Source organism: Periplaneta americana, chromosome 4, assembly GCF_040183065.1.
Source record: "Periplaneta americana isolate PAMFEO1 chromosome 4, P.americana_PAMFEO1_priV1, whole genome shotgun sequence".
Lineage (NCBI taxonomy): Eukaryota > Metazoa > Arthropoda > Insecta > Blattodea > Blattidae > Periplaneta > Periplaneta americana.
The window spans coordinates 109,715,972-109,776,919 of NC_091120.1; the positions used below are offsets into that span (position 1 = coordinate 109,715,972).

General features: G+C 35.9%; 1 protein-coding gene across 1 annotated transcript; it reads left to right on the forward strand.

Moving 5' to 3' along the window:
• Positions 1–42,062: 42,062 nt before the first annotated feature.
• LOC138698106 (trypsin-1-like) lies at positions 42,063–58,888 on the forward strand. Its single transcript, XM_069823836.1, has 5 exons — positions 42,063–42,207; positions 45,528–45,610; positions 49,891–49,979; positions 51,786–51,912; positions 58,293–58,888. Exons 1-5 carry the CDS (start codon positions 42,159–42,161, stop codon positions 58,698–58,700), a joined length of 756 nt encoding a protein of 251 aa, XP_069679937.1. The 5' UTR covers positions 42,063–42,158; the 3' UTR covers positions 58,701–58,888.
• The last annotated feature ends 2,060 nt before the right edge of the window (positions 58,889–60,948 follow it).

Sequence of the window (60,948 nt, forward strand, 5' to 3'; positions counted from 1 at the left end):
TGTATTTTTATTGTGTGTGATATTTTGGGGGAAAGAGTGAAACAAGTGTATTGCGTAATTTGTTGGAAGTGAGTAGAGTGCAAATACAGGCCTAGTTAGACGATTATTGGGAAAGCAAGCGTCGGATAGATGACAGAGTAGCATATAGATGATACTACGTAGCCATAGGAGTAAGATAGTTAGGAAAATACGAGAAAGAAGAGGAAATAGAAACAAGGGAACAATGGAGCAAAGGAAGGACGAGGAAATTATGGAAATCAGGGAGGAGGTCGAGAATAACGCAGGACAGGAAATAGAGGGAGAGCGAACGGCGGAAAAGCAACAGAGGAGAGAAAGTGGCAAAGGGGAAATGAGGCTAGAACAGTTATGGGAGCAGATGAGACATTTCATGGAAAATAAATTAGACAACAATTCAAGGGAAAGTAGAGACCAAATAAAACAAATGGAAACTAAATTAGAAAATAACGCAAGGGAAAGTAGAGAGCAGATTCTGAGGGAAAGTAGAGAACAAATAAAGCAAATGGAAAATAAATTAGACAACAACTCAAGAGAAAGTAGAGATCAGATAAAACAAATGGAGAATAGATTGGGGGAAATTTCGAGAGAGATTAGAGATCGTATTGCAAAATTAACGGAAAGAGGAAACAAGATGGAAGACAAAATAGAGAAGCTAGAGGGGAAATTAGCCGAGAATGGGATAGGAATGGAGAACCAATTGAAGATAGCTATGGATAGGATGTCAGAAAGTATGAAGGATTTAGAAGTCAGAGTTAGAGATTGCGCTATGAAAGAGAATAGCGATCTAAAATCAGCTGTTGAGGAAACGATAGTGGAGAAGGTTCGGGAAATTCAGAATTCGGTGGAAGAGAAAATAGGTGAGATGGATCAGGAAGTGGACGGTCTCAAGCGAGCCATAAAGAATAAAGAAAGGGCGGATAACGAATGTTTGGAAGAATTAAGAAGTAAACTAAACTCAATAAACGAAGTACTAAATGGGGGTAGTCCCGCAAATTTATGCGAACATAGCAGCTCGGACCGTGCAGTTTCTAGACAAGAGGGCACAAATGAGAGCCCGGCATCAGAGAGTAACATAAATATAAGACATGTCAACAATAGCGTGGGTGAGGAATGTCAGACCTCACGGGATGATGTGCGTAGTGAGTTAAAAATGTAAACGACAAGGCATATTTAGGCCGTCCTCAGTACTCCACTCACATTATGAATGAGATTGGTTACCCTATTTTTGATGAGGTTGAATTTTCAAACCCACATAATTACATAAGTGAGCTGGAAACGTACTTTAGAGTAAGAGGGGTGCTGGATGACTTAAAAATGACTGTCGTACGAAAGAGCCTAAAGAGCCGACCACTCAACTGGGCGTTAGTGGCCCTAGGGGATAATGTCACATATGAGGAATTCAGAGAAAAATTTTCGGAGAGATACTGGGGACAAAGACAACAACAAAGAATTAGGAAGGAAATTAATCAGAGCAGGTTTGACGCGGGAAGAGGCGTCTCTATGATACATTATTTTCTCGAACTTGTTAAGAAAGGGAAAAGCCTAAATCCGCCGATACCGGATTCAGAGCTGATCCAAACTGTGATTTCGCAGTATCCAGAGAACATCAGATATAATCTAATCGCAGCAGGGCCCCGAGACTTCGGGGAAACAATAGATTTATTGACTGCGCTGGATGGTTCTGACGCCACGCATTATGAATGTAGTGGGCAGTCAGATTACGAACATGGTAAAGGAAAGGGTTCAAGCCCCACCGACCAGAAAGCGGGGAAGGGGGCAAGTACGGCCTTTTCATCCCCAAGGACAGGAGGCCAAAAGCAGAGTAGCTGGGGTTGTGACAGGAGCCCCAACAATGTATATAGCCGACACCATAATGGTCAGAACGGAGGGAATAGTCCCAACAGGGAGAGAAGGAGTGACCCGCCATTTGGGGGTCCTTACAATAATATTAGGAATAACCAGAGCAATCATAACAGGATGAGAAACGATGGAGGAGGTGTTGGTCCCGTGCGTAGGGTTAACCACATACGATGGCACACGGGAAGACAAGAGAACTGAAATAGTAGGCTTAGAACCCAACCACATTGGCTTCGAAACAGAAATTACAGACAGGGATTCTGGCAGCCTAATTTTAGCAGGGGACCGCAAAATCGAGGTGATTGGAGGAGACAAGAGCAGGAGAGAGGTAGACGAGACGTCCTACAAGAAATGGCCTCACAAGGGTGCAATAGGCCCCCTACACAGTGTAACGTGGGACAAAGTAGGAATAGAGACATGAACGGACGTCAGCAAAGTCCGGTCAGAAAGAATATGGGCCGGGAGCCTATAAATAGCAGAAATAGAGACGAGATAGCAGTGGAACCGAATGCATCAAACTCGGGAAACTGCTAGACAGAAGTCTCAAGGGTTCGGAGATTTCTGTAGCTAAGTGCAGTAAGTCACTATCAAAAGAATCCACCAACGCGGTAAGCGTAAAGAAACAGAGCGAGATTACTAACCCAGAGTTAGAAAGTAATGGGACTTATGTATTGCCGTATATAGATGCTAGAATATTTGGGATAAAGTGTTGTGTGTTGTTGGACTCGGGCTCCACAAATAATGAATGCAGCTTGGAATTTTTTCAAAAGGTTAGGGATTCAGGAATAAAACTGCAAACGTTACCCATATGTTCACTGTACTGTGCGGGCGCCCTAAGCAAGAAGAAGGAAAAGGTAAAATATCAAGTATGGTTCGAGTTAGAGTGCGGAGACGTGAAATTAAATGCAATTTTTCTTGTGATACAAAGGTTGACTACCGACATCATTATTGGAGTAGAATGCTTCTATGAATGACACGCGGTATTAGATTTCAGGTAAAACAGACTAGGGGTTACGGCAGGTAACGGCAGTGTAGGCCATGTCCCATTCAGTAGGAATAACGTTCGATCGGAGCTAGACGAAAGAACTGCGGAAGAGATAGAATTACAGGAAGAGTTATTTTTCGTAGAGCGTCTCAAAATTTGTAAGAATGTAATTATAGAGGTTAATCCGTGGGAAGTTAACGAGGTAACTAGGGGAGTGTGTCAAGTAGACTGCGGAGAATGCGAGTTGTGTATCGGCGAATTAGTCCAGGCGAGACAAATAGGACGTAATCACATTAGCGGTAGGGCCAGCTATTGTAATGGGGTTTCGCGTGGCGACCTTAGGCAGGTAGACGCGTCTAAGAATAGGAGGACAGATACTTTCGAAATAGTGAGAGATAAAGTTAGCCAGGCACACGGCCTGAGTGAGAGTGAAAGAAAACACTTAATGGAGGTTGTAGGAAGCCATTTAAATGTTTTTTCAGACACGCCGGGTCTGTGTAGATTGTATACACACAAAATTAAGGTGGTAGGAATGGAGGAATTTCGGCATAAATGTAGACCCTTCCCCCTATATTTACGGGATCAGGCAGACGAAGTCATAAATGATATGTTAAAAGATGGAGTTATAGAAGTATCAGACTCGCCTTACGTTAATGCATTGTGCTGGGTTAGGAAGCCCAATGGGAGCTTAAGAGTAACGATCGATGCCCGGCACGTTAACTCGTTTTCAGTTAAAGTTAATTTCAGGACGGAGTCAGTGGACACTTTGTTAGGCCGTATCAGTGACTGTTCTATATTCACTAGTTTGGACTTGACCAGTTCGTATTGGCAGATTCAGCTGGACGAGGATTCGAGAAAATTCACAGCGTTCATACATAACGGGAAAGTTTATCAGTATTACCGATGCCCATTCGGCATCGCGAGTTCTGGATCTGCGCTACTAAGGGCACTTGACATAATATTTGGTGATTCGACGAAAGATTTTCTGGCACAGTACATTGACGATTTTCTTATATATGGCAATAACGTTGATAGGCATATTAGAGATATTGATTTTGTACTTACTAAATTGAGAGAGGCTGGTATGACAGTCAAGCTGGGGAAAACAGCATTTTTTAAAGTTGAGACAGTTTTCCTGGGTTACTTAATTTCGTCTGACGGAATTAGACCGGACCAAGAGAGAATTCAGAGCATTTTGAGGATCCCGCCGCCGCGGAACCGGAAACAGGTTCGTAGATATCTAGGTATCCTACAATACCAGAATTGGTTTCTCGTCAATTTTGCTAAGCATGTAGCCCCACTCAGAGCATTGTTGAAGAAGGATACACCTTTCAGGTGGGTGTCGGCAGAGCAGGAAGCATTCGATCGAACGAAACTGCTTTTCGCCGACTCAATTCTGTTGGAAATGCCTAACGACAGCCTACATTTTCAGATTTATACTGATGCGTCTTCATTTGGATATGGAGCAATTCTATGTCAGACCGATGAAGATAATAAGCGACATGTGATTGCCACAGCTTCTAGGGGACTGTCGCGTACCGAAAGCAACCCATCAATCACGGAATTAGAGATTTCTGCTGTGTACTTCGCACTACAGAAGTTCCGTCAGTATATCTTTAATAGGCAGATCATCATATTTACTGACCATGTCAGCCTAGCGTTTCTGAGTAGATGCAAATTGACGAACTCTAGAATATCTAGACACGTGCATGAAATTTTGGCTCATGATGTGACTATTAGACATATTCCGGGGGCAGACAATATCTTTGGTGATTGTCTCTCTCGTTTGAATTCCAAATCGGGGCTACCGGAAACTATCACCGCCCCCGCGTACGAAATTGTCGTGATGAAAATTGATTCCACGAGGAATGGAGCTCTGACGGGAAAATTTCGGAGAATTGCAGATTTGCAGCAGGAGGCTTCCACGATAAGGGCCTTAATGGACAAAGCTGGAGAAATCTCACAGGTGAAAGATGAAGTGTATGGATTGCGCTCTGGTATCTTGTATAAATTGCATGGTAGGGATATCCAGAAGTGGTAGATATACATACCTGCGAGTATGGAGAATGAACTTATAAACAACTTTGACATATCTATGTGTCACTCTGGGAGTGACAGGATTATTTTAACTATGTCAGAATCGTTTTATATTAAGCAACTGGCAAAGAAGTTTAGAAAGGTAATATCTCGCTGCGAGGTCTGCCAGAGGGCGAAACCTCTAAATGTAAGGTATGACAATGTATCACAGGTCATTATCAGGGGTAAAAAGAATGAACTTGTAGCAGTGGGCGAACACGGTCCAATGCCCACATCGTCCTTCGGACACAGATACATATATGTTACGTACGATGTATTCACGAAATTTGTAAAGATTTACCCTCTAATAAATATCTCCAGTAAGTTGTGTGCTGATAAGCTGGTTAGAGACTACATACCAACTTATGGTGCGGTAACAGCGGTGCTCAGTGACAATGTGTCGGTACATAAATCGAAAGTGTTTTGCAAAAGGTTGGAAGATGCGGGCGTGAAGCTATAAAATTGCTCCGCATACTTTCCGAGCGGGAATCCCTGCGAAAGAGCGCTTAGGGATATATCATTGTACCTCCGTATTCTATGTCACCGAAACCATAAGGACTGGTTTAGGCAATGTGAGTTGATTGAGAGAGACATGAACCACTCTATCAATCCAACGACCGGAATAGCTCCAATCAAACTGATATTAGGGATCGATCCTGATCCCATGATAGAGTTTGCCGCAGGCAATACAGGAGGGTGAGCCTCCTAGTGCGGACCTATTGTGTAAACTAGCTTTCGAACGAATCAGGAAAAAGGCTGAGTATAGACTCGGTAAAGCCAAAAGATATCGCCACAAATGGGAGCCCACAACCGGCGATTTGGTATTGCTAAGGGACGAGAAGTTATCTTCCGCCCTTAGAGGACGTTACTCACGCATGGAGTTACTGCACAAGGGGCCCTACGAAATTAAAAGTAAATACGGAGAACATACTTTCGAATTTATAGAAAGGGGAAAAAGTAAACCTGTTGGAAGGTACCACAAGCAACTCTTGAGGCTTTTCAAACAGGAGAGACAAGGAGGCAGGAATGAGAAAGAATGAGACTAGTTAGTCTCACGCGTACAGCCAGGTAAAAATGTACAGTGCGGCTGGTACAACCAAGCACGCAGAGTGTGTAATTGATCAATGAATAAATAAATGTAAATATGTGAATGAATGGGATTGTACATATGTAAATATGAATATAAACTGTACATTGTTGTGCTTATTGTGTGAGAGTTGTGTACATAGAAAGGCTTGTGAAGATATATGTACTATCTATTGTAATTGTCTGTAGTGACATTATAATCTGATTGTATTGTAAATAATGTATCACCGGCTGACCGCGAAGGGGAACTATGAGGCTAGTTATAGGCAGAAAGCGAGGACATCTCATAACATTGGAAACTCTTTCGGGAATTTCCAATGGTTATGTAGATGGGCATTTGAAGCAGTAATTAGGAGAGGGAGAGACCGATTTAATAGCAAAGTGATATCTCCATACTTTTTTTACATGTATTCGCTCGGATGTTCTAGCGGCTTGGTTAGAATTAGTTTCCCACGCAGGTGTGTCTTACCCAGTCACTTGTCAGCATCGGACAGATTTATGGCCACCTTGTGCGGGATTGCCTATAGAGACTCATTCAAGCATAGAATCTGATAGTCGGACAAGACCCGTGGGAAAGCTATTGCAAAGCTCGGGGTTTTCCTAAAGAACGGGGATTCTCGAAAAATCTACTAACTAATTTGATGCGGTGGGAAGTCCAAAGTCTAAATTTAGAGACGACGTATTTCGGGCCCAATGAGAAGAGATCCTGGTTGAGCTTATGAGGTCACTTTGGACCAATAGAGAATAGATTTTAGGTCGCTTAAGTGACGTAGTTATTAGCCAATAGTTTTAGCGTAGGATAAGTTTTTATAAGTAAGGGTGACGGGGCGCGGGGAGTATAACTACTTCTTTTCGTGTCGACGGCCCTATATACGGAGCATATCTTTTTCGTGTCGACGGCTCCACACACTGAGTTTTTAGGTGTCGGCGGCCCAACTTAATAGTCTTTCTTCCGGCGAAGACTCGATAGATAGAACTTCGTCATCGACGAGACTACTCGTCAACGTTTAGGAGCTTCGATCTTAGTGTATTGAACAAAGGATTGAAGTTATAGCATTGGACAGAGCATATTCAGCGCTGCCATAGAGTCGATACAGAAGTGCGACCAACGATTGAATTACAAGTTCAGCCGGAAATACATACTCAAGGGTTTACCAAGTGAATACGACAATAAACTTATAGTTTTTTTTTGGAACCAACACTGCCTTTTATATAAGTAGCCGGCTTGGTATTATTCCCGACATCATCCTACACCACAACTGTACCTCGGCTACCCTGAGTGGACCTCACGCTACACCGAGCGTCGAAATAGGGTGGGCTGGCTCCCACTACTTAAAACAACAATAAATTAGCCTACACTATTCGCGCTTCCCGAAGGACGAGTGCTGACAGCCGAGGACCAGCAGGCTGATTCGAGCGAGGGCATCATCCATCGCATCGATTGATTGATTGAGGACCACGACCGAGACGCATCCACCCACAAATGGTTTGCAACGTGGGGCCACAATTCTACCCACAGAGTAATCACAGTAGTATAGTCACAGTATAGCAGTAATAATAGCAGTTGTAGCAGTAATTACATTAGCATTAACAGTAACTGCAATAGCAGTAAATATGGCAGTATTATTAGTAACTGTAGTGGAATATCTGCAGTAGCAGTAATTACGGTATTATTGGCAGTAACTGTAGTAGAGTAACTACAGTAGAAGTAGCACAAAATACGGTAGTATTATCAGTCTAACTGGAGTAGATTAACTACAGTAGCGGTAAATACGGTAGCAGAAACCGCAGTAGAGTAACCAGTAACAGTTGCAGTAAATACGGTAGTTTTATCAGTAAATTCAGTAGTGTAAGTACAGTAGCAGTAAATATTGTAGTATTATTAGTAAGTGCAGTAGAGTAACTATAGTAGTAGCAGCAGCAGTAAATACGGTAGTATTATCAGTAATTACAGTAGGCTAACTACAGTAGCAGTAAATACTGTAGTATTATCAATAACTGCAATAGAGTAACTACAGTAGTAGTAAGTACTGTAGTATTATCGGTAACTGCAGTAAAGTACAGTACAGTACAGTAGCAGTAAATATGGTAGTATTATCAGTAACTACAGTAGAATAGCAGTAGCAGTAGCAGTGAATACGGTAATTTTATCAGTAACTGCAGTAGATTCACTGCATTATCACTAACTGCAGTAGCTGTCAATACAGTAGTATTATCAGCAACTGCAGTAGAGTAAGCAGTAGCAGTAAATACGGTAGTATTATGAGTAAATTCAGTAGTGTAACTACAGTAGCTGTACCGGATTAACCGCAGCAGCAGTAAATATGATTGTATTATCAGTATCTGCAATAGATTAACTGCAGTAGGAGTAGAGTAAATACGGTAGTATTATCAGTAACTGTAGTAGAGTAAACTCAGTAACAGTAAATATGGTAGTATTATCAGCAACTAAAGTAGAGTAACTAAGTATTAGTAGCAGTAAATACGGTGGTACTATCAGTAACTGTAGTAGAGTAACTAAAGTAATAGTAGCAGTAAATACGTTACTATTATCAGTAACTGGAGAAGAGTAACTACAGTACTGTAGCAGCAAACACGGTAGTATTAGAGTATCTGCAGTAGAATAACTACAGTAGAAGTAAATACGGTAATATTATCAGTAACTGCAGTAGCAGTATAAGTAACGACAGTACAGTATCTTTAAATATGGTAGTATTATCAGTAACTGCAGTAGAGCAATACAGTAGCAGTAACTGCAGTAGAGTAACTACAGTAGCAGTAAATACGGTAGTGTTATAAGTAAATTTAGTAATGTAACTACAGTAGCTGTACCAGTAAATATGGTAGTATTATCAATATCTGCAGTAGAATAAGTCCAGTACCTGTAGGAGTAAATACGTAGTATTATCAGTAACTTCAGTACAGCAACCAGTAGCAGTAACTGCAAATACTGTAGTATTATCAGTAACTTTAATTGAGGAACCAGTAGTAGTAGTAGCAGTAAATACGGTAGTATTATGAGTAACTGCAATAGAGTAAATACAGTGGCAGTAAATGCGATAGTATTATATCAGTAACTAATGTGCAGTAACTACAGTAGCATTGGCAGTAAATATGGGAATATTGTGAATAACTGCAGTAGATTAACTACAGTAGTAGTAGTAGTAGTAGCAGCAGTTAATACTCTAATATTATTAATAACTGCAGTATTGTAACTACAGTAAATACGGTAATATTATCAGTAACTGCAGTAGAATAACTTCAGTAGCAGAAGCAGTAAATATGGTAGTATTATCAGTTACTATAATAGAGTAATTACAGCAGCAGTAAAAGTAAATACGGTAGTATTATTAGTAACTGCAGTAGATTGACTGCAGTAGCACTAGCGTAACTAATGTAATAGCAGCAATCAAAGAAGTAGTAGCAGTAGTAATCACAGTAGAGGTAGCAGTAATTACAGTAGTAGTATTAGTAGTAATCCCTTGAGTAGTAGTAGAAGTACTCACAGTAGTAGTAGTAATAATGACAGCAGTAGTAATAGCAGTCATCATAGTAGTAGCAGCAATAATAATAGCAGTAGTAACAGTAGTAACAGTTGCAGTAGCAGCAATAAAATTATTAATAATTATAATAGTAGTAGAAGCAGTACAGCCTAGTAACAGTAATCACAGTAGTGTCATGACAATATAGTAGTAATCAAAGCAATAGTAACAGTAATAACAGTATTATTAGGAGTAATAACAGTATAACAGTAATAAGAGTAGTAGTAATAATAGCAGTATTAGTAGCAGTAATAAGAGTAGTAATAACAATAATCATAATATCAGTAAAAGTAATCACAGTAGTATAAATACGTTATAACAGTAATCACAGTAGTCGTTGCAGTAATAACACTAGTACTGGCAGTAATCACATTAGTAGTAGTAGGAGTAATCACAGGATTATTATCAGTAATAATAGTAATAACAACAGTAATCACTAATCACAATAGTAGTAACAGCAGAAATCACAATAGTAGCAGTAATCACAATAGCATTAGGAAGAATCACAATAGTAGTTGCTGCAATCACAGTAATATAATAACAGTACAACAGTGATCACAGTACTCGTAGCAGTAGTCAAAATAGAAATAGTAACCATAGTAATTGTAGCAGTAACCACAGTAGTAATAGCGGTAACCCTTTTAGTAGAAATACTCAGAGGAATTAGGAGCAGTAATCACAATATTGGTAGTAGTTATAGTACAATAGCAGGATTTACAATACCATTAGCAGTAATTTCAGTGATGAGAATGCTAGTTGCAGTGATTTCACTAATAACGGGAGTAGAACTGTGAAAGTAGCAAAACAGTAGTTCTACAACAGTGGTAATAATATTATTTATACTAGCAACATTTATGGCAGTGGTAAGCGCTAGCAGTAGGTGTTTACTTCACATTTTCAATTACAGGGGCTTTCAGCTTCGAAATTGCATGTGGTGTAGTAGTGAACAACGATTTTTGCTTCAAGGCCACTCTAGGCACATGTTCCTTTAGGTGCTGTAAATCTACATCACAGACCTTCCGGCTTTACTTCCCTCCCGAAGGAAGTTATTAAAGAAATTCATCACCCTTCAAAATCCATCGCCTTCGACAGGGTTTGAAAGTGCGAACCTTAGATGATATAGTCACCATGATAACTGGGAAACCACCGAGAATGATAGTTTTTACATGAACAGAATGTAGTAAGCTGAGAAGGATCTGCTTCTCTTTCGGGTTGTGACAAATGGATAAATCCATTCAATCGAAAGTATGTTAATCAGGAGCAATGGATACAGTCTACAGTAAACTACATTTCTTCTGAAGTCCACACTATGTTGTTGTCCGTTGTAGTTGTGTTGTACCTCATCGGTAGAAATATAGATACACAGTAGGCTCTATCGGTGAAATATAAATACTGTTTCAATATTTACGTACATTAAAACATCCACTGACTAACGGTAATGCAAATCCAATAGACCCAAACTTTATACAAGAAGGAAAATAAAATTTTTTATTTCGTTTAAATATAGAATAAATTCAATGCTGTTCAGACGCAGAGTTTTTATGGGCATATTATATAATGTTGATTCCATACTTCTCCATATTTTACTTTGAGTGGGTATTGTTCTATTACTATCACACTATTAGGCACTTCTGGTAATTGTCAATTTTATCTCAATAACCTTCAACTTTATCAAATCAAATCAGAATTTACACTCTACAGGTGCATAAGACTCTCATAATAATACATACTTCGGCATTAAATCATTCTTTTTAAGAAAAGAACGAATTATGACGAATACTGACTACTAAACACATATGTACATTTCTCATTTCTCTCGTTGATATAGAAGTGATTATGTGAGCATAAGAAATTTATATTTGGATAATGGAAACGGCATTAACACAGAGACTACTTACGTTTTAATCAACGAATATACACATCAAAACTGTCTAAGGAATAGATGATTTTATTAACAAAATTCTTTCCAAACCCAACTAAGTAGTAAGTATTGGGCACACATAAGTGAGTTATTCATTTATTTATGGATCAGAAAAATCATAGCAACCAGCGTTTTACATTAAATTGGAATTTCTTATTTTAGTGCGGCAGATATGGTTATTAGTTCATTTGTAATGGAGAATTCGGATAACTTCAACAATGTAAAACATTAAAAATTAGTAGAAATGAATGCTCATCATCCGCGATGACAAGTTGAGAGCAATATTATTGGTATAATTGAAAACGATGAAACACAAGCTGACGTAGCGAGGGCTCTGAATACTGGAAGAGGCGTAATATCCAGAATGTGGAGCCGATATCGTGAATTTGGTAGTCCAGAAGAACAACATCCAGGTAAACCGAGAGTTACAAATGCCGCACAAGACAGATTTCTGTGCCTAAAGACCCTTGAGAGAAAGGATTTCAACTGAAGGCACGTTAAGAAGTGCTTTGCAGAATGTTGAGAATGTGTTGTATCAACTCAAAGAATTAGGAACAGATTGAACGAGAAAGGTCTTAATGCCTGTCGCCCATTGATGTGTCCAGCTATTCTACGTGGAAATTGAGAACCTCGTATTTTGTTGTGTCAGCAACATGAAGATTAGACAGATGATCAATGGGGTCAGGTTCTCTTTACTGATGAATCACGCTTCGATCTACATCCAGATTCCAGAATAATACGCATATGGTGACAGCCAGGTCAAGTAGAAAGACTAAGATATGTACAGGAGATTCATAAATTCCAAGAAGATTCTATCATGATATGGGGAGGAATACTGGCACACAGGAAGACTGACCTCGTTTTAGTTGAAGGAACACTAGAAGCAAATCATTACATTCAAGAGATATTGCAGCCTGTAGTCTTTCCCTTCGCTGAAGACATTGGTCCTGAATTTCTCCTAATGCATGACAATGCCACTTCACATGTTGCCAGAACAACACAATGGTTGGGAAGACACAATATTCAAGTTCTATGGTTGCCTGCTCAGTCCCCAGATCTTACTGTAATCCAATTGAGAATTTGTGGAGAAATCTTCAAAAAGGAGTTCTAGAGGACATTGAAAACATTGAGACTCTCGATAAGCTCTTCGCACGTCTCCAAATTTCATTGGCAGAACATTGGTCAAGATGAAATCTTTCATCTCATCTCTTCAATGCCAAGAAGGTGTAGAGCAGTACTGAATGCAAGAGATGGTGCTACTCTTTATTACTGACAAAATTTTGTGTGAAATTGAAAAAAATGTCAGTATTTTAAAGATTTCAAACCACTGAGATTTTAAAACTTTAATCTTTTCATTCTGAGAACAGGTTATGTGTGTTTTTCTTAACATTATTACACACTTTCATACCGTGTAGAACGTTTTTCTATACATAAATAACATCAGTATTGCAAAGATTTCAAGCCATTGAGATTTTAAAACTTTAATCTTTTCATTCTGAGAACAGGTTATACGTGTTTTCTTTAACATTATTACACACTTTCATACTGTGTATTGCTGTGTATTACACACTTTCATACTGTGTACTACAGTTTCATTATTCGTGGTAATTACTGTTTTATCCATAACTCATCTATATGTTTGTGATTTTCATCTATTGTTGGAGGCGATGGGTGAAATATCTATTTTCTATATTTCGTTAGCTAGAGACTTGATTTTTTGTATACATACTCCCATTGATATCAGTAGTGATGTGTTTAAGTTTCGTGTTAATAGGGTCAGTAGTTTAAAAGGAATTTAAATTTTTTGAAAAAAAAAAAATGCATAATTTCAAAATGCTACTTCTCCTCCAAAATTGAAGAACCAGGTCTGAATTTTTTTTACAACAGCTTTGATCTCTTCAGAAAGTTTCTATGTTCTCACATTTTTTAGTTTTACCTTGTGAAAAGAGGAAAAGAAAATATCCTATTCATATTCAATTTTTTTAAAATTTACATAGTATATGCACACATTTTATTTTTTTATTCATAAATTATTTACTTTTTTGAAAAAGTGGCAACATGCGCTTGTTAAGTATACTTTAGAGCACTTGTAGCAAAAATTTCAACTTCTTAGCATAACATTTGTGGAAGCCTTAGCAATGTGAATGCAGAGAAATGAGCTAAAATAAAAAGTGTGGAAAATGAGTTTAAAAGTTTGCTTGCATTTCAAACTTAAAAGAAAATATACAGGCCTTGTTAAAAGTGTCCAGTTTTGTAGGTAGTGCCCTCTGTCCTCTTAGCAGCTTCTAGAAGTCGTCGTTTGGCAGATTTGATCGCCTGACGGTAGTGCTGGAACTTTTTTGTAGCTCGAAGCTTCGCTTTCACTACACGTCCTCGGTCACGGCGAACTCCTAGAGCTACTGTTTTATCTCCAGCAGGCAATCCAGCAGCTTCTTGGAGACTGAGGACAGTTTTTGTGCAGCCAGCATTGAATTTGCATACTGCCAGGTCCACTGCTAGGTTCACTCTCCTCTTCCAACCAAAGGAGTCCTTCGGACAGTGTCTCCATATGACACTGTGCAGACTTTCGTTGGCATTTTGTGTTAGACACTTTAAACACCTCTCAAGCAGTGTATTTGATGCCAGCCTTTGATACACAGGCATCATCTTTACAAGTACAGCTTCTTTGAGAGGTGTACCAACGTTGTCTTTATGAGGGCCTGGTTGCTTACCCTGTGCGACTGCCCTCTGATAGAAGTACCAACTTTCTGTGCCAACAGGGCAATAGCCATGCTGGGGCTTCTCATCAGTGGAAATGCTGTGAAACAAAGTGGCATATATTGCACTCTTCATGGCCAGTAGATTACCACTGTTGTCGAGGATTGCCTTTCGGTAATACTTCTGAAGTTTGGCAATAGTCATCGCTTTCAGCGTACCATGTCCCCCACCACCTAATTTACATCCACGAGTTCTCCATTCACTCACAGCTTTCCTGAGGACAGTGCCCAGCCTTTTTCCTATGTGGTTGATACACTCTTCCTTCTGGATAGCAACCGAGGCCCCGTATGGCTTTTCGTCAGAGAGTCCCTTGTATGTAGAGGCATCTCCATCGGAAAGGATTGTTGTGTATCTAAGGCCATACTGCTCTGACCTTTTCCATAGGATTAAGGCTGCTTCTGCTTCCATAGCTCCTGATGACCCCTCGTGATTTATATCACATTCAGGGGCATGGACAGCATACCAGACCCTAAAATCTGTTATGGGCATGCGTCTCTTGGCGATCATGCAACTGTAACAGTGTTTGCTCATGACAGTGTAATCAAGAACAAACTCTGTTAGCAAGTCAATTACACTGCCTACACCATACATGGAACTATGTCCACGTGTGAGCCATGTCCCATCAAAACTAACTGAAATATCTGATATTTCAGGTACAGTCGCATCTACAATGAGGTCGCTATAAGCTTTCCTTACCTCAAGTCTAGCATCATGGAGAACACTGCCAGCAACACATTCAGAGGCCTTCTTCATTACAGCTGCATGGTCATTGAATGTAGATTTGTTCATCACAGACATATTCATGACCATGGCAAACTGTTCTAATTCAGAGTACCCCTGACCTACATTCATGAAGGACTGGACAATCCTTTGGTTCACGTCGAAGCCCGGTCTCCTGGATTTATCCTCACGACGCCTCGAGGAATAAATTGAAGACTTTGTCTCTCCACAAACCCTACACACTAAATCTAACTTGTGGCAGAACCCATGTTTTTCATCACAAAGTACTATGTACAAAGACCTACAATTACAGTCACTACATTTCAAGTCAGAGACTAGGCCTGACAACAAACTACTATCTACCATTAAATATTTACACTGTTCATTATTAACACTATATACATTCTGACAACTAATTTCTAGTTGGTTTTGTCTCAGATTCCTTTCTGCACTATTGTTCTCTACGCTAGGCCTACTTGAAATGGTTTCTACACTACTAGTAGTATGTTCTACATGAGGCCTACAACTATAATAATTATTACCACTACTATTTATAACTCGAGTTTTTTCTTTTTCTCGTCTTTTCTTTACCATGTTCAGACAACGTTGTCTCACTTTCTTACTTCTAGGCATGTTGAATTTGTAATAGCTTATAACCTAAAAGTACACGTGACTACACTTCACACGGCGATAAAATACTATTTACACAAATAAATATATCTTACATGTAGACTATACTCTACTATACTACACTATACTACTGTAAGAAAACTAACGAAATAAATATATTTACAAAACTATTTTAAACGTTCAATTAAAACTCAAACTTTTCTAGCAACACACACAATTTATTTGTATACAAACATTCACTTCGAAGTTATAAGATCTTCAACTTCTTACAGACTCAAGTTTTAGAACTTACATCGCTCTGCCATCTATTGGTGCATCTATAGTAATTCCTAAACCAGTCACAATGACTCAGAAAGCTAAGAAAAATGCAAAATCCGTGATAATAAAAGGGAGCAACAAGTTCAGTACGGGCCACGCCTTCACAGGGGTATTTAAAGAGCGCAGCCTTTTAAAGATGGCGTAATTAATGACACAACCGCCGTAGGGTTCTAAAACTCTGCCAAAGTGTAAAGTAGGCTTCATTACTTCATTTTCTACAAAAAACGAAAAATGCAATTTTTCACCAAAAATTACGAAATTTTCACCCGTCTCCTCCCTTAAAAACTTCCCAGTCTAAATAAATAATTATTTCAATTGAATTCAATTTAAACAAAACACTTCAATTTAGATGTTGAGGGGAAAGTCTGAAACGAGGCTTAATTATATTTTAGATTTCACTCTCCACCCCCAGTCACCCCCACTTTGAAATTTGAAATATATAGCTATATAGTAGAAAGTGTATCACATTGAGAAGAATGAACATTTATTATTATCAGACTGAATACCTAAGAAAATAAATTACCTTGTTATCAATGACAATAACAAAAAACAATATTATTAGATTGAATTATCAAAATGGTTATCCCATAATTTAATCTTTAAAGTGTTTTTTGCTTTGCAGTCTCTAATGAAGAACTCCATTGACGTTGTAAATGAGTAAAAGAATGTTCCATGAAAGGTTATACTTAGCGTGCCATTGAAGTGATCTAGTAAATCGTCGACATACAGGCGATATCGGCAATACTGCAAGTTCTTTTATACGTTATTAATGTATGTAAGGAGTACCAGTCCTGAACACATTCACTACATACCTTACTTATATCACTATGACAGTTCATTAAGGGATTTATTCTTGACTTCATTTCTGAGGAACAGTTAAGTAGAAGTAGAAGTTACCTATTTTTTCGTACTTTTTCCACCGTTTATTACAGATTTGTTCAAGTTGAAAATTTCAGAAAAAGTCAACATTTAAAATATAAATTATAAAATAATTTTACAAGAATTATCATAAAATTTTCTTTCATAAAACAGAGAAAGATGTGAGCCAAGTGTTCAAACTTTTCATCATAATTTATTTAGGACATTGTTACATCTCAAGACTCATTTTATGGAAAACGTCTCTTCTTTTACATGTAACTAATATTTATTTAATTATATAGGTCTAAATATTTATAAAGTGAGTCGTATATGAAATATCTTGATTTGAAAACTATTAATTAATAAATATCTTTCTACATTGCTGATAGTCAGCGACATTTCATAGGAAGGCCTTCTGAATCTGAAGCCTAAAAAGAACACATGATTTGTACAGTTAAATATCCGAAACATTTAACAGTCACACAAAGCAGTGTCACAGTCTAATATATACAGTCACGAAGCTCAATACGTAGGGAATATGCATCCATAGATAGTTGCTAACCACTAGGATCGCTACTATCGCCTCATCACAGACAATGCAAAAAAACCGGCACAGTCTACTGTTCCTAATACCCTCAACAACTCAAGCTTCGTGACTGTATATACTAGACTGTGGCAGCATCCCATGATAGTTTCTTAGTATGTCTTATTCTTCACTTACTTCCACAATCTGAATTTAAAGAAAGGGACAGTACTTTATTTGAACTAGTGTAACGGTTTATAAGAATGGGATTTTAAGTATTGTTGATTTGTATTCAATTGCAATTCCCATGTTTGCCAATTTGTCCCTCGTTACCTATTTTATGGCCAGTTTATATTAGTCATAACAGACTGACATATTACACGGTACAAAATTTGGAACTGGAATCACATTATTCATAGTGAAATAAGATCAGTCCTACGGAATTAAATTCAGAATGTTCTGTAACAAATTCAAGATCTCATTAAGAAGTAATCCACTTCAATGGCTGTTCCTAACTTTATTTCAGGCGGCTGAACCGTTTGTATACAGCTCGACAATCATGCCTGTTAGATTGGCTGTCACGGAGTCGCAGTTGTGAGCGGGTGAGAAAGAAAAGTTTCTGAAGGAGAACTGTCATCTCAATTACACGAAGTGATGCTTCCCGTTAGAACATGGAAAATGTAACAACATTTACGTTTCATCAGCAGACATCACAATAAATATGGTTTGCATTAGGGTAGATGAGGGTGGAAAAAAATCATGCGTTGACGATATTGTAGAGTTTTTCGCCATAGTCTGAGAGTTAATGGGATTAGCATGATGGAACATACGTGTTTATTCCACCATCCAACGTCTCCATAATTCCGTTACCAATGTCACTGTTTTTTTTTATAAAAGATCACTGTTCGTTTCTTCATCTACATCTATTTTTGTTTATAAATATTCTTTTGTCTCTGTTCTTAGTCTTCCTATTCTTTCTTCTTATTTCTGATTTCTGAGTCCTTATACTTCCCTTAATTATGAGATTTAAACAACAAAAATTTTTCTGCTTACAATTGTACAAATTCTCTCGGTACCTATCTGTCTTCATTTTCTATATTTTTGTTCGATGTTTAAGGCTCCTTTCTGGAGACTGTTTTAACTCTATATTTTAATTCTCTATTGGAACTTATTTCCTTATATGCTCGTTCCATTAACCTACAGTAAGAATAATTTCATTATTGATATTCTATATTCTCTCAAAATATAATTGCTTTGTAAATAAGGTACTGTAACTACAAAGTTGGTACAGTTGTAATAATAGTAATATATAGGCATTTCAAAACTTCCCAATCTACGAAATACATTAAAGGTGATATCTTACAGTTATATGAACACTTATAAATTCGTTGAAGAATATTACACGAGAATGCTTCTCCAGCTTCAGTGACAAATATTACGTCGAGGTAGTTCAGATGTTCGAACCGCGTTCTTATGCTCTTCTTTAAGCCACATAAGAACACGGTTCGAATATCTGAACCACCTCGACGTAATATTTGTCACTGAAGATGTAGAAGCATTCTCCGAAACATATCTAATATTTCTTAACGAATTAATAAGTGTTCATACAACTGTAAGATATCACCTTTAATGTATTTCATTGGATCAATGAACATTGTATTATCGACCCAAACATGTGTGTCTTATCATTAAATACTTCCCTGATTAAATAACTAATTATTTAAATTGAATTCAATTAAAACAAAAACACGTCAATTTAGAAATGGAGGAGGTAGTCTAAAACTAGGTTTAATAACATTTTAGATTTCTCACTCCACCCCATCCACTTCCACTTTGAAATTTCAAACGGCACCCCTATTCTTTTATACTTAAATATCAAAGAATATTAAATTATTTATACATCTCATTCATTTATTTCACATCTTTTGCTTTATATCGTTGCCTGGCAACCTCGATTTTTGTTACTGTTGACTAGAGCTGAAGCTACAAATCTCATTGAACATTTATTGTAATAGTTGTGTTCGTATATTAAATTTTTGTAAAATGGTGTATATCCTTCAAGAAAGAACATAAATCATATTTATTTATGGAGCTGAAAACCATTGTCCTCGTAGAACTGCTAGAGCTTTCAACGAGCGGCATCCTGAAAAAACATAAGTCACCGATATGTCATAGATCTAATACGGAAATTTGAAGAAACTGGTTCTGTGTGCAATAAAGCAAATGACCAACCTAGAAAATTCGATGAAACTTCGCAAATTGGAATACTAGATCATTTCTTTAATGAACCCACCACCTCCATTCTAAAAGTAGCTGCTGTAACAAACATTTCGGTTGGTTCCATACATGAAGTACTGAAAATGAACAAATTTTCCCCTACAAAATAGTCCCAACAACCCAGCGAACACGATTTTGATAGAAGAGTAGAATTTTGTGAACAGATATGTCAGAGAATATTGAATATGATCCAAATTTGACACAAAATATTTGCTTTAGTGATGAAGCGACTTTTTCTTTAAATCGGTTTTTCAACAAACACAATTGTAGGTACTATGACATTGAAAGTCCTCATGTGCTTCGTGAAGATAATACCCAGTGTCCTCAGAAGATCGATGTGTGGGCTGAAATTTTTGGGGATGATAATGTTGGACCGATTTTCATTGAAGAAAACTTGACTGGAGAATTGTATCTGAACATATTAGAAAATGTAATTGATCCACTTATCATACTGTCGCTAGGGAACCAAGTCAATGAAAGAAGTCTGGTGTTGGACGAACAAAATTTCCATTTTCAATAGAATGGAGCTCCCCCACTGTATGCAGTACCTGTGCGACAATGGTTGGATAGAAGATTTCCTGGAAAAATGATTGATAGGAGATGTGCTTCAGAATGACCGGAGAGATCTCCAGACCTGACTCCGTTTGCCTTCTTCCTATGGGGTCATTTGAAATCAGTTGTTTATACTCGTTCGCCTGAGAATATCCAAGAACTGAAAAATAGAATATGCCAAGAATGTAATCGGATTAGTAAGGAAACACACCAAAACGTTCGCGAGGAGTTTCAAAATAGACTGTATTACTATTTAACCAACAATGGAGCAAATTTTGAATACTTGATTTAGTGCAAAATAAACTGCTTCTTGTCAGGTTGCCATTCAAAAGATGTCAAATAAGTTAATGAGGTGTATAAACAATTGAATGCTCTTTCATATTTAAGCATAACATTATAGAGATGCCATTTGAAATTTCAAACTATGGGTGTCTGTGGGCGAAGGGTGAAATCTAAAATGCAATTAAGACTGGTTTCAGCCTCAATATCTAAATTGACGTGTTCTTTTAATTGAATTCAATTTAAATAATTAGTTATTTAGACTGGGAAATTTTGAAATGAAAGCCCTGTGTAACTATTACACATAATTTGGTTTTGCTATGAAACATGTGATATAGAAGTATAATCGAAGTGTTCGCAAAACGCGTTCAGTTCATTTCTATGAAAGAAATGGTATAGTATTTTAATCACCGGTGTACAGACTGAACGACTTTTCAAGTAATATGCAAAGTAATACAAACATTTACACATGGATTGACGTTGTTTTTGAAGAAAAGAATCTTAAAATATAATGATAGACGTCTAAAATCATATATATTTATAAATAATAAAAGGGACCAAATGGACTAAGCGAATTTAGGGATCACACGCTTCAATTTACCTCTGTAATGTATAAGCCTCTAGCTTCTGTCAATGTTTGTATCGTAGGTAATATACGTTAAACTGATACTAAATAAATATTCTTAATCTCAAATACAGAATCCTAGTTCACCTAATTATTTTTATGTTTCACAATTTTACCATACACCCCTTTCGTATGAACAAATCATGAATAAATGTATAAAATTTTGTCTATGAAACAATAATTTTGTAGTACTTTTAGGAATTAACATATATTGAACACTCCCTTTTCATAAATCACTACAAATTACGTAAAAGCTAGTAGATTATAAAATTGAAGACATTATTACAAAAACAACCCTTGTCAAAATTGCTATTTTTCAGGAGAACAATAAAAATAAATAGAACAACACATGTCAGCTGTTTCGGTACAACTGGTGTTCATCCTTGTGACTATTGCACCTGACATGGGTCGTTTTTGGAGTCTATAAACATTTGAAATAGTAGCAAATGTGTCCTTAACTCAATTTCATTAAAAGTGACTAGAGCTGTTTTTGTAATAATGTCTTCAATTATCACTGTCACCGTTAGAACCTTCATTGAATAATATTACACAATATACTATGGGTTTATTAGAAAAGTAAAGAATTCTGGTTCTTATACACAAAGGATTTCGCATGTTAAGGGAAGAAGTTGAATTAGTGCTTAAGGAAATGGGAATGGGAAAGCAACAGAAGTTGATGGAATCCCCATTGAACTAGTGAAATCCTTGGGTGAAGACAAGAAGGAAATTATATCACTATGCAACGAAATATATGAGAAAGGCGAATGGCCTGAAGATTTTACGGAGAGAAAATAAAGTCAAGAAATGTTAAGGAGTTCAGGACTATCAGCCTGATATCACATTCGACGAAAATTCTTCTGCAAATACTCAATCTATTTTATATTATATTCTAAGATGGAAAAAGAGTTGGAAGAAGAGCAGTTTGTCTTCAGGAAGGGACGTGATATGAGAGATTCTATTGGATTACTACGAACAATTGGCGAAAGATACCTAGAGAATAATAAAGAAGTGTATAATAGTATATGTGGACCTATAAAAGGCGTTTGACACGGTGGATTGGAATAAACGAATGGGGATCCTAAAGAAAATTGGCGTAGATTGGAAAGAAAGGAGCCTGTCCAGTAACCTTTATATATAATAACGGGTCAAAGTCAGGATAGGAGAAGAAATGTCAGAAGGAAGTGCAATAGGGAGAGGAGTACGAGAAGGATGACCTTTATCACCCACCCTGTTAAACATCTACTTGGAGAATTTAGTGAAGAACAGTTTTCAGAACATGGGAAGAGTGATAGTAGGAGGAAGAATAATAAAGTGTATAAGATTTTCTGATGATATGGCGTTGTTAGCAGAAGAGGAGATGATACTGAGGGGTAAGCTAATGGAGCTACATGACAGCTGTGAGCAGTGTGGAATGAAGATAAATGCCAACAAGACGAAGATCATAGTCATAGGAAGAAAAGTAAAGAAGGTAAACTTGCTAATTGTAAATGAAGCAGTAGAGCAAATGGATAGCTTCAAAATACTTGAGGTGTACTATATGCAGTAACATGAGCTGCTGCCAAGAAGTCAAAAGGAGATTAGCAATGGCTAAGAAAGCTTTTAATATTAAAAGGAGCATCATCTGCGGACCTCTGGAGAAAGAACTATGGAAGAGACTAGTGAAGTGCTTTGTGTGGAGTATAGTACTTACTGTATGGAGCAGAAACATGCACATTACGACGAAGTGAAAAGAATCGACTAGAGACCTTTGATATGTGGATATGGAGAAGGATGGAGCGTGTGAAATGGACAGACATAATAATAAACGAAGCAGTATTGGAAAGAGTGGATGAAGAAAGAATGATACTGAAACTGATTAGAAAGAGGAAAAGGAATTGGCTGGATCACTGGTTGAGAAGGAACTGCCTTCTGTGGGATACACTGGAAGGAATGGTGAACGAGAGAAGAGTTTGCGGCCGAAGAAAATATCAGATGATTGACGACATTAAGATATATGGGTCATATGAAGAGACAAATTGAAAGGCAGAAAACAGAAAATACTGGAGAATGCTAGGTTTGCAGTGAAAAATGAATAAATCAATTATATTCCTTTGATAATCACCATGAATAGTAGTGTATTGACTTCAATGTCTAGAAATATATTTCTGCTCCGGAATGTATTATAATATCAGTGTTTAATATCATCTTCACAATTATCATCACTTCCACCACAACAATCATCATAGACATAATCACCATCGCCAGGGTTCTGTCCTAAAGAACTGGCATATGTCTATTTCTTGACCTCTTTTTATTTCGTCTAATTGGGTCACGATGTTATGTCCATTATCCCAATAAGGAGAAAAGTATCTTCGCAGCAGTGCAGTGTTTTGTATTCTTAATGTTGATGATCGAAAGATGAAATTATGCGGCTGAGTTAAGGATTATCTGAAGGGTGACGTGAATTGCAAACTGTCAATGGTCGAAATATAACGCAAATTTTTGCGATTTTAATTATTTTCTTGCGACATGGTACCTGAAGCGCAATAAACTCTAAATTATTATTTCTGCAGTTTTAATTTTTCATAACACGTTACTTTTCTCCACTCAGGTTTTGCCTGATTCATACCGGTATAATCCCAGATTACTTATGAAATAAGAGGATAATGATGCAACTCGGCAATTACCTAATTCTGCTTGGTTTTGGAGATTATCTACTTTGCTCATTTTGTGTTGAAAAGTTATACTGAGTGGTTACGAATATGATACGTCAATGTGAATTGCTTCTTTAAGTGTCAATGATTGTCGCTGTCATGGATTTTTAATGAAAATAACACTTTATATATTATATTACACAATGTTTAATGCCATATTTTAATAGAAAAATTGAGGTTCGTGTGAAAACCACGAGTAATATCACTGTTAATAATCCATAAATGTTGATATATTTTTCAATGACCGTACATAAAAATATTGGCATATTTACACAATATTAAAATTAATATCGTCAAGTTCACACATATCTTTCCCTTTAATTAAGAAATATATCGAATCATTCTTAGTCATAATAAAAATGGAACGCATTTGAGAACTTGTAGTCAATGTAAGAATATGAAATTCTTTATTTCTGTAGTCTAGTATACCGTTATTGTTTCGTTTTCAAGTATTATTTCCTTGAAAGGTTTCAATATTATTTAATAATCCTTTACATTTTTATCTACTTTCTTGTATTTTGTTATTCACAACTCCATACGAAATTCATTTAGTCTCCCATATTTGTACGTCGCAGATTCTTGGATTATGTTAGTAGAGGATCAAATATTGTTAAATATTTTATATGATTAATTACCGAGAGCTGTAGATTATTTAGCCACCACATAGGCTATGTTTCCTAAAGTGTACTACATGCATGTAGATGTAAACTCCACTGAATACCAACACGATACGTATTACATTACTATTACCCTAACAACATAAAAAAATTATCACAAAAACGTGTACGAAGTAATTTAAATTAATCACAACTTCTCGACTCGGCAACAATCAAACATAAAAGGACGATATCTGGGCTTCAAAAATTAATTAATTAATTTAATAATATATTATATGTATTATATCGGACGAGCAGTAAAAATGCTGGACGGTTGACAGCAGACTTCACTTTTCGTTGGTTCTCCCCGTAGAAATAAAGTTTCTAAAACTCGCTATGTACGGAAATGACTATAGAACTATGCGTGAAAAACTAATCCATTTCGCTAAACCCAATAAAAGGACAAAGCCTGCTGGCCGACTGCCAATTTAATATGCCTCAGCTGAGGTGAATGATCATCCATTTACTACGGTGGATAATATGTGGTTAACACGATTTTCTCCCTAGCCATTGTAACTCGTTTACGAAACCGAATTTCGCTACTCACTTTACTTCTCCTTACTTACCACGATGCTGGGTGAACATGGTCGATACACTGACTGAAATTTCACCAGAAAATTTTGTCCTACATTTTTTTCTTCAATGCATGATCAGGCGTCTACAATTTTATGTACAATTGGAAATTAGAGGCAAACATTTTAAAAGCTCGGAATATATACTTCATTTCATTTGGGAAGTTCAATTATCCCTAAAAATTAAATACAAAATAAGACTAGGCCAAAATTCTTTCAATACCAATTATGATTTATTGAAATTTTCATTTGTCTTTAATTATGCTACCCAAAATCAATGTTTTTCTATATAACTGATTACGTAAACTAAGGAGTAAGTAGGCAAACTAGAAATGGTCTCAAATAATTGATATGTCATTTTTCTCTTAAGTTATAATAACGGTTCTAAAATTGTCACGAAAGTACACGTTTGTAGCATAGTTGTTACCATGAGAATGGTTTTGATTGCTCTGTCTGTGGAAAGAAATTTCGTCTAAACCAGAGGCCGGAATTATTTTTAAGCGAGGTACCTAAAATTTACTTCGGTCATTAATGGTGTATTTCAAGTTAAATCACTTTTCCTTCAAAAAAGTTTTTAAGAGTTTATTACTGAGATTCAAGTTAACTTAACTCTAATAATATAAATTCTTTTCTCATATATAGAATAATATTACGTTGGTTCAATTTTTTGGTCTTTCTTTAACCATTTATCCTGCTTTCTTTAATAGAATGGCGACTGACTGACAAGTAGCCTACTGGCTTGGAGCTCACATTCTTTTCCACACTTTAAACGTACTTGCAAAATCACAGGTTCGCATACTTTTAATTGTGTTTCTTCCATTTATCCTGGTGTGATATGATTTAAATTATTTATAATTAGATAGTCAATGTAATTATTACATACATCGCCTACAGAAATATTGATTTTGGTATGTAACAAGTAATTAGTACTTTTTTTTATTATACGTCCAATAACAAATTTTGGAGAGAGTGTTAGGAATTAAGGTGAGGTCAGAGGTCAATTTAAAAGAAATTATTTTCGTCCCAGATAATTAATTGGAATTTTCTGCGTAATTTGGTATATAATTAATTTGGAAATTATAATTGTAGGTCTAAGTGCTTTTAATTACTTAATACGTTTCACATGGGTTATGCCAAACTGTTTTTTCTTCTCACTCCGTACTATTGCATAAAAACATAAATTTCTCAGAAATTATTTAGTAAGGAAATGTTGTAATGTGGCGTGTTCTGTGACTGAATAATTGATTTATAAATTGGCTTCTTCGTTGTAGACTGTAATGGCTGACTTTGTAGTAAATTTTCAAAAATAATTTTAATATTCTGTATTTTTGAAAGTGTAAATATTTCTAATATTTTCTTTGTAGCTCATTTTCTCGGATTTTGAAAATTCAAAACTACATAATCGTGTATACCTGAAACAGATAGAAACATGAAATTCTTAAAGCTTGTCTACAGTATCGCATTGATTGCTGAGCTCTAATTTCAGGACATTGGGTGTAAAATTTGTGTACATGTTATTTAATTTTTCTTAAAAAGTAGTCGGTTACAAAAATGATCTTAATTTTTTATCATGAAGTACACTTACCAAACACGGGGTTACTACTTTTAAGATAATAAAAAATCAGCTGTAAAATTTTCATATGGATATGTGTATTAATTTCTAAGATAAAGGTACTTAAAATGATTAATTTAACCCTGGTGATATAGGGCCGCTGATCTCTACTTTAGGAGTACTATACAACTGTAATTGTATTCGTAAATTAATCCAATCCCAGTCATAACGAAAGGAGAACTAAAGAGGAACTACATTTTACCTGTAAGAGAACAGTTGGATTTATAATCACTAGTGATGATAAATATACCTACAACTTACTTACAAATGGCTTTAAGGAACCCGAAGGTTCATTGCCGCCCTCACATAAGCCCGCCATCGGTCCCTATCCTGTGCAAGATTAAGCCAGTCTCTATCATCATACCCCACCTCCCTCAAATCCATTTTAATATTATCCTCCCATCTACGTCTCGGCCTCCCTAAAGGTCTTTTCCCCACCGGTCTCCCAACTAACACTCTATATGCATTTATGGATTCGCCCATACGTGCTACATGCCCTGCCCATCTCAAACGTCTGGATTTCAAGTTCCTAATTATGTCAGGTGAAGAATACAATGCGTGCAGTTCTGTGTTGTGTAACTTTCTCCATTCTCCTGTAACTTCATCCCGCTTAGCCCCAAATATTTTCCTAAGCACCTTATTCTCAAACACCCTTAACCTATGTTCCTCTCTCAGAGTGAGAGTCCAAGTTTCACAGCCATATAGAAGAACCGGTAATATAACTGTTTTATAAATTCTAACTTTCAGATTTTTGGACAGCAGACTGGATGATAAGAGCTTCTCTACCGAATAATAACACGCATTTCCCATATTTATTCTGCGTTTAATTTCCCCCCGAGTGTCATTTACATTTGTTACTGTTGCTCCAAGATATTTGAATTTTTCCACCTCTTCGAAGGATAAATCTCCAATATTTATATTTCCATTTCGCACAATATTCCCGTCACGAGACATAATCATATACTTTGTCTTTTCGGGATTTACTTCCAAACCGATCGCTTTACTTGCTTCAAGTAAAATTTCCGTGTTTTCCCTAACCGTTTGTGTATTTTCTCCTAACATATTCACGTCATCTGCATAGACAAGAAGCTGATGTAGCCCGTTCAATTCCAAACCCTGCCTGTTATCCTGAACTTTCCTAATGGCATATTCTAAAGCGAAGTTAAAAAGTAAAGGTGATAGTGCATCTCCCTGCTTTAGCCCGCAGTGAATTGGAAAAGGATCAGATAGAAACTGACCTATACGGACTCTGCTGTATGTTTCACTGAGACACATTTTAATTAATCGAACTAGTTTCTTGGGAATACCAAATTCAATAAGAATATCATATAATACTTCCCTCTTAACCGAGTCATATGCCTTTTTGAAATCTATGAATAACTGATGTACTGTACCCTTATACTCCCATTTTTTCTCCATTATCTGCCGAATACAAAAAATCTGATCAATAGTCGATCTATTACGCCGAAAACCGCACTGATGATCCCCAATAATTTCATCTACGTACGGAGTTAATCTCCTCAAAAGAATATTGGACAAAATTTTGTACGACGTCAACAAAAGTGATATTCCTCGAAAGTTACCACAGTTGGTTTTGTCCCCCTTTTTAAAAATAGGTACAATTATGGACTCCTTCCATTGTTCTGGTACAATTTCCTTTTCCCAAATAGCAAGTACAAGTTTATAAATTTCGCTATATAATGCACTTCCACCCTCTTGTATTAATTCTGCTGGAATTTGATCGATACCTGGAGACTTGTACTTTTTCAGATTTTCTATCGCAATTTCGACTTCTGAAATCGTGGGTTCGGGTATAAATGGCTCAGCAGTTTGTATTTCAATATCGTCCCGATCATTTCTATTTGGCCTATGTACATTTAGTAGTTGCGCAAAATAGTTTTTCCATCTGTTTAGGATTGATGAAGAGTCTGCAAGCAAGTCACCATTCTCATCCTTGATCACGTTTACCCTTGACTGATATCCGTTCTTAAATTCCTTTATACCCTTATATAAATCTCGAATGTTTTTATTCTTACTATTTGTTTCTACCTCATTCAGTTTTTCCTTCAAGTAACCTCTCTTTTTATTCATAAGTGTACGACTTGCTTCCCGTCTTTCATTGAAATAATTATCTCTATTCTCCTCACCTGGATCCTGTAAGAATTTCAATTTTGCCTGTTTCCTTCTTTCTACTACCATGCACCAATCTTCATCTAACCACGGTTTCTTTTTCTTAGTTTCATAATAACCTATGCTCTGCTCAGCTGCAATTTTGATACTATCTCTGATATTTTCCCACACGCTATTAACATCTAATTCTTTCTCAACTTCGTCGGAACTTTCTAAAGTGGCAAACCTATTCGAAATTTCGACCTGATAATTTTGCTTAGCTTCCTCGTCCTTTAATTTCAAAATATTGAATTTAGTAATATTAACTTGTTGCTCTACTCGCTTGGCTACTGATAATCTTTCTCTTAATTCTCCAATCACCAAATAATGGTCAGAATTACAGTCTGCACCTCTGAAAGTTCGAATATCTACTATACTAGTATGTCTCCGTTTATCTATCAAGATGTGATCTATTTGGTTGTGTGTCAATCCATCTGGAGAAGTCCAAGTATATTTATGTATATCCTTATGGGGGAATGTTGTACTTTTGACAATTAAATTTTTCGATGTGGCAAAGTTGACTAATCTAACTCCATTGTCACTACTAATTGCGTGTAGGCTCTCTTTTCCAATAGTTGGTCTAAAAATATCCTCCCGTCCTACTTTAGCGTTGAAATCCCCCAATAAAATTTTCATGTGATATCTAGGGAACTGATCAAAAGTATGTTCCAATTCCTCATAGAAGCTATCCTTTATATAGTCGTCTTTCTCTTCTGTTGGGGCGTGAGCATTTATAACTATGATGTCGCACCATCTACCCTTAAGTACTAAATATGATAACCTGTCACTGATAAATTCGACCTTTTTTACTGCTGATTTTATTCTTTTATGTACAAAGAATCCTGTTCCTAATTGGTGATTATTGTTTCCTTCCCCATAATACAACAAGTAATCTCCTATTTGTGATATGCCATTCCCATCTAACCTAACCTCTTGTACTCCCACAAAGTCTATTCTATATCTAGCTAGTTCTTTTGCTACTAATGTTACCCCTCCTGTTCTATAAAGACTAGTTACGTTCCAAGTGCCAAATCTCAAAACCTTATTCCTTTGCTGTGGTCGTGCCAGAGAATCAGTCCTATTCCGAGGCTTACTGTAGGAATTCGTAACAAGCTGTTTTTTACGGTGATGGGTTGTTAGCCCTTCGCCCAACCCCCAAGCTGGAGGACCACCCCTTATCGGCTGTCCACGACTGCTTATTCAATATATTCGCAGCTACCCTCCATATCTGGAGGCCGTCTCCTCGATGATAAATATATGCAAATGCATATTTGTATCAGAACGGCATATCACAATGAAACTTTGTAATGACACGTTTCATGTTGAATTAAGATGATTTATGCATATTTGTACATATTTTGGACGTTAGTGCATATTTCGACGTTAGTCCATACTTCGTGCATATTGTTTATTATTTTTTTTCTTTTTGTAGCGAAAACAGTTTTCTAGTCTTATAAACTTTGGTCAAACATGTACCGTAATTCGTTAAAGGTCACGTTAGCGAAACTGGTCAGTTGCTATGCAGTAGAGGCATCCAATGCGGATTAGTAAATTTGACAATGCCGTGTGGTGGCGGAAGAAACGCGTTAGTGCGTCGCGTAGCTGTGGTAAGCGATCTCTCTTTGTGTGTTCTTTTTTTGTATCTCAATGAAATGAAATGGTGATAATGCCGGTGAAATGAGTCCGGGGTCCAGTACCGATAGTTACCCAGCAATTGCTCATATTGGGTTGAGGGAAACCCTCGGAAAAACCTTAACCAAGTAATTTGCCCCGACCGGGATTCGAACCCGGGGCACCTGGTTTCTCGGCCAGACGCGCTAACATTACTCCACAGGTGTGGACCTCTTTGAGTTGTGGTGTCAACTATACAAATGCAGTTTGCAGTCCATTGTGGTGCGTGTTAAGATAGAAACTGTTAGTTTCTGTGCTTTTGTGTATAAATTCGAGATAGTTTATTGTAGGAAACTTTCAAGATGTCGAAAGAAAGAGCCAGTAAAAGGTCGTTGGTTTACGAATGGATAAGAGATTATCCATATTCGCGGTACGATGAAAATGTATTCTCTCAGCTGTGCAAAAAAGAGGTAAGTTTATTTTTGTGTATTACAAAATATTAATGCTGCTGTTGGGGGATTGCTGAATTTCGATTTGGTTTGTTTGTGTTAATGAGACTCGCTTTGGAAAGATTCCGGCTTCAAATTCCATGATCGACTGGCGTCATTCTGTACAACTGAAATAAAAGAGGCATGACATTTTTATTTTGAAAAACACAATTTATTTGTTGCTTTGAAATTTCCTTCTGATATTAACTCTTACTAATCCTCTGTTTTATTTCAGGTACAAACTCAATTGACGATGAGGCTACATGTGTTGCTGATGCGAAGCAGGCCATGGTTTCACGCAGTGTGCATAAGGACGTTGCATATATAAAATAATATTTCTACCTTCTTTCCAGCAGCATCAAGCAATTGGAAACGCAGGGCCAACAGCTTAGTGCAGTCATGGATAAATATATAATAGGATGCGAAACTGCGGTCAGCACCATCTGGCGGTGGGGGGCTGAAATAAGATGATCAGCGTCCAACGTCGTAGGTGATGAACATTAGAACTACGTGTTGGGTACATTACCCAGAGTTCTCTATTTATCCGTTCGAGATATTGCTCGAGGACTCGACGAGGAGCCAAGATGGCGGACAGAAACTTGCTAATAAGTGAACATAAAGTGTTATTACGTGTGTGTATAAGCAGTGTATGTTAAACAGTGATGTTTATGGACGTTGCAAAATAGTGTTGTTGAATGTATTGTAAAGTAATAGTAATATAATAAATTTAACTATAAGTAATAGCAATATAATAAATTGAACTATCGAAGTAGTTCTTGCAGACTTTTCAATTGCGCTGTACAATAAATACCCAAAGAATACAATCCCAATTATCTGACCTTTTGCTTTATTTTTTTTTGTCTGTGTCTGGTTACATTTTAATTGGGTAGTGTAAAATAGATCGTATCTTTTATCTTCCTGTTGGCTCCGGTAAGAATTTTCGGTAGAAGCTGCTGTGAGCAATAAAAATGTAAATGATTTATTTTAAATTGGGTTAGTTTTGAATATCGATGAGGGTGGGAGGGAATACTTTCTGCACAGTTTAATATTTTCGTCACCAGGTGCGCTGCTAAATGCATGGAGAAATTAGTTACTCTTTGCGCTACTTGGTGCGCTGCTAGATGTAATAACGCCCATCCCTCTAACAGGTGGCAACAAGATCATTTTCTACGACAGCGCCTCTAGTATGTGTTACGGGAAACTCGGTAAGTTTCGCATGCTATTATATATTCATCCATGGTGCAGCTTTGAAGGTGTTTGATGCTGCAATAAAATGTGTGGATGCAGTTGGTGGTAAACAAGGTGGGATCATCGAAGAGAAAATGACTATCGTCCTTGCTAATAATAATAATAGAATAAAGAAGATGAGGGAAATTAGCAAAGTGCTTCAAGAGTACGATAATAATGTGGACGTTGAACCTACCATTTTGCCGAATTATAAGTTTAGTCCCCTTACATCATGTGATATGGAAAGAAATTTTTCCGTATATAAGTTCATACACTGACATGGAAAACAAATTGGACCCTGATAATATGGAAAAATTATTGTATCACAAAGTTTTACACAATCATGTCCTGTAAAATAAAATTAATTGTCGTGTAAAATTGGTTTTGATAAAATTATCAATAGCCATTAAGGCTGTAACTAAGAAATTACAGTGACTGTGTTTTTCTTTAAGCCCAATAATTTGAATATTTCCTGTTATATGTCTAGTGTTGTTTTTCATTGGATTCTATACTATGGTAAGTTTGCCAGTTTTTCAAATTTTAGTACGTAAATGTGCATATTTTGGAATTTTTAGTGCATATGTAAGTGCATATTTCGGCATTTTAGTGCGTATTTGTATGCATATTGTAGGTTTTTTTTAGTGCATAAATTTCTCAACACTAATAATCACTTTTGTAATTTAAAACTCCTATACAGATTTTTAGAAATTAAAAATATCTATACGAGTTATTTAATAAAATTTACGTTAGCTTATTCGTTATGAAAATTAAGGAAACTTAAAAGTTATTCAGGCAAAAATATTACATTTTATATGGACGAATATTATTAATAACATATTAATTTCGATTTGAGTAACAATGTTCTTGAAGGTTGTGTGTAATTTAGGTCGACAACAAACGAATATTTTTCTTCTTCGCTTTAACAGCTGATAATGCCAGATATAGAACGCATGCATGATTGGAGTAAAGGAAGGTGCGGAGGAAATGTGACGCTCACTGTGCTATGGTCTACAGAATTCCTCTTTCTAATAATCAACCTATTGACGAATAAAAGCAGCCCCTATTTCTTCCAGTATGTTCAGTAGTGGCAAAAAAAAAAACCGGACCGACCCTTGTAGCTGCTTTCAGAGCCTTGTTCACTCCAGAGCACGATAGACCGGTAACTAAGACTTTCGTGTTTCAAATCCTGCCTGGGAAGGAACTTTTTTTTTGTTCCTTATTCAAATTTATTCCAAATACTTTTCGATTGCTTGTAAAATTCATGATCTGGGAATAATAAATTAATTAAGTAGTAAAATATGGCTGCAATCGAAAAGTATTGGGAATAAATTTGAATAAGGAACAAAAAAAAGATTCCTTTCCAGGCAGGATTCGAACCACGAAAGTCTTAGTTACCAGTCTATCGTGATCTGGAGTGAACAAGGCTCTGAAATCAGCTACAAGGGTCGGTCCGTTTTTTTTTTTTTTTTTGCCACTACTGTATATTCATTTAAACAACAGAGTATCAATAGCAGTTGAGAGATTTTAGTACAGAAAATTTGAACATGGACAATTTCTTCGGCTTTAATTTACAATTTCCATACTCTGTTCACTCTTACAATGGCTGCTAATGAAAACAAGCAACTTACACCCATTCGCCAAATCAAGACCTGTAAATACCAAATCAATAAGTTTGTTTGCCATTTGTACAGTACAGGAGGCAAGACTTGTTCTGTGACCTTATGTGCCGTGGATGTGTCACCAATGAGTATAGAGGGGAGGACAAATTTTATTCTGAGATGAACTTCCGTGTCAATAGATTCGTATAATATTAACCTTCTTGAAGAAACTTTCTTTCTTATAGCTCATTCTTTCTCTTCTCGCACTGCTCACATGCCAGGTCTCGCTTCCTCATCTATGGTTTTACATTGCAGTATGGTTTTATAGTGCAGTGAATAGTTTCGATCAGTGATAATTTATAGTGTCAATGAAATGTGTTCTGTAGTGTCAGTGAAATGTTTCATATTGCCAGTACAGTGAGTGAGATGAGAGTAAAGAGAAAGATTATCATCAGTACTAATGTGAAACTTATGTAGGACCTATACATAGGCCTAATGTAGGTTGTAATGTAAAAGTAGGTTCACTTATTAATTATGTTATTTTATGTATTATTATTATTATTATTAATTGTAATTTATTGTGTATTAATTGTATTGTGTATTGTGATTTTGTTGTGTATTGTTTTTATTGTGTGTACCACTGCCACCGAGTGTTTGCCTACTTTCAGTTTAAATATCTACATACATACATACATACATACATACATACATACATACATACATACATACATACATACATACATACATACATACATACATACATACATACATACATACATTATATACATACATACATACATACATACATACATACATACATACATACATACATACATACATACATACATACATACATACATACATACATACATACGTGGATTGACCTGTGCACCACTTCTCTTTGAGTATAATGTTTTGCAGTCACTGCCATGTGGCTAATGTTTGCTTCTGAACCTAAACTAAGAGCAGACAGACTTTAGTCGCAGTTTGTTTTTGTCTGAGGTGTTGTGTTAAGTTTTCGTTGTATATTATAGCTGGGAAGGTTAAGATCTAACCCAAACACGTGCCAGACGGGAATTCAATGTATTGCCCGACAGTTCCTCCCTTCCCTTCAACGTAGTTAATCTAAAGAAGGGAATAAGTGTAATGCTATCCATGCATAATAATTCAGCTATTTGTGTTACCATATTAGGATTACCAAAAATAAAGAAATATATAAAATATCCTACTTTTATCACACGTTTCTGAATGTTTTCTTTGAGTCTAAGAAACATAGATTTCATTAATTCTATAGCCATCGTTTCTAATTTCACCACGACAAATGCCACCGTTGTCAACAGAAACATCACCAATATCACTATCATCTCCCATACCAATTACCAGTTGATCTGTTAGGAATCAATAATTCCTGAGTCATATTTCTTCAGTCTGTTGGAGATCAAGCTTTTACTGTCATTAATTGACAGTTTTCATCTGCCGATCGCAAAACATTGCCCAAATTGGATTCCACACATTTTTCTTCCCATATGTTCTTTTATTCAACAATATATTAATTAAATGGAGCCTAAGTCTGACTGGTAATATGGTATGACCACAGTCTAATATATACAGTGACGAAGCTCAATACGTAGTAAATATGCATCCATAGATAGTTGCTAACCACTAGGATCGCTAATATCGCCTCATTACAGACAATGCGAAATAGTACCGGCACAGTCTATTATTCCTATCACCCTCACAACTCAAGCGTCGTGACTGTATATAGGGTCTACTAGATTGTGGTATGACTGTGCTCGACAAGGAGAACGTTAAAGTTTTTAAGTTTTCAATTGGGATTTTCTAACTTTTATTAATTCATATAATTCTGGTATGCGCCTTTTTGGGTCAGGTTATCGTATCTGACTTTCAGGTTAGGCCTAAGGGATTGCTGCAGGGTTTATTTAGACATGGTTGTATGGAGCGTTATCAATAATCAGGCCGAATTTTGAGGGAGGTTAGATAAAAGTTTAGTTTGCAGCCACTCCTCATAATTCACAAAATCCTTATCATTGTGATAAACTTCATATTTAGCACAAGACTTAAACGTAAAAACATCGATCCGTATAAAACTTAACTTCCTGCGTGTACAATTATAAGTCGTATTCCCTTGAAAACCGGAGTTAAGGAACCTATGTTCGTCACTTCAATTGTGATCCTTAGTATATATTCCAGTGGCATTAAGGCCGTATAGATATTTGGTCGCCCTTCATGTCTGTACCCTCTTAGGCTAGCCTAAGTAAATATGAGAAATGCAATTATCGAATTTCCACCATTTCAGTCAGGACTTTTGGATTATTCACAGCTTCGTATTCCATCTGAAACATAAGTACCTGATCACCTTCCTTAGAGTCCACTTACTTCCAGAAAATTTAATTTATTTCTTGAGAACAAGTAATATTGTTTTCGAAGTTGATCCTTTGGCAACTGATTTGCAGAATTTATTCACTGTCCTGCGAATTACACATTTATAAAAATCATCTACATCTGCTTTTGTTTCCAATACAGGTTATTTTTATGTAGAATACTGAATTGTTTCCTTACCGTAACACACTTTCCCATTTTCTTATGATGCCCTTACTACTCACAACTGAAACTCCAGTGGCCTTGCTGTACTATTAAATAGAATACTTACTAAATTCATTAAACAATTCCCTACTCTGATTATGAAACACTTTACTGCCACCAATCTTATTAACAAGATTACTACACTCTCCTTCAATTGCTCTAAATAACGCTAGACGTGATTTACAAACTACACACTCAGAGGTCAACTGTTTTTAGATTGCATGCACACTGAACAACCGCGTCATGAGGAAAGCTCGAGAATATGTGACAAAGAAGGGGTAAAGAATTTGTAGAAGAGCTAATTGTGAAGCCAGAGGCAATAATAGAATTATCGTACCTGAAATTTCTAGTTTAATTAGTAAATGAATGAATGTTTAGGCAGGAAATTAGACAATTGTCATTATTTCATAGTGGTGTGCCCAAGGGGAAGATCTTTCACTGCAAACCCAGCAATCTCCAATATTTCCTTTTTTGTGACTTCCTCTTTGATTCGCATATGATCCATATATCTTAATGTCGTCTATCATCTGATATCTTCTTCTGCTGCGAACTCATTTCCCGTTCACTATTCCTTCCAGTGCATCCTTCAGCAGGTAGTTTCTTCTCAGCCAGTGGCCCAACCAATTCCTTTTTCTCTCCCTCATTAGTTTCAGCATCATTTTTTCTTCACTCTTTCCAACAGAGCACCATTTCTTATTCTGTCTGTCCACTTCACATGTTCCATTCCACACTTCTAATGCTATTATTCACTTCGTCGTAGGCAATATATTAGGTGAGAATTCAAGGCTAAGATTGATCAGGTTATTCAAGAGAATAAAGATTTGTTTAGTTCTTTGCAGTTTCTAAATAATGAAAATGAATACTTGAAGACTGAAATAGTGAGTATGACAAAGCATCAGGATTCATGTTTAGTTAAGCATAACATTGATTTGAAAATGTAAACAATATTTGAAAGTAAATGATATGCAATTTCATGGAACTAGAGAGAATGAAAATGAAGATATATATGTATGCATATATATATATATATATATATATATATATATATATATATACTTCTTAATATTAGCAAAATGTTATTTAGGTTAAATTGGATAACAATGACATTGACTTTGCACAAAGACTGTCAACGAAAAAAGAAGACCTATCTCTAACTATATTAGTAAAATTTGTAAATAGATGGAAGAAAGATGGAATTTTGCCGGCAAAGGAATCTTTCTGAAAATTATACACCCAGAATACTCATATGGATCTTTCAAACCGACAGGTATACATTAATGAAAATCTTACTCCAAGAAACAGAGTCTTGGATAAGAAAGCTCGTAATCTAAGATATTTAAAATTAAGTTAAAGTATTAAATATTTAAAAGTTTAAAACAGACGGAATTATCCACAAGTGATGCAAAGTTCAAACAAGCAAAATCGATGAGATGCAGATATTGGCATTTTGCGTGTGTTTTCAGTCGCTCGTAGCAACGAGTTGTAAACTTATCTGAAATTAACCAATAAGATGTTTATTTATAATGTAATTAGGAAAAGAGAAATGCATGAATAGTGCTTTATATTAATACTTACAATACGTAAGAAGAAGATGTATCCAGATGTTGATGCCATCTCATCGCTGCGTTACAATAGGCCCTATACTTTAATTTTAAATGTATGCATAGAATCTATTATTAGTGACACAATATCTATGGAATTAATCAAAGTGTGGTCTTTATATTACAAGACTATTTTAACTTACTACTAATTGTTATAAGGTAAAGTACCCAAATAAGAGACAGGGCCCTAATAAGAGATACATTGTTAACTTCTCCGGTATAATTTGCCATCTCTCGACAACTATGGTAAATCAATGTTTGTGCTTCTAAGGTATCGTGTTCTTTGTCTAACCTCAGCTGAAAGTAAGCAACGAAGCTGAGAGCAAGAAAAGTAATTTTTGACACTTTGAAATTTTTACTGGTTTTTGTTGAGGAAGAGAACAGCAGGTAATGTAAGCTACAACAAATTTATTATTAATTTTATAAAATTGCTAGCAAAATGTTGCATATAATTAGGTAGATTGCTAATAAGAAAGATAATAACTTATGACCTTGGGAAGCTATTTCATTTTTATTTACTCCGTTCACTAATAAGAGATACTTAAGGATCCTATTAAGACATGTATCTCTTATTTAGAACCCTTATTTGGTATTATTATGATGCTCACCTTTGAGAGTTTACGAAAAGCGTTAATGCGTCTAGTCGTGTAAGTTTGTCTGTCAGCAATTACATAAGAACCAATGAAAGATTAATTGAACTATTAATTTTAAAAAATTACGAATTAGGTCAATCATTAATTATCCATTGTCGTCAATTATTCAATACAAAAAATTACTAATTGAAATGATTAAGTTATCATTATTAATGACTAAAATTAATTATTCATTGAGTTGACAATAATATCAATAGCTAAAATCAATTAAAATCAGCTAGTCCGACAATATTGTGACAGCCGGGTGTCGATCGTGCGTCCCAAAGAGGGCGTTGAGCGCGAGAGACGGGCGACGCGGTGGGGGAGGTTGCGCGCGCATCTGGTGCATGCCCAGAGGGGAAGAAAGCACTGCGACTCGAGGCGAAAGGGGGCGCAAAGCTGTAGGTGCTTCGCTGTGCTAGGTGAAGGGGGGGGGGGGAACGAAACCTCCCGAACAGACGTGCGGAAACAGAAGCCGCGAGTAACAGGCGGAAGACACCGGAAACGGAAACTTCCAGAATCGTATTTCTGGAAACTATGGTTTAGTAATAAATACAGGACGCGAGGAGAAGAGAATTCAGTTTTTGGACAGTAAGCCAGTCAGTCTTGTGTAGCAGTGAAGCCAGAGTTCGACTTGAGTGTGTGTCTGCAACTGTGCGAGCGTCCAGGCGAGTGCTGCGTATCCGGAGTCTGTTGTTCGACGTGAGGTGGACTGCAGTTGGGGGACCTGAGTTCGAAGTACAGTGGTCTGTCTCTGAAAATCTTGGGTTCGATATACTGTGAACTTGAGTAAATGAGCTAGAATAACTAGCCAAGGCAAACTAACTCAGAACTGAGAACTGACAGTTTTGTTTTGTAAATAGTGCTTTGTGAACATTAGTTGAGATTAGCAGTACATTGTTGTTTTCAATAATCCAAGTGAATTGTCAATGTCGTCTGTGGAGTGCAATAGCGAATACTGTGTTGCTGTGTGGAGTGGAAATCCCATTGTTGACGGGAGTGTTTAAATTAAATTATAGAATGTGATTATTGTTGTGACAATAAAAGTTACATTATTCTTTTGAATAAAAGCTACAAAATTTACCTTACTTAAAGATCAAACATAAGTGCTTAGTTCGTAAAATATTCTCTATACATTTCAAATAAAAATCTTGTGTAATTATTAAAGCCATTAAATTTAATTGTGGTTCCTGATTTCGAAAATTTCGTTGTACTTGTGTAAATATCGCTACTACAGCCAGTGCCAGCATTTGTGGCGCTTGTTCATGAGTAAAAAGTCAGTGAGTGAGCACTTGTTGCCAGTGTAACTGAGAACGGTAACATCCAACACGTCACGTAAGCAATCTGCCAATCACAGTTGACAGTCTTGTTGCCCACTGACTGCGTCAAAGGCAAGACACTCGCACTTTGCGTTTCTGGGATGTGTCCTTGAGTACACTGACCAGTCCACTGACTGATCAGTGTACTCAAGGATCTGTGGCATCTGTTCCCACTTCGGCTGAGAGTGGTACCACCTCCTAAACAGATGTGACGTAAGCAATTTGCGAATCACAGTTGTCAGCTTTAATGCCCACGGACTATGGCAAAGATAAGTTACTCGCTCTCAACGTTCCCATTACTTATTTCACGCGCCACAAACGGTGACTTTGGTTATACCATAGTTAGGCCTACAGAAGCAGCAGCAACAGCAGCAGCAACAACCACCACCTCAAGAGCAGTAAGCTTCAAGCTGTGGGTAGTCGCATGTGAAGTGATCCAGGGTAGGAAAAGGAGCGATCATAATATCAGTTCTGATCAGAAAAAAAAGAGAGTTTACATAAGGAAAATCAAAGAAAAGACGGAGCTCGCAAGAAGTTGTTCGAAAAACAACAAAAATCACAGAAAAACTCAGTCCAAGAAGCACTGCTTGAATTCGTCCAGTGATGAAGAATCCGATGTCAAAATGGAATTAATTAACTCTAGTGACTCGGAATATGGAGAAAATTATGATGATGTAGAATGCTTGTTTTGCACTGAATTTTTTTCAGAGAACACCAGGGCTCAGGGGGGAGAAATAGATTTAGTGTTCAAAATGTCGTCGTTGGGCACACGAAGACTGCAGCAGTGATGATGAACCTTTCGTTTGTCCAGCTTGCTCAATACAGTGAAATAAGAATTGTGTCAATTAAAGGGAACGGCAAAATAAGTGCAATCAACTTAAAATTAAAATATGGAAATCGAAATTTAATATTCTATTATTTTTCTTTCTCTAGCAAAATATTAACGTTAGCAATAGTAGCCTAAATAAAATTAGTACATTCATGTCCGATTTGACCGATTTTGTGTTCTTTTCGTAAACCATCTTAATTTCACTTGGAAAATCCCAAATAAACAACAGAATTTCTGTTGAGAGGAGTTATGTCACTGTTGCACTGATCTCTTCAATTTAAAAATGTTCCTGAATATATAAAATTATCTACATGACTTCACAATGTTATATATTGCTTCAATTTTCAGCCAAATAATGATAATTTTTGTCCATGTTCAAAAATAAACTTAAATAACACACGTATCTCTTATTTGGAACCCCTTTTCAAAACATCAGTATTTCCCAGTTTTACTTTTTTTATAATTTAAAGTAATAATAAAAACTGACTAAAATTTGTATTGTAAATTCTAAAAATAGACGAAATGCTGCATGAATTCCACTCATTCAGATTTAAAATGTCTATTCCCATCCTCATTTATAAGCAGTTAAGAAAAGTGTCTCTTATTTGGGTACTTTACCTTATATTGCATGCTGTGACTTAGAACCACACATATTCTCTCATAATCTGTATAGAGGTTTAATTTTGAAATGCATACAAGTGTTCACCTAGTGTATATCACCTGTGTTCAATTTTTGTTGCTTTTATTGTATCTATCACCTGAAGATGACTTTATATAAGTTGAAAATATTCGTGAAATATATTTTAATGTGATGTTAAGGAAAATTTATTCTGTACTTATATACTATGATAAGTTGCTGTCTGAAACCATATAACCATTTGTATCATAATTCCAACTTATCTGAAACCAAATATGACTTTCAAATTATAAAATTACTTAAACTAAAAGCCGCATCATAAGAATAGGCCGCATTTAATGGATTACAGTAATATTTAACAAAATTACCGTATTGTTTATATTTTAAAAACAATTAAAGCTCATTTTTTAGAAAATGCAAGAACTTGGAGTTCGGTTATCCGTTCGACAGACAAGATTGACTGTTGACAGACAATATTGACTGCAGATGATATGACTGCTTAAAACTTGGAACTTGGAACTTTTAGGTATTTCTATGGCTAGTCACGCTTCGAAATAATTGTAAAACCAAGAATGGCATATAGCTAGAAAGCTTGGAAATCATGTTGTAACTAAACGAGTTGAAACATGTAAGAATATTAGAATATGACGTTACGTGTCGTGTTCCAGGAAACAGCCATTTGTATTAAGTTATCTCTGTTTACTTCAACAACTAAACTTATCTCTCATCAACAAATTTAAGATAAAATGGTACGTATTTACAAGTACTTATCTATGACATCACGACGTTTCAAATTACAATGTCATTTTAAAGAACATAAAAATAGTTTGGTATATATAGAGCACACATTTACAATAGAGTCAGATTCTACTGCCAATTCTACGCCATGATTCGTCTTTTTGTTCTATATATCCTCTTCTTTGTAAACTCTTTGGGTAAGTAATAAAATGAAAATATCGACATTAATAGAACTCATAATCCTGTTCCATAAATTTTGATGTCATAATTTTAGTGAATAAGAATTTACAATAATAGTTCAAATTATTTAAATAGTTCTTCAATAGGTCCAATTCTTGTCCTTGTATCTTGTATGTATAAATAGTTTGAATTTAAATTGAAGGGTTCAGAGCCATAGTGTGCCAAGAGCCATTTATTAAAAACGGAGAAAGCAAGGGTTAAAGTTAAGTGAATACCATAATTCAATGAAGAATGACATATAATTGAGATTTAATGTGTATAATTTATATTACTTGCTATATGTTTCCATTGAATTAAGGTAATAACTTCAATTTAACCTTTGTTTTCTACGGTTTTAGTAAATGGCGCTTGGCCCACTATGGTTCTGAACCCTTCAATCACTATCTACTATTTAACATATAGATGAAAAGGCGAGGCCTCGCATTTGAGCTGTGTGAGAAGGGGAAGAATAACCCTTCAGAAAGACAGTTTGTTTCATTATGGTTGATATTATAGGAATCTACCGACACGGAAGTTCATCTAAAACTAAAACATATCTTCGCCCTCCACACCCATTGCTGATATAGTCACGGCAAATGATAAGAATATAGGACAGGTCTTGCCTTTTCTACTGTACTTGCATTTAAATGCACAGAGAATATTCAGAGATGAGCTAGTAAAGCAATACTATAATGCTTGAATGAGGAATAATAAGAAAATCAAAAGAACTGGAAGAAAATATTTCCCATAATACGCTACCAAATTTAAATAGTACGTACCGGAATCGTACTTCTTGTTTGTGAGAAATTATCTATGAAAAATTTTGAAATGTAATATTCTACGTCGATGAATTTTATGTATAATAATAAAATCGGATGTAATATACGCAAGCTAAATGCATAAATTTCTACGATGCGTCAAAATGTTTTCTAAATATTGGCATTCTTCCTACGTCAGTGTGGAATATGGATAAAGTTCCATCAATAGTCTTTAGCCTATACAGTATATCGGTACTTTAGAGAAGATATAACGTAATTTTATTAAGACCTACGAACAATAGACTATTCTTTTAGATATAAATTTTACAGTACTTGAAAGCATTCGTCATAGAAACCCCAAATCGCGTTTAGAATGTGTCAGATGTCCGAGTCGGTGCTAACGATGTGTTTTGACATGTGCAGAGCTAAGTCCATAGAATCTCTCGCGGATCAGTAATTACTTGTCATTGTGGTTGATTGTGATGTTCGCGAGGCTATAGAAGTTTGTCTATCTCATTTTATTGATTACTGTGAAGAGAAATTTGGAGTAAAGATGGCATGGAAACTAAAGCATTCTGTAGATACGGAACTTAAGCGGTTAGGTACAGCTTACAGCAGTAAAATATTTGGAAATATTGAACATTTTTTTTCTCCATTACTGTATCTTATGCAGTAATGAAAATTGGTATGTATAAAACACTGTCCTTCTGCTATATTAAAAAATATTTTTACGATTAAAATAAAAAAATATATTTATATATATTTTTTTCAAAATTCAAAATGGTGGCAGTTTACTGTGCAGTGACGAAGCGTTTCCCTCATAACTCATAAACTCGTTAACATTTTCATATTCTCTATCTTTTATTTTACTGCTGAAACTCATGTTTACAATGTCATGCTCTTTCAACTACATTTCTTAATAAATTATATTTTTTTTATTTTGTGGTAAAAGAAAATACTGATATTTTACCATTTTTTAAATGAATTTATTTTTATCAGACAATCTATCGAAAGTAGAGAAGTTTTCTTGCTCATATTGTAGATATGACATGCATAAATACACACAAAAAATTTCATCATAGAATGTTGCATAGTTTTTGAGTTATGTGGGAAATGCTTCATCACTGAACAGTGAAATGAATTTTGAAAAAAAAAATGTAAATATTTTTTAAAATCGTAAAGGTATTTTTATCATATAGCAGAAGGACAGTGTTTTGCACATACTAATTTCCATTATTGCACAAGATACAGTAATGGAGGGAAAAAAAAGTTGAATATTTCCAAAATTGTACTGCTGTAAGCTGTACCTAACCCCTTAACGCTATACTTAACTACAAACTCCACATGAATTTGCTGGGACGTGAACACAAGTCCCAGCACGGAGATTCAACGATCCAGTCCTTAGACTAACAATGTAATACCACTTCAAACATTTATTACTGGTACTATATTTAATGGTTTGAACATTGTTTGCTATCTGAGTATGATGAACATTAAGCACATGTTTTCAGTCTACTAATAAAACTGATTTCGTCGGCATTTCACGTTCCTACAAAGCGTTCTCCAGAAAACAGTTTTCATTCCGGTAAATGCCGTTGGTCATTTACTGCTATGAATCAAATGCGATTTCCAAGGAAATAAAGTGCATATTTTCCCTGAGTCGAGTCTGGTGAAGTATTCTGCTGTGTAGTAGTAACCTTTTTTCGCTAATAAGGATTATTAATATAAGCACTAGTAGATCTGTCCCAAAAAAAGAATTGAACTTATAACGAGCGTATTTCTGGAAACAGGTTTGGCATAGTACGGCGCTGTTCAAAAAGTGACATGGGCAAGTAACAGGCCTGTTTGATGTGATTCATTGGGTCAGCTTTCGGCAATGACATCACGCGATTTGCTCCGTATAAAATGCATTACAAATGCTTACGTTATAGCTGGACATATAGCACGATACTTTTGTACAATTTTTTTGTATTATATTTATAGTAATTAAAGATTCGATGTTTTAATGTGTACTGCTATGCCATGAAATAAACTGAACTACACTAAATTGAAGCCAGCTGTAAACTAATGTCCTAAAATTGACATCCCTTCAGCCTGTGTTATTTGTCAATATTACACAGTAGAAGATTTTTTCATGATAAATTCTTGGGAAGTATACACTCTATTATCTCGGAAGTCACATTTAATTCATAACAGTAAAATAACAACGGCATTTATCTGTGCGGAGCCAGTTCTCTGGAAAACGCTCTGTAGAAACGTAAAATGCCGACGAAATCAGTTGCACATACGTTCTCATCGTATGTTTCTCAGTTTTTATGAAAATATTAAGCATAATATTTGCGTAAAACATCAGGCATATCATCCATCACAATATACAGAACTGAGAAGAAAAGAATATTTTCAATAGCGAGATCACTTTCCAATTAAATGAAATGATTAGACAATATTATAGTCAATTATATTATCTTTCCATTATGGTTATAAGAAATCTATACTTTAGAGTGAGTGATCGAATTTACATTAGGCCCTAATTATTTCAGGATTTTCACCTCAAAGAAATGATGGGCTCAACAGCCGCATTATTGGAGGCGACATTGCAGACATTACAGCATATCCCTACCAGGTACAGTAAAACCAGTTTCACCATTGAAAGTTATACTACTTCATACATTTTATGTGGATTAAATGTATGTACGTGCACTCGGCGCAGTGGATAGCTGGAAAATGTAAACAACCCGCAGCCTCTTCTCTCCACCTACGGGGCAACCACATGAGGAGGTAAAGAGCATGTGACATTGCATGACTTCCTTCATTCTCCTGCAAATCCACTTCGCCGACTGTACACGCATATATAAATATTTCTGTGTGCTTGTGATGAATTTTATGATACAAGTTGATTCAGGCGTTTATTAATAAATAAACCCCCATATTCACAGACTGGAAAGTTGTTGCACTGTAAGAACTCATATTATTATTTTACTTCCTAACTAGTGAGTACTTGTTTTCTGCTAGAAAGGACAGTAATCCCCCCTTAACCGAGTAACCTCAATACGCTGTTTCAGTTATCCGCGGTTGACCTCGGGGACATATTTCTTACGTAGGCCTAATTTAGCACCTATCGTCTTAATTTGAAGAGTTTTATAGAAAATCTAGATGGCAAGCGCGCGTGTTCACAAGTGTAATAATATACGTACGACGTACCTATTTGTTATCATCATCATCATCATCATCATCATCATCATCATCATCATCAGTATTATTGTTTGTTTCTCGCAATTTGTCAATTAATAGGTATCATAGGTATGTACGTTGTCACAGAAAAACAAATATTTGTAAGATTCGCAACTGCCCGCGGTAGGTTTCGGAAAGAATTCCCCACGGATGCAGGGAGATTATTGTATGTCCTAGAGATGGGAACGATAGCCTATACCGGTTTTTGCGAAATACCAATATTTTCATTTCGATATATATATATATATATATATATATACATCGGTATCGAAATTTTGATTCAATATATCATATAGTATATCGGTTTTCTCATACATTTTTCTTTTCTTTTTTGTGAAATTATTATTGTCATTATCAACAACAATATCCACACTAGACCCCTTCGATACTTCCTTGAAACATGGCGCTAATGAAGGTGGACAGGTTGCATAATTGTGCAACCTTGAAATATTAATTACAATCAATATCCTGCTCTGATTGGCTGGACTGAAATTCGAATTAAAATTGTTTAATATGTACTACCAAACTCAAAATGCAACGAGTGCGATAAACTACTGTTTTAGTAGGCATATTAACTTTTAACAAGGCAGGAGCAACTGTCACTCTGAAAAGAAACCGTCTGACCTCAAAACGACTATCAAAACTTTTATTTCTATGTTATAAAATGGTGAGACAAACAAGGATTTAATACCGTTAGGACATCTGCTTACGGCTAGGATTTCTATGCACAACCTAGTACTGATATTGGTTTCTAATTATATGTTTTAGTGCATAAAACTTATATCCCTATCATCATCATCATCATCATCGTCATCATCATCATCATCATCATCATCATCATCATCACATCATCATCATCACATCATCATCATCATCACCACCATTTACGTACGGTATGTTTGGAATGTTGGAGTGTAATAATAACTTGCAATGGGAAATTACTCTAGGAGGATTGTATCAAATCATTTGTGAAGTTTGTTAAAACTTGTAACATTGTAAATACTGTTTACTTAGCCTACATTTAAAACTAATATTACAAGTACTGTTTACTTACATTTAAAATGATTACGTTGTTAGGTAGAAAAGAACATTATGGACCTATTTGTGTCCTTAATTGAATTCTATATGAAATTAGAGTAACTGAAACCTGTTTCACTAACAAATACTGACCTGTGTAAAGTTCACTTTACTCTTTCCCATTGTATCATTTAAGCTCACTTTACCTCCACCATAATTTTGATTTAGGTTAGCAACTACATAATTTGGTATTGAAAATGTATTGTTTAATGTTAAAAGTTTACATTTATGCTTATGCCTGTTATGATGTAAATTTCAATACTAATAAGGAGTATTAAAATTTAAGTAAGTTTATTGTAATAAATGTACACCTGAAGATGTAATTGCATTAGTAGCCTATCTATTAATTTTCTTGCGAAACAGCGATATATCGATAATCAGTTCGACATATCGATATATATTCCGCAATATATATAGATTATCTAAATTAGGTTTGCAATATATTGCAATATCAATAAATCGATATTTAAATTATTTCCTCCATCCTTAATCTATACTAATAATAAATCTGTAGCCGAAATTTTTCTGGTAATTTTCGATTTTCCAAAAATAATTGGTCCTAACATATACAATTAACCACCCTGAAACCTAAAATCGCTTTTTTGAAATTTTTCTTTGTATGTATGTCTGCCTGTCTGTCTGTCTGTCTGTATGTTTGTTACCTTTTCACGTGATAATGGCTGAACGGATTTCGATGAAAATTGGAATATAAATTAAGTTCGTTGTAACTTAGATTTTAGGCTATATGGCATTCAAAATACATTATTTAAACGGCGGTTATAAGGGGGCCTGAATTAAATAAATCGAAATATCTCGCTTATTATTGATTTTTGTGAAAAATGTTACATAACAGAAGTTTTTTTTTTTAATAATTTCCGGTAAATTTTATTCCTTGAAAAGTTTGATAGGACTGATATTTAATGAGATAAATGAGTTTTAAAATTGAAATAACTGCCATCTAAGGCCGTGTAATGAATTAAAAAACAAATGACTTCGTCTACAAGGGGCCTTGGACAGCAACAATCGAAAGCTATGAAAGATAGCCTACAGATAATGTTTCTGTGTTTGTATGAAGTAATATCAGAAGCTAAATTAACCGATTTGTATAATTAATTATTAATTCACCATTGGAAAGTGTAGTTTCTCTAGATGGACATAATGCTATAATGTTATTACAGTAACTTCTGAGTGAGTCGAGGACAGGTAAGATTAAAATAGCTTCTTATGCACAGAAAACGTGATAGGCTATTCTGTACATTCGTTTCCTGTATTTCCTAAAATAATTTTTATGACCAAATGAGTGGTCTCTGGATCAAAATGATCTCATTTTAATTATGCAAATACAATTTAAATTAAGTAACATAATAAACGATTTATCCTTATATCAAACACGAATGTTCCCTGGATCAAATGTCCTATTTTAATTATGTAATTACTTTATATTTATTTCTAATGGGTGCAGCGGAGCGCACGGGTACGGCTAATATGTCCTATAATTCGATGTGTTTGGTTGTATTACTGGCACTTCAGTATGTCACGTTAGTGAGAGAGACAAATGCATTGAATCCTGAGAGAACCATCTATGCCTTAACTTCGTACATTTCTGCGTCCTGATTAAATCGTACTATTCTCTGAATAAAGTAATATTTAGCAACAGTAAATAACAATTCTGGATTGTGATTCATTATGCAATGGCTTCAACATGAGTACAAGGACGTGAACTACAATGAATAGGGGTGATCTTAGAACTAGGTGCATTTTTTGATACATTGATGTATGATATCTTTCTTCGGCATATGAAACTAAATCGCAAGCGATCTAGAAAGTTCATAAGCAAAGTACAATGACACTTCTTACAGCCTATTAGATGTTATAAGTCAATTGAGAAGTGGTAACTCAATACCGAGAGATTTTATTATTATTTTATCGCCGTGTCAAGAAATTATGCATGAGCATAATTTTACGCTACTGAAACTTACTTGTGATTTTAAACAGATCGAAATCTTAGAACTCATCCTCATGTATCGCGCTAAATGTTTTCCACAATTTTTTATGGAATACTTTGCATTATGTAGCTGTAGCTAGCAGGATAATTGCACAAAAATAAAACTGAACCGCTGCTCCAGCATTTTACAGTAAATAATGAATGTGACATTATCAAAACAAATACTATATCTAATATCCGTAAGTTAATATATTAATGAACATTATATTTGGTATAGATTTTTTATATATTCATTGTTTTTATAAAACCTCTTATGTGAAGATACAGAAAATAATTTTTCAGGAGGAAGAAAGAATTAATTAAATATGAATAGGCCTACACTGATCTTCAATGATATCATTTATGTTCATTTATGAATTATTTCATATTCTTACGTGTGTCCATTGATTTTAAATTAACATTTTATTCCTCCTGAACAAATTAATTTCCATCCTGACACATAGGAGACAATGATAATATATTTCTACTGTTTTCTAAAATGGTAGTGTCCCTTGACTGGAACGCCTTGAGTTTACAGTAAATCTCAGTAATAAACCTCATTTTTCATAACACTATTAACGAATAACACTGTTTCAATTGAATATTTTCAGGTATCAGTAATGTATGCACTTCACCACGTGTGCGGAGGTTCGGTCATCAGTCAGGAATGGGTTGTCACAGCAGCCAGTTGTGTGTCCGAGTAAGTTTCTGTGATACTTCACACTTACGAAAATCCAGAATAATTAATAGTAAACTTGAACAAAGGAAATCATAATTACATACCGAACAAAGAATGAAGAAATATTGTATAGGAATAAATTTATATGTCGATATGTACACAGTATATAAGTTTTTCCTTCTATCCAATGGAAAGTAGCCTACTTTTAGCATCATTCATCCAAGGGTTCACATCTACAGAGTGATTCACGAGGAAAAGTAAAAATTTAGAATGCCGGTACGATATCTTAGGCCATTTTGAGTAAAAAAATTCATATGAACATAGGTCCGTTTTCAAACAATGGCGGAGCTAGATGCATTTTTTTTAGTAAAACGTCTCGCCCCAATGTGAATCAGACGTGAAAATGTGAGACAAGGTCATCGATCGCAATGAATGACATAACATTGGAATCTGTATTGTGAGCGATGTAGATAAGAGAAAAAGAACCGGGTGGTGGGGCATTACAAATGTCCAATCGCCTGCCCTTGTCTGATGTAATAACACAGAACCAGTACATTATACAGGTACAGTTATCGTAAGTGTTGTGTTTTTTCAACATGCCTTATATATTTTCGACTACAGAATACGCCGATATTGTGTATGTTTATGGTTTGTGCGATGGAAGTTCCTTGCGTGTCGTCGCTGAATATGAACAAAGCTTTCCGAACAGAAAGGTACCATATCGAAGAGTATTTACTGTCTATGGGGTGGGATGAAAGACTTGGTATAGCACAGGATGGGGGAAAGGGAAGAGGCGCCAATCGACCGTATTTTGGATGCGGCATAAAGAACAGCCACGAGCAACTCTCCCGAGTGAAGAGCGCGAATCACGCCCGAGCGCAAGAGTGCATTGAAGCAGAAGTACCTTTGAAAATGTGCGAAAACATCGACCCCGACGTCTAGAATATTAGGTATATATGCATACGTGAATATAAACTTTAAATTTCTCCGTTATCTGCCTCTAAATACGAGTTAGTACAATGGAATATTAGAAGTTTTTGTGAAATCGAAGAGCTATATCTCAATAACCGTTCGAAAACGGATCCATATTCATATGAACTTTTTGACTCAAAATGACTTCTGAATTCACATCCTAAATTTTTGGCCTTTCCTCGTTAATCACCCTGTATACGCGTTGCGCTGAAACAATACTTCTTCCTGCCGCCGTAGTTATTGCTTTCTCTGAACCTTGGGAGAAAAGTATATAGCACCACATGATTATTATTAAAACAATTATGTAGGGCCGATAGGGGAAACGTGATTACCCCGCGAAAACCTACCATCAAGTGTAGTCTTTGTTCAAAAATTCCAACTGAACCCACCGAGTTTTGAACTCTGATTACCAGAATGGATAGCCAACGTTATAAATATTTGGTTAACGGTACGCTAAGATACATAATGTGCTTCTTCAATGCGATTTTGACGAGGAAGAAGGCCTACTTAAACAGTGTCTCTAACGTGCCGTCTTCAAGAGGAAGTGAAGACAAGATCTCCCTGCCTACACTAATCTGTAGTCAACATTCTTGTAATATTTTAATATTAAATAAAATTGAGACATCTCTTGAAACCGTTCTCTTATAAGTAATATATAGTTATTTATTTATAATTTAATATTGTATCGTCCCTCCTCTAGAAAACTAGCGAAAGTAGCAGACTGGCGAATTTATTTAAATAGTACAATATAGACCTTAAATGCAGATTCGACAATTTATCACTTTAGCTAGTTTTCTAGAAGAGTAACAATAACAGTTATTATTTCTTAACTTTTGAGCAAGCACTTATTTCCAGACCATCTGGCTACGCTGTTCGTGCTGGTACTGACACACTTGAAGCTGGTGGAACCGTACATACAGTTGTAGAGATAATAAAACATCCCGACTACGTCATTTACGACTATGACGTTGCAGTTCTCAGAGTAAGTAAAAGCCTAGATCATATATACCCCAGATAGGTCGGCCTTATAGGCATTGAGTTAACATTTTTTGTCAGGTTTATTACGCTGCCATCTAATTGTTACATAAGGAGTCACGTCATAATTCCCATTTGAATTGCATTAGCGACTGTACTGCCATCTCGTGTTCGTTTACGGCGGACGGGTTGCGATCCTGACGGTTGTTCTCTTCAAAGTGCAAACGATTTTAACATAGTGATGACCTATCTGTTACATATATGATCTAGAGTAAAAGTAAACTAAACGTGCTTGCATACCGGACATAAAGCCCTAGAAAGAGATATCTCGTACATTCATAAACGTAGAATAGTGATTAGCATCATTCTCCAATTTTATTTATGTTGTTGTTTAGTAAACTGTCCGAAGACAGGTCTGAACCTTACAAGTGATACGTATAAGGTATCACCTATGTGGCAAATAGGCCAAGAGATAATAGGATGTCCACACCTGTGGAGTAACGGTCAGCGCGTCTGGCCGCGAAACCAGGTGGCCCGGGTTCAAATCCCGGTCGGGGCAAGTTACCTGGTTGAGGTTTTTTCCGGGATTTTCCCTCAACCCAATATGAGCAAATGCTGAGTAACTTTCGGTGGTGGACCCCGAACTCATTTCACCGGCATTATCACCTTCATTTCATTCAGACGCTAAATAACCTAGATGTTAATACAGAGTCGTAAAATAACCCAATAAAATAAATATTAGGGTAGGGCGATCAGTTCCATTCCACCTCCATTGCACACATCGCCAACTAGCTACATATAGCACTAAGCAGACTTCAGATGCACACAAGCAGTTGTTCTTCCTCTGACACACATTACCGTCAAGTGAGATTTACTGGATGTGCAGATCAGCCAGAACCTCAGTCAGAGGACAATTTTATTTATCCAGATTTTGATTGTAATGAAGAAGAATTAATTATACCAATTATTGGAACTTTAAGAACATTGCAAGTCAAGATACCAAGAACAAGACAAATGAAATTTCACAGTCATGGTAGTGGCAGTAACAAGCTATGGATGCAAGAATTGGGCTTTGAATAGAACTGATAAAAGGAAAAGAGAAGGCGCCGAATTCAGGTTCTTGAGATAAGTATCTGGGCTTAACCTTTTGGATCAAAGAGAAACTTAGACATTCGCAAAGATCAAAATATATACGGTTTACACATACAAATTGCGGAACAAAAAAGTAAATTGGTATCAACATAATATTACATTAAGAATGAACAAATGTTAACCGAAAATATTAAATTATAGACCACAAAGACACAGAAATGTAGGCATATCAAAAACAAGGTGGCAAGACACAAGCCATTGATCCTAATAACTGAGAAGGGGGAAGTGATTAATACCACACATTTGCCAATTCAATCACAGATAAGAACCTAAGTGAGTCCTAGAGACCTTGATGAGTAGCTGTGAACAGTTGTAGGTTACTTACTCACGGATCTGAACCGTTAAGATTTCTGGTGAACTATAAAATAATTATTGATCATCGTTTCTCTCTGATGTTAAAGATTGCAGTTTTCTTTTGGCGTTCTCTTTACTTTTAAATTATGAGAAATTAAATAATATTCTTCCTACAGTTCTATTTATTCAGAAATGGTGAAAATGAAATTCAATCAGTTTGTTTATAAATTAAATAATTATTATTTTAACACCAAGGCCTTATGTACTCAATTGCAAAAGTATTTATTCTTAATTTCTCCTTGCATAAAACTGAATTTTCTGTTCAAAATTAGTCATAAATAATTTATTACAAAATAACAAAAAATGACATACAATTAACAAGGAATACGGTCAAGTACTTGTGTGAATATGACATGAAAATTTTCATTTCAAAATAAAAAACAATGCCAATGTGTGGAAAAAACCATTAAACGCGTGAAAATTGAAATAGATTGGAAAATAATTTAACAACTTTCTAAATTTGCATATTTAGGATATTTAATTCAGAACAGAAAACTAATTTAGATGTCAAATTACAAAAATATAATTAAGGAAATGGAATCATTAGAAGATATTTTGATAAACAGATGACAATGGCCATAAAATTGAGATTACATAACATTACGTCAAAAGCAGCGCTCATTTATGGCAGCGAAATCGTATTTTAAACAAACAAAATTAACAAAAACTTGAAGGAGCTCAGATACGCTTTATGACAATGGTCCTCAGCATGCTCTGAAATGAGTAAAGGGTAAGGAGTGTCTCGGAATATGCATCGTCGTGCAAGAGAGAGAGAGAGAGAGAACATACCCGTCAGCAGCCACGGATGCACTGTAGTGCAATGTTTTATCCGAGTAAGAGACGCAAACTCGAGTGTGCACTGTGTTGTTGACCGCTGCTTTATGAGATCTCAATTGGATAGAACGAGATGGCAAACTGCAAGTTCCTTGTATAATCATAGAAATTCAAAATCATCAAAAACAGTGGAAGAATCATATGCAAAAAATGGAGAGGGAGAGACTTGCAAAATTAACTTTCTCATGTACACAGAGATCAGGACAGACCGAGTTATCATTGGAGGAATCAAGGTCATCTTTCTGGGAAAAGTATCTTCATAGATATCGAGGTCTAAACGAGGTCGTGAAGATAATTATTTTCTTTGCAACCGAGAACTGCAGATAAATTATTATCAGTACTAGAAGTATGTAGCTATCAATTACAAAGTCTTTGTGAAACTACCCGTTTATACAATAGTCAAAGATTAGAGTGAAGAGCTCACATCACATTCTGTTTAGTTGTATTTGTAACCTTAATTAATTTGCTGTACTCTCGCTACTCGACAATCATTTATAGAAAAATATTAATGTAGTAATTGGACATTTATGAAGTGAGTCTTATGTGAAAAACACATTCTGAGAGTAGATAATTATAAAATTGCTTTCTATGCTGCTGGTAGTACGCGATACTTTAGGAATGAGTCTTTTTGTGTTGTACCAAGTACATTGTTTTTGGACAGGACATTTTGTAGCTTTCCAATATCACTCGACGCACTATCAAAAGGGTACCTAGGTTTGGCATTGGTTTCTCCTATTTTTACTTGCTTTCAGATTCAGAACCTTAGACCTCAGTAGAATGAGAATAACTTACTTTGGGTAGTGGTATAACTTGCACCACTGTTTCTCCTGTGTTACGACTTAAGCTCTGCGTTTGATCACTTTGAATAAAAGGTACATACGTCGATCATACTAGCTTCGTTTGATATGGAAAGTAATGCGAGTGAAAACAGTTAAATTTCTAGGGAAGCAGTCTTCCCGCACGGTCCTGTACTGTGTGTTATCTCTCTTTATTCGTATGCTTGTATGTATAAGTCGATGAACAACAGAATTTGAACTTGGATTTAATAACTATAAAAACAAAGTATTTATTTAAAGGCAGCGTAAGTTATATATAACAAGGAACAAGCCACCGGCTTAGTTCAGTCGGCTAAGACACTTGCCTACCGATCCGAAGCTTGAACAGATTATCTAGTTGAGTTTATTCCAAGGTTTTTCCAAACATAAGGCGAATGTCAGGTAATGTATGGTGAATTCTCGGCCTCATCTTGCCAAATATCATCTCGATACCATCAATTCCATCGATACTAAATAACCTAGTAGTAGATACGGCGTTGTTAAATAATCAATTAAGTAAATGATTATATATACCTGGAATAGACAAAACTCCAGAATTTTCAGGAACCCGTTTTTCTCAGGAACCAGCATATTTTATCCACATATGCAATGAGAAAACCAGTCGAGCTGAGATAAGGATACATTTACTGAAATATATGAAACAATATTAAATATCATTCAATGCAAATACACGCTCTCAGAGACGCTTTGTGCTTTTCGGTAAAGTTATGTAGTGACAATATCTTAAGATGCGCAAGAAATATGAAAATATGATTCTAAATAGCACATTCCATTTCCTTCAAGTAATCGCTTTTGTTAACGTTATGTATTAGTCGTAGCTTAGTGCTATAAAAGAAATCGAAGTCTTAAAAACAAATTGAACTCGATAAAAAATTCTGGCGCCATATAGAAATTTTTAGTGGTCATGAGTACTTGACTTTCGACTTTTGTCTACCCTTGATTTTTACAGTAAGTAAAACGCATCTAGATATTTTAGATCTAATTAAAGGTTGGAATTAACAATTAAAAGAACATAAATCTCAGTACAAGTACAAGGAATATATTGACTGCATGCTTTATGGATCTCTACACATTACAATGAATGACTGTTTGTAAACATTTTAAATGTTTAAAATGAACAATTTACCCTTATTTCTAATCAAATGAATTTTGTTATTTCTTAATGAAGTTATCGCTACCAAATCTTTCCATTAAAGCACTCATTTAAAACAGCCTAGCTTTGTTTTGCTTTTGGATAATACGAGTAATTCATTGAACAGCATACCTGAACTCTGTAAGTAGAGTTTAATGCCGCCGAGTTATACTCCATACATAAATACACTGTTGCTTCTTGCTTGGAGACTCTACGTCTCTAGTTATGACCTGTATTAAATTTAGTCTTCGAAATTTATGAAATTTAATATTTCATTTTTATATTTTAGGAGAGATTATGTAGACCACGATAATGTCGAATTGTTTACACTAACTACAGTACTTAATAGGCTACCTAAAGACTAAAGTTAAAGACACATTGGGTACATAGTACTGATAAGGATATACACAAACACGTCGCGTCGTCGCTGAATCTTCATGGAGTGCCGTCAACTTCAGACTTTCTGAAACATGCTTGAGCCATGATGTTTATTGTCGTCGTGAACTTTGCAGTGAATAATAAAGTGCATTCGTAAGTTACGGAACTTGAACATATACGGATGTCACTTCAAACGATTTATATTTCAAGAAATTCTTACAATAGACATGACGTTATTGGTGCATTATGTACAAGATATTCCTATTGTCTGATATTTTTTCGTGAAACATTAGGATATTGCATATGTTGCTCATCACTGAAAACCCACTAATTTTCTATGTAGGCCTACTTTTCTAGAAATTCCATAAATGTAGATCATGTAACTTATTAATTGGAATGTTGGCACTGAACGTCATGGTAGGCTACACAAATCCATGCTAAATGTCGAATTAATATCTTCACAATTTAAATATTGTGATGCTACTGGTCTTTTTTAATTAGCCTACGTTTAACACACTTTCTGCTCATTTTGGTATTGCAGTGTCTTTCAGTGCACTGTTTATGTCACTTTTACGTTAATTTTACACAATTTATATGTAATATTGCCTATATTGACAGTGACAATATTAATTCAATATTACACGCTTGAGAATCTTCCTAAAGCATTTTACCTCTGCAATGAAACGTCAATTAGCCACAAAGATGTAGTTATTTGAATAATACGACTAGTAAGATCAGTGATCGATAAAACTACTCATTATGACTGCGCCCTGGTTTTGACTTTCTAGAACAGTGGTCATCAAAACACTGCACGCTCGTGCTAGCGTCTCTTACCCGCTGACAAGACACAGTCCTAGCTTGCAATCGTCGCTATTCGCGGGTATGCTGTCTTTCTATCCCTTGTGCACGACGGAGCAGAGTTCCTTACCCTTCATGCACCTTACCCATTTCAGCGAGTGCTGATGACCACTGTTCTAGAGGAAGAGGGTAGAGGATGCGTAACTGTTTTGTGTACGAACGTACCTCTACCTGCGCTGCGACGTCACATATATTTTGAATCAGACAATCTCATACCAGTTTATAGGTAGCTGGAATACGAAGTCTACTTATTAAATAGAGATAATTTTCAGTCAATTCTTCATTTATAATTACTTACTTTCTGGCTTTTAAGGAACCCGGAGGTTCATTGCCGCCTTCACATAAGCCCGCCATTGGTCCCTATCCTGAGCAAGATTAATCCATTCTCTGTCATCATATCCCACCTCCTTCAAATCCATTTTAATGTTATCTTCCCATCTACGTCTCGGCCTCCATAAAGGTTTTTTTCCCTTCGGCCTCCCAACTAACACTCTATATGCATTTCTTGATTCGCCCGTACGTGCTACATGCCCTGCCCATCTCAAACGTCTGGATTTAATGTTCCTAATTATGTCAGGTGAAGAATACAATGCGTGCAGTTCTGTGTTGTGTAACTTTCTCCATTCTTCTCTAACTTCATCTCTCTTAGCCCCAAATATTTCCCTAAGCACCTTTCATTTATAATTAGAACTGCAAAATATGTTTATTATTAGGAGTAAAAGAGAATTAGTTCTATAATGGAAATTCGAATTGTAGTAACTGTACAGATTCAAGAAACTGCTAAGATGCTGTCCCCTTTTATATCCATCCCTACTGAAACGACATGTGTATTTATTCTTTCAGGTGGCTGAACCGTTTGTATACGGCTCAACAATCATGGCTGTTAGATTGTCCATCACAGAGCCGTTTCCCGGAACAATCGCAGTTGTCACCGGTTGGGGAAGGAATTCTTCAGAAGGAGAGTTGTCACCTCAATTACTCGAAGTGATGCTTCCAGTCTACGATCATCAGCAATGTAACGACATTTACCATAATTCAGGAGGCATCACAATAAACATGATTTGCGCTGGGGTAGATGAGGGTGGCAAGGATTTCTGCATTGGCGACTACGGAGCTCCCCTCGTCATAGCCGGACAGTTGGTGGGAGTGGCATCGTGGACCGTTGGCTGTGGAGCGCCAGGACTTCCAGGAGTCTACGCCAGCATACCCCATCTCCATGAATTCGTCACAAATGCCACAGGAATTTTCTAGATCCAAGTGAACTGTTAAATTTTTTGTTAACTAGATCCATTTTCCTCCACAATTTTTGCACTTTTTTCTGTTCTTCCTTCTCCTGTTTCTTTCCCCTAACTATCGCAATTTCACCTTGAATTTCTCCCTGTTTACGACTTCAAATTTTTCGTTAATGTTATTTATCATCATTTACATTTTTCTTTAGATACAAGTTATTAAATTATATTTGCAATACACTTTCAAGTCTTATAATAATATCTATTCTGTAATTTGTAAACTTTACAATATCTGTCAATATCTATCGCACATGTAACTAAAGCTGAATAAATTTTTCTAATAACCTGAAACACAAAACCCGAGTTCAGTTCATTAATTACAAGTTTCTTATTCTAGAATAAGTCATTCTCATATTAACGCAAAATAAAACATAAAAGTGACCCAGAGAACCTGTGCCGTTACTTCGCGCCCATTCATAGAGCTCTCTGGGGGGTTGCATGAAGGCTAGCGTGGGCAGGAACTCTCTTAATTTTACCTCCTATGCTGTCACATGGGCTCTTTCCATGGCTTGTGGCGAAGAAATGACATTCAGCTGACACTTGGAAATCTATCTTATGACACAGTAGAATTACAAAATTCTTTTTATTCTTGTATTGACTTGCTACTCTATCGCTGAAATACTAAATCTTATTTACGTATGAAAATTTATATTGTAGGAGAGATGAACTGAAGGACTGTCATAAACGAAGTATTCTGATATAATTGAAAACACCTATGTTCCAGATCATTGTCAGCATTCTTGTAGTAAATAAAAACAGATTAGTTAGTTGATTGAGACGTGTTCCAATGGCATCATTGTATGGAATTCTGCATAAGAAAATGTCATTTTCACAGTACTTGCCAACAACAATGAATTCCCCAGGTTGGATTGCAGTTTTTAGATGTTTCATGTACAATGATTGAGTTGAGCCTTTGCTATGAAATTGTGTTCTTTAAATTCTTTCAAACAGATAAGGAAATTATTTATAAAATGTTCAGTATAGGCCTATTAGTTTTTACCAGCATCATCTCTGCCCTGTCTGTTGTTTTCCACGTTTTATGCATGACTTCCTCCATTAGATTTTTCTCTAATAATGAATTTATAAATTCTGAAATAATTTCAGTTCCTGGGCATTTTTCACACGATTGTGTAAATAACAATTTGTAGACAAACTCTGACAAATTATTTTTCGCATTAAAAATCAACACTTCATTTCACTTTCATCATCATGGCATACTTTTGCAAACTTATTAAATCGGTTTTGTGTTCTCAGAGATCGAGCATACGCAAACATTAGGAGTTCCAGCTGTCCCCGATAGTATGCAGTATTTTGGTATCAGGGATGCAAAAAGTGAAATATCAATTTTAGTGCCTGGATGTCTGTTCTTTAAATGTCTTGTAAATTTCTTTAAGTTTGGTTAAATCAACCGTTTTTTATTTTTTCACTCTCTTGCCATCCTCTTTGACCGAATTTGTGTTTTTAATGCCAACCATAATTTAGCATATGTCGTTTTCTTCATAAAAATTAACAGAAACATTATAATAACGTCAGGGACGTGGCAATGATATTTACCATCAAGCACTGACATTAGGCCTATATCCTCAATTTTTTTTAGTAATTTTCACTATACGAGCTACATGAAGAGATACACCAAATTTGAGCATTATTTTGTGCTCATGAAGCACATAAGAATCATGTATATCTCATTAGACGATTGTACATTCGCAAATTTTTCCTTGAATTGTGCAATCACTTCTTCGCTATCATTACTATCACTATGCGTGTTAAACACATCATTAATAGCTTCGTTAATCACACTGGCCTTCCTACAAGCTTATGATTTCGCACGAGAGAATTTTCGTTTGGAGATACAGTAGGTGATTCGTCGAGAAGAATTAGAATTTTATTTGTATTACTGATTGTTGTCTCCGATTCTGTTTCTGGCGGCACATCTTCCTCTACATTTGCTGTTTTTACTTCCTCTTCACTTGATTTTTTCTTTGTTTTCACTTGAATTTTTTACTTCTTCAATTGATTTTTTCCCTTCCTAATCTGTTTCAGTTTCTTCCACATTAGTAATTTTATATACCTTATGTCGACAGCGACCGCATATCGCGTCCCTGCAATTAAATTAGATAATTTTATTTTGCATTCCTCCCGTCACTTTTCTGTCTTCTATTTTTTTACTTGGTTATTTAACGACGCTGTATCAAATACTCGGTTATTTA

Excerpts from the sequence above, each read along its gene's own strand:
- LOC138698106 (XM_069823836.1), top strand. The coding sequence starts at position 42,159 with ATGATTCGTCTTTTTGTTCTATATATCCTCTTCTTTGTAAACTCTTTG. Across the intron at positions 42,208-45,527 it reads CTTCTTTGTAAACTCTTTGG|GATTTTCACCTCAAAGAAAT; the intron begins GTAAGTAATAAA and ends TAATTATTTCAG. Across the intron at positions 51,913-58,292 it reads ATGACGTTGCAGTTCTCAGA|GTGGCTGAACCGTTTGTATA; the intron begins GTAAGTAAAAGC and ends TTATTCTTTCAG.